Consider the following 72,089-nt stretch of genomic DNA (forward strand, 5'->3'; position numbering starts at 1 on the left):
ACCCTTTCTATCAGAACTTCCCTTTACCTAAAATTCAGAGGGTGGCCAAACCATAACGAAACCTGCTCACAAAGAATGAAGAAAATAGTGCCTCCCCTCCTCAATTTAACCTCTCTGCCATTAAATATTTCCATGCAATTTTTCAATACCGCATCACGTAATTGAGGGTCCCGAGATAGAGTAATCATCACCCAACTAACTGAGAAGACACCTTCCTCATTTTCCATGAGCTCTGAGTTACATTCACATATTATCTTCCTCGGTACATATAAATGGGGCACACTGGTAGAGATGATGTTGTGAGATACCAAAGGATTTTACTAAAGGATGCAATGGGGCGTTTTAGGTTCCAATAAGTGTGGCATGATTTCATGCAGGCGGTGCTCAAGGGATGCCACGTTGGGCTGGTACGAGGCTTCCCTCATCATCATTGTAGGATGAACCTTATTATATTTATTCCTAGGTATCATACAAGGATATGGAAATGAGGGGCGGGGAGATGAATTGAGGGAGTACAAATGATTGGGTGAGGGTAAAAAGGATTTGGACATTGGCTCTATAGATGGATAGGGCCACATATTTGAGATTGGGATTACATAGATCAATCGTGGGCTCCTTTAGGGGATGACAACTTGATCAACAATACCATTGATTTCTTATTTCCCTTCTACTAAGAGGTAAGCCTTATTAGCTATAATATCTACTTCACTATTGAGGGTTCAAAGTATATTAAAGGAGGGGTGGGTAGAGAAAGAAAAAAATATATCTTTGATATGGTGCAACAAAAAATATAGCATATTATATTTTGGAGGAGTATTGTATCTTAGGTTCTAAATGGTTCTTGGTAGGAGTCTCCCAAGATATTTATGTCCTTGATACAACGATGATGGGATATTTTTAGCCCCAAGTATAGTCCATACAAGTATGCCTAATTTTTAGTTTTCCTGCCAAGTCCCTATGAAAATTTGTCCACAATTATTCCTTTAGGATTAAGAAGAACCCCTCCCCCTCCTACCACTCCTGCAAGTTATTGTAACTATTACTTCAGTGGTTGTAGGCGATTATTTGAAGTTGGATTTGATTTTAAGGCCCCTATTTTGTGAACCATAGCTCTTACCCTAATTGAATCCTTGAAATTACGAGAAACATGAATTGTGCTAAGTCTTTACAGAGTATTGTAAGAAGAGATTATAAACTTCATTAATGAATGGTTGTTCCTAAAATGTTAATCCGTGCAAGTCAACTTTGGAGCCTTAACTAATCTTACTATTAGGAAAAACAATTTAGATACTTTTGACTGTAAAAGTAGAGTTATTAAATAGTAGTATAATAAAAGTCAGTTTGTCTCAAAATATTGCTATAGTTTTCAGGCCCTTTAAGTCTATCTCCGAAAAAAATATTTGGGGCAACTCTTGGCCTTTGAGGTTTGATTTCTATTGGCCTTTTTAGAAGCCTTAAATTACCTTATTTGGACAATAATAATGAATCTCACTTATTATAATATGTTAACTAAGGAAATTCACCTTATACCTTAAATATATTCACGAATTATAGATCTTATATGGATCTCAAGGTGTAGTAGTATGTCACCTAATGCAACCGTTGTTTCTTCAATTAAAGGGTAATGTATAGGATTTTATATGATATACTTTACATCACTATGCTTATATTAGGAATAAGCCTCACTTTTCATAAATCACAATCATTAGGGGACTTTTGAGGTCTAAAATGGGCCCCCTAAGGAAAATGTACAACCAAAATAAACTTTATAAGAACCAATAGGATTCAAGATGATGATGTCAACCATGGGGGATGATTCACCATTTTTGGCGTAAAAAAGTAAAAAGATAAAAAAAAAAATAATAATAAAATAATAAAACTAATTTTTCAACTCGTATTTTCAACTTATCTCCCTAAGGTTTTACTCAAATTTTGAGCAAGAGTTCTCGTTGGATGCAAAATTTAATTCCTCATCCAAAGAGTACTCATGTTGCATACTTTTGATGGACCCTTCTACACGAAAAATGAGAAATGCAAGAAAAAACGTGATTGCAATCACGTTTTTCATGTATTTCTCAGTTTTTGTGTAACGGGGTCCATCGCAAGTATGCAACATGGGTACTCCTTGGATGAGGAATCAAATTATGCATCCAACAAGTGTTTCCACTCAAAATTTGAATAAACCCATAGGGAGATAAGTTGAAAATACAAGTTGAAAAAATAGTTTTTTCTTTTTTCCCTCTAAAATTTGAAGATTTCATCTAATATTATTTTATTATTTCCACTATTATTTTATAATTTCCTTAGGAGGCCCATTTTAGACCTCAAAAATCCCCTAATGAAAATTTCCCATAAATATAAATACATAGTGTGTTACCTAAATATCTACTTTTATACCAAAAATCAATATACTTAATAAAAACATTGGAAATCACATCAAAATCTAATTGTTACAAAAGGAAAATAAAAGTTTATAATATTTAATTTCCCAACCTCTAATTTAAAACAAACAAAAAAAACAAATTCGAGAAAAATTCACCTCCATAAACTACGACAATATTCTTATTCTTCCCTATTAGGAAAGGAAATTTTTCATATATAAAATGTCGAAAGGCCAATGGTGAAATTTCAATATGATTTTAATGCGACCTGCAGATGATATTAACATGAAATTTCAATATAATTTTAAGGCGGTCATGCCTCACATAAAGCTAAAGAGATAAGTAGTTACTTCCAAAATTTATTATTTTTATTAGTTTTTTGGTATCATTATCACCATTATTTTTTTGTGATAAACATGGAAATCACATTAAAATTATCTTATTTAATGTTTAAATGTTTAAATATATTTATTATTATTATTATTATTATTATTATTATTATTGTTATTATTATTATTATTATTATTATGTCATAAGGTGTTCCCTTTGAGAAGAACTCCCCTCCCATACCACTGTGTTCGTGAGCTCTTAGATCACTTTGTTAGAAGATTAGAGTAATATGATCCATTAGATTATTATCATCTCAACCACAAGCTTCTGTGACATGCGCTATCATATCGACTGCCTTCACAACATTCTGATTCCACATGTTTTGTTTTATTACGTGCCTAGTATTTGTCATTCTTATGTATTTAAAGTCATGCTAGGGTTTTGAATAGTTATGTGAACCTATTTGTTGCGGTGTCAATAGAGGAAGGGGAAGGAATAGCATAACAACATCTAAAATGGTTCATGTTTTTTCCATTTCGATTTAATTTCACGCCCTTAAACTATAGGTTTCTGAATGAAATTGTATATTCTCACTATTTTGAGATAACCCTTTCTGTATTTCCAATTAAAATTTTAAAATAAGTGGCCCACTAGTAGCTGTGAGAGGTTTTCATTTGAAGGTCGTCATGTCTTTGTTTCTAGGCAGCAGAGAAGAAACTAAACAATCCCATGAGGGAAAATAAGGTGCAGAAGTTGGTGCTCAACATATTAGTTGGTGAGAGTGGTGATCAGCTTACTCGAGCCTCGAAGGTACTGCATGTGTTTGCATTTTAAAATCTATTATAGTTTTCCTCAAAGTTTTTTGAAATTGTTTTGCTTCTTTATGGAATTTGAATTCTTCAGGAGTAGCTACTCAAGATTGAGTACTTCGAGAAGTTGATGTGATGGAAATATTTGTTCCATCTTTGAAATGTTAAGGCGCATAAGTTAGTGTTCAAGATATAAGTTGGTGACAATGGTGATAATCTCACTTGAGCCTCAAAGGTACTACATGTGTTCGCATTTTTAAACCTGTTACCGTTTTCCTCAATTTTTTGTGAAATTGTTTTACTTCTTTCTAGAATCAGATTTATTCGTGACAAGTTTTTTTGTTTCTATCTATCCATAGTTCCATAAACAAATTTTTTTTTGTTGATGTTTACACTAACTTGTGGCGGTAGTTTTCTTCAAACTACTATTTTTCATTGTTTCCAGTTACAGAGTATGAATTGTTGGTTAGTGAGTAGGAATTTTTTGAGAATGCAATGTTAGCATGATTTAGAAGCCATCACGACAAATATATTTAGGAAAATCAAGATGAGGAGACAGTTACTTAGGATAGAGATAGTGCAAAACTAAATGTGATGGAAAGTTGAATTTATTGAAAGTGATTCTGTGATAATATTAAAAATATGCTATAACTAATACTTGACACCAACAGAGATACCATTTCTTTTGGGGATGTCATAGAAGAAGGTCTTGCAGACTGTACCACCAAGGTTGGATTCATCTATTGAGTGGGAACCCATCAGGGATGGATTTCATGTTAAACTTAAAACATGAAATGGGATTTTTTTCATACAAATGGTGGCCCTCCTACATGGAGCAACAGAGTAACCCATGACATCCCACATAGAAAAAATACTCAAGATTAGGTACTTTATGAAGTTGATGTGAAAAATATATTTGTGCCATCTTCGAAATGTTAGGGTCTAAATCTAGTCATTCATTGCCTTGCATCTAGATCCATAACTTGCATTGTAAAAGATGGCATGCCTATGTCTTGCTGTTGACAACATTAAATTGTTTGATCTCAGGTTGTGGAAGTTGGTATTAGGTCCTTAAAAATGATTTTCTAGTCAACACTTGCTCCAAAAAAATATATGCTTCAATGTCATAGAATGGATATACTACTAACCCTTCTTAACAATACAAATGAAAATGTGGCAGAAGTTGTAGCAAGTGTTATTGCATGTTGTTGTGTAACTAGCATGCAACAACATGCTGTGTTGAATGTTGGTTCACCACCAACTTATGGGACTAACCTGCACCTCATTTTCCATATCTTTCTTTGTAATAATTGTGCAACTAAAGCTACTTAGTTCTACAAAATCTATGAACTTTTTCAATTTATCCTTACATCATCATTAATGTATATCTTCTATATGGTTTGAGAAAGACCTTCTTTCCACTTAAAACATATATACCATTAGCACTATAAGATCTTGGCATATACCATTTGGGATAAAATGCACAAGTAGTCATATGAAATAAGAATGATCATCTTGTTCCACCTCTTTCATATCCACTTTTTTTATTTACTTGGAAACTTCATTGATGAATCTCTCTAAGGAATGATTCTATTTAGTTTGAAATTCATGTTATTAATTTCCTCATATATCTCCTAGTTGTAGCCGCTACAACCACCCTCCAAATTTTTTCCTATGATTCAATTTTGGCGGCTCCTTTCTCAACCACATTAGTTCATATTGCACTGATCCAGGTATCCATGCTTCAACCGAGACTTATCTTTTCATTTTTCTTGTGTTTGTTACTTAGTTGATTCTTCTAAGTCACAAGTTCATGTCTCAACTTGGTCTCACAGTCATTCTGGTCTTGCCTCCACAAATTGTGCAATCCTTGAGGGCAAGAAGCCTTGATGATGGGAATTGCACAGTCATGACTACCAATCATCCTTGAGCTCAAAAATTGTGCAGTCATGGGAGGAAGCCCAATATTGAGCCTAGAAATTGTGCAAGCATCACTAAGTTGAGAAACTGCACAATGCACTGAGCCAAAATGTTGCCTAGTTCCCCAAAACTGCGTAGTCCTTCCCAACAGTCTGCATGAAAATTTTCCCCAAAAAAAGAGAAAAAAAAGAAAAAGAAAAAAGCATCCCTAAAAAATAAGGACCCATTTTTAGTATCCCGAAGGAGGCAATTGCACTATTTTTAGAAACTTTCGCCATGTGTCACCTTTTCCTTGAGTTTAGGTATGCACATCATAAACCCTAATTTATCCAAATGTATTTAATCAATGCTTCTAGAGCTCATTTTTTCACTCAATATCGGATATCTAGAGATCAAGGAACCTTCAGCGCCATCGTCGTCACTTTTCCGAGTGAGTTTTTCTTTTTTCGTCTTCTACCATTTTTTTTGTCGCCTTTTATCGTCTACCTTCTGTGAGTGTTGTTCCACTTGTTTCTCTTCATGGTTATTGGCGTTTTGACTTGTTTTAACTTATAGAAGTGATGTTTTAAGTTTTAGATTTCCTTTCCCAAGTGTCACGTTAGTTTTCCTTTTTTTCACCAGTTGTCGTTGCAACAACTCTCCACACTTACTTCATTTTCCATCCATTTGATTAATTAGCTACACTTTATTCACATGAATTTACTTTCACTTAGTCATATTTTCACTCAGCTTCACTTCACACTATCTCTCAGCTATGCTCATTTTTCACACTTCCCTTGGGAAGATTTAGATTTCCCTTGGTCAGTTTTCACATTGCCCAACTAGCACTGTGCAATCCTAAGGCTCAAGCCACAAACTTGGCCTCTGAAATTGCGTAGTGTGTAGTCCAAGCTAGCTCCAACTGCACACTTTGCATTTCCAAGAACCAGTATGTCTTCTTGGACATTGAGACTACACAATGCGTAGTCTCTCCCAGGCCATTGCCCAGGCTGAACTGTGCATTACGTAGTTTTAAGCCACAAGCTTCCACCTTGGCTACTAGGACTACACAGTGCGTAGTTCCCATAGGTAGCTAGTCCCTCTTGCGAGAGAAAATTGAAGAAATTTCAACCCCCACTCTGGTTATCAGTTTTGCTTATCACTCCATGCATTTAGTTTTAAATCCAAGCATGATAAAAATTCTAAAATCTGGAAATGACAATAATTTTCTGAAAACACAAATTTAGAGATTTCACAATTGCTGAAATTGCAGAAATAAAACACAACAAAATTATGACAGCCACACACAAAATAACACAGTGATTTTTGGTCAATGTGACCCTGGAAAAACCCCCTACAACTCTTGGGGAAAACCAATTTGAGAGCTCTTCTTTATTTCTGAAAATGCTTTTACAAAGAAACTGAAATACACATTAAAAATTCTAGCAACCACAAATTACAACTTATCTCATTTTTCATTCTTGCACTCCGCCTCAAAAATCATGCCAATCAACAAACAGCCAAAACAAAAAAAAAATCCAACAATAAAATTTTCAATCATACGGCTGCCTCGAAATTCGTGCCCAAATCTCCCTTGAAATTCGTGCCCTTGTTTCCATCCCTCTTCCTCAATATCTGTGCCTTTCTCCTGCTATACTGTTTTTCCTTAGGATGCATGCCAATAAATGTTGCTGCCTAGATTTGTTGAAATGTCTTCTTGTTGCTCTCCTTCACTTCCTCACTGCTCAGAAATTTTCTCCGTGCTCTCTCTTCTCTTTCTCTCAAATGCTCATGAAAGAACGGAAATATTTTCCTTCTCTCTTCTCCTTTTATTCTCTAAATGACCTTTTGGGTTACCCTAAGATCTAATCGCTGAGATTCATTTAGATCTAAGGATGAGAATAAATGTGCATTTAATTCTCACTTTCTATTTTTTAACTCACCCACTTAGCCTTTTATTTCCATAGTCACTTCTTCACTTTCTAATTCTTCATTGACTTTAATAAAGTCACCTTTAAATTAGAATGTAACTTTATCACTTATAAAGTCACTTTTAAATTATAATGTAACTATACCACTTATAAAGTCATTTTTAAATTAAATTGACTTTACCACTTATAAAGTCACTTTAGGAGAACAGTAAAAAAAAAATTTGGACACTTTTCCCTAGGCCAAATATGAAAGCCTTAGGGAACCACTTGTCCTCTGGTACCCAAATTTTAACACTCCCTCTTACTAAGAAAAGTGTTCCTCACCACTCCCATCTTGTCTCTGAAGTAGACATGCTTGCCCCATGATAAGGATTTGGTGAAAATGTCCACTACCTGCTCATTTGTGGAAATGTACTGAAGATTGATAGCTCCCTTTTTGACATAGTCTCTAATGAAGTTATACTTGATCTCAATATGCTTTGACTTGTCATGAAAAATTGGATTCTCCGTGAGTTTTATGCAACTCTAATTATCACAGTAAATTACGAAAGGTCTCAATGCCTGACCAAATAGAACAAACAACATCTTGTGAAGCCATATGGCCTCACAAATATCCAAACTAGCCACCATATACTCTACCTTAGCCGAAGTCAATGCAACTGACTATTGTTTCTAGCTGATCCATGACACAATTGCCAAACCCAACACAAAAAAAACACCCAGAAGTACTCTTCCTATCTGAAGCAAAACCTTCCCAATTTGAATTTGTGTACCCTGCCAGTCTCACTCCATCACCCTGTCTATAATCCAAACCAAAATCCACAATCCCCTACAAGTAACGAAGAATGTGTTTTGCAGCCACCCAATGCACTCTCCTAGGCTCACACATGAACTGACTCATAATGTTAACTGCAAAACATATATTTGGTCGAGTGTTGACCAAATACATGAAACAACTAATTAGTTATGTGTATAGAGTAGGATCCACCAACTCGGAATCAGAAGCGTGAATCTTCTTCCAGTTAGTGATCGTAGGTGTAGACATGGGTTTACAGTCCTCCATGTGAAATCTGCTAAGAATATCCACAATGTACTTCCCTTGTCCAAAGAAGAAATGCCCCTCCTCCTACCACACCTCTAATCCCAGAAAATAATGCATCAAGCCAATATCCTTCATCTCAAACTCTGAAGTAATATCTCTCTTGCAGCCCTCAATGGGTCTCTCTGCACCAGTGATGATCAAGTCATCAACCTACAATGCCAGAATGAGAGGCTCCTCACCCACCACAATGAAGTATAGGTTCGGATCAGCCTCACTCTTTGTGAAACCCAATTGCTACAAGTATGTATCAATCCTCAAGTACCAAGCTCTAAGAGCTTGCTTCAGGCCATAGAGTGCCTTTTTCAATCTACATACATGGGATTCCTTCCCATGCACCTCAAAGCCCTATGGCTGCTCAATATAAACCTCCTCCTGTATGAAGCCATTGAGAAATGCGGTCTTCACATCCATCTGGTGGATCTTCCAACCCATCTCTACTTCAATCGATATAATGGAGCGAATAGATGTATACCAATCTATGGGAGCAAAGGTCTCCTCATAGTCAACTCTCTCTACCTGTGAGAACCCTCTCACCACAAATCGACATTTGAACTTTTCGATGCTACCATTTACAGCATAATTTATCTTCTAGAGCCATCTGGAAGTAACAACTGATTTACCTTCAGGCCTCGGCACTACCTCCCAAACATCATTCTTCATAATAGAAGAATTCTCCTCCATCATGGCCTCTCCCCAAACCTGCTAGTTGGTTGCCTCCTTATAACTAGAAGGCTCAAAGTCAATAATGCTTGTTACCAATGCCATGTAACTACAAAACCGCTCAGGTGGTTTACTCTCTCTAACCTATCTCTTTGGCCCAAAAAGTGATGTGGACTCACACAAGGTATCTTGAAGCCACTTGGGATTCCTCTTCCCTTAGCATACTTCTCTCACCGGAGTGAAAGAATCCTCATCATCATCAGAAGCCTGAAGTCCTGAAGGCCTGCCAACTGACCTCATGCCTGAATCTGTGCCTGTAGATGTTGAAGTACCTTGTGAACTATCCATTAGTGAACTACCCTATGAACTGCTCTGCGAATTGCCCTGCATGATGCCTGAAGAACCACCCACCTGACTCTAAGAGCCACTGCTCATTGATGGACCTGACACTGTAATCGATGTGCCTCATGATCCCTGACCACTAGATCCATGTGGCTGACTCAGCTTCTCGTGAGGGGCTGGTGACTCTGGATACTCTAACTCCCGTGACCTCCTGAAAGCTCTCTCCTCCTTGAACTTCACATCCTGCCTAGCAACCAGTTTCATCTGCGTAGGAATATAAATCTAATAAGATTTCGAGGTCTCGCTATAACCCACAAAGATGCCCTTGTCTACAGTGGACTCTAGCTTGGTCCTGTTCTCCTTGGGGACGTAGGAATATGTAAGTCACCCAAAGATACAAAAGTGCGCAACATCAAGCTTCTTCCCATAAAAAGCCTCCTCCGAAATCACATTCCCCAAGGCACAATGTGGACTCTTGTTCTGCAAGTACACAACAGTGTTGCAGGCCTCTTCCCATAAAAATAAATGTTACCCCTAATCATGAATCATGGCTTTGGCAGCCCCTGCAATGGATCTATTCTTCCTCTCTGCAAACCCATTCTGTTGGGATTGTAAGGAATTGTGAACTCCCTTCTAATGCCTGCCTCAGAACAAAAATCAACAAACTCACCAAGGGTATACTCCCCTCCATTGTCTGACGTGAGGACCTTGATCTTCCTACCTATCTAAGTCTCCACAAGAGCTTTGAACTCTTGAAACCACTTAAAGACCTCACTCTTGGTCTTCAAGAAATAAATACAGGTCTTCCTGGAGTGGTCATCAATGAATAAAACATAGTACTCATAGCCACTCAATGATACATGAGATATCCGACCACTCACATTGGTATGTATCAAGTCAAGGATCTTGGTCGCTCTACTGTCACTATTGGGAAAACGGGATCTGGCAAACTTCCCCATAGCACATCCTTTACATACATCAAGGTGATCAGAACTAAAATCTGGCACACCGGTGGTGATCTCTCGCAATGTACTCAAGGCCCTATGATACATGTGCCCCATCCTGCAGTGCCAAATCTCACACAACTCTAAACTGTTAGATCTGATGTCAGTCCTGTCTTGGGTGCTGCTACTCAATTCCATCAGGGGTTGGAATGAGAACTTGTACACCTTGGCACGACGCACACCAATCTCTCTAGCTGAAGAAGTTGGAGTTCCCCTAGGATATATAAACACCTGCCCTCTCCTAAACAACACATCATACCCTCTATCCTTAAGTGTTGAGATAGATATCAAGTTCTTCTTCATTCCAAGCACATATAGAACATCAGACACTTTCAAGGGAGGTTTGGGTCCCCTATCAAATGTCAATGTCCCCACACCAAATGCTCTAACAATGTTGTTATCACCAAGTACTACCTCCATATCAGTATCACCCTCTGAAAGCTCTGAAAAGTACTCTCTGACTCCTATCATGTGGCGGGAAGCGTCACTATCAACATACCAAATGCTAGAAGATGTTATGCTAGTAGCAGGGAATGCACACTCCCTCTGAACCTATATGGCAGGTGATCCTGAACTAGTGGCCTCACAAGATATGAACCCAATCTCCCGATCAAATCTCTCTAAAAAGTTCTCTATCTCTGCAGAAGTTGCCATGGGTTTGTCTTTCCCTTTCTTGTTCTTCCTCTCCGGACACACAACAGCATAGTGTCCCAACTTTTGACAATTCCAACATTTGACTTTGGAATAGTCCTTCTCCTTGTTCTGCTGCTTTACTTTACCTTTGCCTTTGCCTCCACTGTTGGAAGCTTGCTTCTTTTCTCTGCCCTTCTTGCCTCTTGCTAACAATGCCACATTTTCATCCTCCTCCACCTATTTCGTTGCCCCAAGATGGTTCTTTATGATCTCATTCTGAATGCAATCATCCCACAACCTCACCCAATCATGAAGGTTTTCTCGTGTAACAATGTCATCCACAAAATTCTCCGAACTCTTGGGAAGACCATTCAAAGCAATCCTCACCAACTCAGTTGGCGCAATGATATCACCTACAGCTGCCAACTCATCTCTCAATAAAGTGATCTTTGTGAGGTATGTTGTAGCATTGTTAGCCTTAACCATTTTAATTGCCTTCAGTTTCTCCTTTAGGACCATTTTTCTGTTTTCATTTGACCTCTGGTAAAGACTGGTCCAGGTTGTCCACATCTCATGTTCTTAAGTCTTTCCTCTCATATGAAGAATGCCATGGTCTTTCATTCCTTCCAAAATCAATCTTTTTTTCCTTAACATTCTTTTTGTTAAACTATGCCAACTGTACAAGGTCAACAGGTACTACTACTATGTTTTGTATGGTATTTACCATAATGCCCCAAACTTCTGCTTCCCCAAAGATTCTCTGGATTCTCTCCTTCCATGCATTGTAGTTGTTCTGCCCATCCAACCTGTCTTCAACTCTCAAACCCAAAGACATGTTTCACTATCCTACCAAACTGAAATTTTCAAATCTGTGGTAAAGGTTTCTGTTTTCTGTGTAAAAATCAGCTTAATGTAATTTTCAATTTGTTGTCCCAAACTGCACTTTTTAGCCAACCAAGCTCTGATACCATGAATAAATTTCAACCCCCACTCTGGTTATTAGTTTTCCTTATCACTCCATGCATTTAGTTTTAAATCCAAACATGATAAAAATTCTAAAATTTGGAAATGACAATAATTTTCTAAAAACACGAATTTAGAGATTTCACAAGCGCTGAAATTCTAGAAATAAAACACAGCAAAATTATGACAGCTACACACACAATAACATAGTGATTTTTGGTCAATGTGGCCCTGGAAAAACCCCCTACAAATCTTGGGGAAAACTAGTTTGAGAGCTCTTCCTTATTTCTGAAAATGCTTTTATAGAGAAACTCAAATACACAGTAAAAATTCCATCAAACACAAAAGACAACTTATCTTGATTTCTGTGCTTGCACTCTGCCTCGAAAATCGTGCCAATCAAAAAATAGCCAAAACATAAAAATTTCCAACAATAAAACAACATTAAATGTTGTACAACCAGTTTCAAAAAACATTCCTAGAACTTGTTGTACGGACTGTACGGATTTCAGCAATATGGCTACCTCAAAATTTGTGCCCAAATCTCCCTTGAAATTTGTGCCCTTGCTGCTGTCCATCTTCCTTGATTTCTGTGTTGTCCCTCTTCCTCGATATCTGTGCCTTTCTCCTGTTGTACGGTTTTGCCTTAGGATGCATGCCAATAAATGTTGCTTCCCAGATTTGTTGAAATGTCTTCTTGCTACTCTCCTTCACTTCCTCACCGCTCAAAAATTTTCTCCTTGCTCTCTCTTATCTTTCTCTCAAATGCTCATGAAAGAATGAAAATATTTTCCTCTTCTCTTCTCCTTTTATTCTCTAAATGACCTTTTGGGTTACCCTAAGATCTAATGGATGAGATTCATTTAAATCTAAGGGTGAGAATAAATGTGCATTTAATTCTCACTTTCTATTTTTTAACTTACCCACTTAAATAAAGACCCACTTAGCCTTTTATTTCCATAGTCACTTTTCCACTTTCTAATTCTTCATTGACTTTAATAAAGTCACCTTTAAATTAGAATGTAACTTTATCACTCATAAAGTCACTTCTAAATTATAATGTAACTTTACCACTTATAAAGACACTTTTAAATTAAATTGACTTTACCACTTATAAAGTCACTTTAGACTCAGAAAAATAAAAAATAAATTTGGACACTTTTCCCTAGGCCAAAGATCAAAGCCTTAGGGAACAACTTGTCCTCTGGTACCCAAATTTTAACAAAAATTGTGTAATCCTCCCCATATGATGCCTAATTTGTTGCTTCAACATCCCTTGAAAGTAGATTTTCTTAAGACTGACATTTTCTTGCCATGAGTGTCCTTTATGTCGCATAGGTATAGCATTTATTGAGAACCTCTCCAACAGTCACTATAACCACGGCATCTAAGAGAGATGCTTCAAAGTAAACCACTAAGAGAAGTACTGGGGAAGTAGTTGAGAAAACATCAGTTGATTTTCCAGTGTGTGTGGATACTCATTTGTTTATAGAAAAGGGATCATCACTAACATGGTAGAAAATTAAAGATGCTTTTGCAAAGGACTTTGATGAAATCTTAGAGGACCGACAGGTTTACCTCATCATCAAGAAATCAGGGCTATACAAGTTTTCGTGTAGGTATACCACCTTCCCATGTGTCGATTTCATCAGTTGGAGTGTGTCACACATTGATGGGAAGACCATGACATCGAGCAGTGCCAGCGGGTAGAAGCTTTCCACCTTCTGGGCAGAATACTTTCAATAAATGTATCACTTTACCAAGCCAATAGAGTGCACAGACTCACTCTTCTATGCAAACCATATCTATGTGAACAAAAGAGACATTGTCAAATGTAGGGTGAAAGAGCCATCGAAGTTTCGACAAACACCCACCCATGTGTACAAGACAAAGTCCCTCAGGAATGCTTACCAGCACTTGGTTATCTTTTCTTGAAGAATCCATGGTCAAGAGAGCATGGAAACCTTTCTTGATGGGTGGATAGTCTTATTAGACCAATTGGTGAATGATGGGAGGTCATTAAACTGGTTATATCTATTGGCTAGATAATTGAAGGCCCATGTAGCACATGGTTAGAATCTACCCAAGGGTGAGAAAGCATGGTTCCATAAGTCTGCATACTTATTGGATGAAATCTATGTGCAACAGTAGTTCCCTGGCATGAACTGGACATGGACACCATGAGAAACTTCCATGCACATCTATTGCAATTTTCTTTCAAAATGTAGTTATCGAGGAGTAATGGCACGACTAACTGACCACTTCATCATCCCACTGCACAAGATTATCTTTCAATAAGATCCACCTTGCATGTCGTGAGAAGTAATGGAGGTATTAGCATAAATCGTAGATTGGTATGCCTCACCAGATGGAGCCTTCATTAGAGTGTTTGGTAGAGAGAAGTCTATGCATGTCTTACCAAGGTTTTCCACTGAAAAACTTATCATGCAAGAAGTATCATATCATCTCACCACAGGGTTGTCAGCAATGCTACACAGGAAGAAGAAAGAACGATGGCCCACTCTTCCTTTTCAGATTGGATTATACAAGATAAATAACTTGAAAGTTTTGGATGTCGAGGCTAAGGAGGTAGTGAGATTTGAACTCAGTACTCGAGACTTTAATCTATATGATCCCAACAATATTTTCAAGGACTACTATATGAAATTTTACTTTTCATGGATCGGTAAGGAATTTCATTGGCCAGAGGAGGATCCTTCGAGTATTGATACAATGCCTCCATAATCAATTAATCAGTTAGCTTAGCAAGGAATTCATAGGCTACTCCACATATGGTAGAAAATCTGGAAGCAGCAGCAGTAGAAGGCAGTAACCCCTTGCAGGAGAAGGGAAAGAGGAATATTTTTGACAATCTAGAGGGAGAAAAAAGGTACAAAATGAAAGAAGATATTATTCTTTTGAAAGCAGCTTTGGAAGAAGAAGAAAAGAGGAAGCAAAGGTTGTAGAGAGCAAAGCAGAGAAAGAGACAAAAGCATAGTTTCGGGAATTAGAACTAAAGCTACAAGAGACGGAGTAGAAGCTGAAGGAAGAATAGGAGTTGAGGAGGAAAGAATGAGAAGAGAAGAAAAATTAGGAAGAAGAAAAAAGGAAAGGAGCTATGATAGAGGAAACAATGTCAATACATGTTGAAGAGTAAGAACAGGAACAACCAGTAGCTGAGGAGGAAGGTAAACAAATGCAGGATTGGGAGATTTCACAAAAGATTGAGTAATTGACTGAAGTAACATATATGGAGATGGAAAAGGAACCACATAATGAAGATGTTGATTTGATGTCGAGAGCACCATAGGTCATCTCTTTGTCTCCACCACCTTCAGCAACAGAGCCAGCCTTGAGCGAGCAAGGGGATGTTTTTATCCTTAATGATGATCCAGGAATGGATGTGTAAATCTATCATTCAATGAGTTCCAAAGGAGAATTATACAAGAACATAGAAATCACTTTCTGGATGATCACACATCACCTACATTCATTAGAGAAAGGGTGATAGTGTGGGACACCACAAAGCATTCAAATTCCATTGTCGAAGCTAACTTGGCCTATACAGGAGCAACAATATCAAATGTCTAGTATTTGATGGCCGAGAATGAGAAAATGGCACAAAACTTGTAGGTTACGAAGAAAGAGGTAGAACAACTCCGCGCAGTAGTGCAAAATGTGGTTTCCACACAAGTTTACTTGGAGGATATGAGAGCGGCAATACTTGTTGAAGTATCAACACTTGGAGAAACCATGCAGAACCTCTATGACGGGCTTGTCATAGTACATAAAGAAGTTGTCCATTTTCATGCCTTATAGCAGCATAGCAAAGAATTTGTTAACACTCTCAAGAACATACAAGTTGTCATTGTCTATGTGTAAGAGTGGACAATGTAATACAAAGGGGAAACACTTGACTTAGTGAAGAAAATGAAGCCATAGGTAGAGCCATAGAAAGTGAAGGTTTGAATGTTGATCTAGAAAATCTAGCATCTCGCCTCCTTCATTGGCAGGGGAAATTTTACGAGCTAATATTCGCAAGTGGGCTAATTTTGTATGTTTTTTCCAAAAAAATGTTCGCTAATTTCAATTTTTCCTAAAAATGGTTCGCCCAAATTTTATATCATAAAATAATTTTACCATAAAAATCACCAAGTTTTATAGAGGCTATATAAAATCATTAGAAATTTTAATATTTTTACAAACATATCACTAAACATTTTATAGTTTTCATGTTAGGGACTGGTAAGATTTTCCAAGTTTTCTAAACTTTAAGATAAATCTCCATCCTTAAAATTTTCCCTGTTCATTGGTACCATTCAGGCCTCGTATGTACGGTTCTTCAGTACTTTGGATGTCTTGGTGAGAACATACCAGATCCCATCACTCATTTCCCTCACCAAAGCCAAATCCAAGAACCAAGTTCGGCAAGAGGTCGAAGAGTACTTGGAGCAGCTGAGACAGAATGCCAGTAGGGAAGTCTTAGAGTTGAACAAACATAACATGTATAATTTCATCAATAGTCTTGTCAATGTTAGAATAATGTTTATCATGCTTCAGAATGAACCTGACATAGGTTCCAAGACAGTGTACCCAGATGCCATGGAGGCCAGAGTCCACTTCCAACCAGACATCGTTACGTAGTGTGGGGACATCTTCACACAGTATCAAGCTTGGCACCAATATGTGACCGAGAAGCAGCAAGTGGATGTTGTTCAGCTAGACTTCTCCCAAAATCTAGCACCATAGTGTTGTGTCTTGTTAGGCTGTCAAGTTGTCTCTACCCTATTTTTCTTATATGGGTACAAGTGTCAAATGTAATATTATTTGTAATTAGGTTGTAAGTGAAATTCGAGGTGTCAATATTGGAACATGAAGAGTCATCATGTAATGTAATGTATTGTTTTGTAAAGAAGTTGAAGAATCATAAGGCTAGTCCAAAGGTCACAAAGGGGAGTTGAAGACTCACCCCCATTTTTTTTAAATATAACCTCATAACTCATGTAAAGGGCTTTTGGGAGCCAAGATTTTGGCCAGGATTAGGCTTAAAGAGCTTGGGAGTATTGTGAAGACCCTTGGCTTCTCCGTAGCATAAAGTGAGTATAATTACTTGGAGGAGTAGGTGTTCTTGACTATAATGTTCCACTATTGGGGCTAGTGGCCATTAGTGGTATCACTAGTATAAAATAGCTAATTAGTTACTACAAAAATGACTTAAATTTGCATATAAACGACAATTTTTCAATCGATGACCAATAGTAGCTAATTTACAGTGTCTTATAATGCGACCAACTTTTAGTCATTTCTAACTTGGTCATTAATTTGTTGTTTCAATTTTATCGTTTAGTAGTATATTTAGTCACAAATTTGGTTATTAATTTAGTCATTAATTTAGTCGATAATTTCCACATTTAATGATCAAATATACAACAAAATATATTAGTACATGATCTCCTCAGAAAATCAATTAATGACTATAGAAATATGACCAAAATGTTAGTCGTGTTATAAGATACTATAAATTAGCTACTAATAGTCATATATATGCAAATTTTAGTCATCGTTTAAGTCAATTAATGACCAAAGAAATATGACTAAATTTCAGTCGTGTTATAAGATACTGTAAATTAGCTACTAATATTCGTATAGATGCAAAATTTAGTCGTCATTTCTAATCACAAATTTATCATTTGTGGTGGGCTCCAGTATTGCAACAATGATGCTGCAACTCCTGGGACTCCCTTCTTTACTTTTATCAACCCAGTTGTTCATAACAAACTTGGAAGCGACAGTGCTATATGCACAAGTACTAGCTTTTGTCGCAGGTTGTCACTTGATCAGCTGACACAAGTCTGCTAAGGGCTTAAGCCAACTTCTATGAGCTCTTAGAAGAAGCTTTTAATTGTGATTGACGAAAGCTAACTCAAAGGAGGCTAGTCTACTTGCAGAAAGAAGCTGAACGCTGAAAGGAAATGCAAACCCTAGCAAACCCTAGTTTTACTGACGAACCCTACTGGTGCAAGAAAAGAGATGAAAGCAATGGAAATGGATGCCATTTACTCTTGGAAAGGTAAAATACATGCGACTTAGCTGCTTCTGAAGGAAAATATGGAAAAAGCATCTTTTTGTATTTTTGAGTAATCTGTCAGAATTATTATGCATGTGCTTTAACTATTTTTTACTGTGCAGAGGTTGATTGGCGAAAGGAAAGGGAGTAGGCGCTTGCAAGAGGTTGGGAAGGTGAGAAGAGGGCCTAAGGGGTCCCTAACACCCTTCCAAAGAGTTTCACAGTGATCAGATCTCGAAAAACCACTCACGTGAACTTCTATAGGAAGTCTGCAGGGGTTCTACAAGATGTTCTACAAGAAGATCCGAAAGAGGATTTTGGAGGGTTGATGGTGGAAAAACGGTGGGAAAGTGGAAATGGAGGATGGATGAGGATGAAAAGGGGTCTAGGACCTGGTAAATGAGGCTAAGGAGTGATTAAGGTGGTTGGATTCATTCAAGGATGGAAGGAGCGATGCTGCACAAGAATGTAGAAATTAGGGCAAATTGGAAAACTGTGGCAAATGAAGGGAAGGAATCTTGGATTAGGGGTTGGAGCAGGTTGTATGATGGAGGAAGGCTAGGCAGGGAGGTATTACAGGTGCTCTGCACACTATTTTCCAAAATTGATCGAACAAAGACTAGGAAAACCAGAGATCTAGCTATTTTGACCTAATCTGACCTAAAAACTAGAAACATGATGAACAGAAATTTATACACAGGAAATCATGCAAGATAACTATGAAAGCTAAGCAAGAACAGATCTAAACATGCAAGTATAACTAGTATCAACTTTTCCAACCAAAAATCTAACACTAGCAATTGCATGGAAAGGCAAAAACAATGTTTTTGTGGCAGCAAGTATACCTTGGTCTCAGCTCATGGTCCCAAGGAGGGAGAGATGAGATCAAGGATTGCTTGATGGCCTTTTTGTAGATCTTTTTTGTCACCAAACTGTCAAATCAACTTGAAGCATGAAAAGCTATTTTAATCATCAAAATCAACCTAAGTAACAAAGCAAGATCTTAACCTAAATAACAGAAATTATTCTATGAATGCAAGGAAAACACATAAAAGTACACAAAGGAGGTACTATCACTTGGGTTGGGCCCAACCCCAAGAGCTACAGCCTCCTAAGAAAGATCAGAGCTGGTGCAAAGCTGGATTCATCTTTATTGATCAAAAAATAACAGTTACATCCCAAAAGTTGTCTACAAGAAAAAGCTTGAAAATGTGTTGATACAGGGCTGCACTAGAGTGCGAAAATAGACTAAAAAATGACTAAATTCTAACTAACAACACTGAGGCCCTAAGCCTTCTTCTCTATACAAATGGGGACCTCCAACAGTCCTCCTAAAATCAAGTAACTCGGCTTCCTGGAACTGAAGATAACAGCAGTCCTACTTGACTTGCTTGGTTGCCCCTTGGCTTTGTGCTCTGAGTTTTGATGGAGAATTCGAGGTAAGGGCTCATAAATGAAGGGGAAACCTTCCTACAAATCCTCTCCCTTGTTCTTCCACAAATTTGGCTGCCAAGTGCTCATTAAACCTTTGATTTTGTCTCAAAATTGACCAAAAATCTGCATAAAGCACACATTAGACTTTTTGGCATAATGACTAACCCAATTCACTCTATTAGCATAAATATAATCAAAAACATGCAATAAACTAATGAGAATTGTGGATTAAGTCGAATTAGGAGGCTGAATGAGCCCATATAATTACCCATTTCTGGGGCTCATCATCACCCCCCTACTGAAGGTGTTGCTCATCCTCTGAGCAACTAATCTATCTCTTCATTCTTGATGGCCCTGGTGGCCTCCCTATCATCCCAAGCTTCTGAAGTGGTCTGCTCATGTGTGCCATAAAATTCTACCTTCTTGTCCATGTCCTTCCACTGCTCCTCCTATTCTGCTTGTTTGAATTCTTGTGCTTTTCCTGGCCTTAAAATACATGGAGGCCTACCTTTTTCTCTTTCTTTTGGCTTAATTGGTGTGCTTAGGGCAGTGAGACCAGCTGCTGCCTCACTTTCCAGAGTCTCAGGGGACCCTTTTCATTGTTTTGCCTCTGCTTCCTCTTTTTCTCCTCCTTCTGTCTCTTCATCCTTCTCCTCTTCTATTCCTGCTAAGTCATCAGTTGCTTCATCTTCTCCCCCTTTCTACTCTTCTTCCTCACTGTCAGAAGGACTGATATCATAGGTGAGGGATTTTATGTCACCTTAAGCTATCATCCTTTTGAAGACTTCCCATGCCACAGGGAGTGTGAATGTATGGAGGGCTTCTTCCACTAAAATTTTAATTAACCCATAGTGAGCCAGCTGATCTGGACTCCCTGCCTTAAACTTAATGCTGGAGTATATGAATCCTTCTGCCATTGTGCTTATACCCCTTCTAAACACCAAATGTAGGGATGGAGACAAGAATTTTGAAGAAAATAGGAAGACAGGGGTAAACTGTGTTTTTTCTAAGAAACAGGTAGCCCTTTTTTTTTAATGCAATTTCTCCCTTCTTCAAGCTTAATTCTTCCCTAAAATTGCATCACTTCTTTTGTAGAAACATGCAACAGATAAAACTGTTTGTTTTCTTCTTCTTCTTTATTTAAAACAGGCAGAAATTTTGAATGCAATTACTCTTCTTTTTTAGGTTTAATCCTTCCTTAAAATGATATCATTCCTTCCACATATTGATAATCAAGGTGGCTATGCATGGAATCTACCTCTTGAAGGCAGAAATTTTGCAAAAACCCGTGTTTTCTTCTAAAAAAGATAGTTCACTACCCCTCCTGTAGAACTGGCTGTAGGTGCTCCTGTAGAACCTGTTACTGCTCCTGGAATTTTTCGTGTTTTTTCACAACAACAATTTGCAATTTTTCCTCTCTTCAAACTTTTCCAACCTAAATTTGCTTCTCAGTTTTTGAAAAGAAATCAATTTTTTGACAGAACAAAAAGCAAATAACACAGTTTTTTCTTTTAGAGAGTGGACAGTCTTGCAAATTCAGTTTTTCAAACAAGCTTAGTTCCTATGGTTGCATCTCTCTTTTCAGAAGAATGTGAGAAAGAAGAAGATAGAATTTGAATGCAGAGGGAAAAAAACAGAGAACTGTGTAGAACTCAGAGAAAATATGCAGGCAGACTTTTCACTTTTTTCAATGTGCAGGTAGACTTTCACTCTCTTTTTTCATTCTAATGTCGTGTTTAATTCACCACCTTACTCAAAAAAATCATGCACAGAGAATTTTTCCTGATCCCACCTCATTTTGAGCTTGAATTTCGATGAAAATCCCGGGTTTTCTTTCTGCAGAGCTGTTCTCTGCCTTTCCTGTAGAAACCTTCCTATAGACATTGTTCCTGCTCCTGTAGAACTGTTATAGCTTCCTGTAGAATGTTGATAAGCAAGAGGGTTTTGAAAAATGGCAGAGAACAACTGGTTCACTGCTATGGAGGTGGTATAGAGCTTGTTGCAGCTGCGGGGACGATGATAAAATGGAAACAACGATGGTGAGAGTATTTCAAAGATGAGTTCGATTGGTTGTTTATGGAGACTTCCGTTGATGGAGGGTGAGTTGGCCAAGTGCACGTTGGCCCCATGCAGACCATTGGTCCCCACTGCAGTGTTATTATGAACTATATGTTCTCTCCCTGTTAATCACTTGACATCAGTTGTGCTGGAGTTCAAAACATCTGTCACTACCTGTTTGAGTTGACTATACACGTATGTTGTATGATTTCCGGCTGAGCGCTGTAGAACTAGACAAGGCTCTGTCTGAACTGGATGAGGGTGGCCAGTTAGCTGGCCACTGATCTTGTTTAATCACAACCATCTCATTGTCCATGCAGTTCTTAAATTACATTCATGCAACAGAGGAACGGGTTTAGTCACTTACCTGGAAGTCGAATGCGTTTGTTGTGAGGTGTTGTGGCCTTTCCTTCTGCTGCATGCCTTTGTTTCTGTGGATGCATGCTTGTCTAGTTGCTGATACATGGCTATTTTTCTTGTGCAGGTATCCTCTAGCTGGATCTAAGTTGCAGGAGTCTACTTCCACCTTCAGATTTGCACCCTCATGCTGCTGATGCTAGATTTTTGTAGGACAGCGACTTGTTTTCTCCATAGCTCCCAAACGATAGATCGGATTGACCTGAAATTTTTTGAGCATGTTTCTATCATCGTTATGCACCTCCCATAGCAAAATTGTGGTCAATGGATGAACAGATTTTGAGAAAAACTGAAAATGGCTGAATATGATAGAGGTCAATTTCTTGGAAACTATGCACTAGAATTGGCTGAAATTGCTTGGGTAGGTTACTGTTACCCATATGCATCTCACCATGAAATAGGTTTTGAAATGGATGCATGGATATAGAGAAAAAGTAAAAATGGATGAAGGTGATGGAGGCTGATTTCTTGGAAACTGTGCACTAGAATTGGCTGAAATTGCTTGGGCATGTTGCCATAATCCCTATACAACTCCCCATAAAATAGTTTTTTAAATGGATGCACGGTTTTCAAGTTAGGGAAAAAACAAAATTCTACTCTATGTATTTTTGTATCAGGGCATTCTGCAGTTTTTTGGACAGTAAGAAAAATGAGCCTGGGGTGTGATGCAGGCATGGAAATGATGGAAGAGGGGTTTGAAGACTACAGGAGGATTTATGAACCCTTCATGAAGCTTCCCTGTTTCTCAAACTACTTTTGAAGTCCACTTCTAGCTTTCTGTAATTTCTACAGGAACTTCCTGTAGAAAACACAGTTTTCAGAAAAGAAGCACAGTGAGGTCGAAAGAATGTCAAAAATGATGGAGAAGGGTGAGGGATGCTAGGATAGGTGCTGTTGTTGGTTTCAGAGCTTTCTTGGCACCTTCTTCTGCTTCCTGAAGTTCTACAAACCTGCGATACAATTGGAAATTCATTTTTCCTTTTTTCTTCCTTTTTTTGAAAACAACTAGGGTGCCTCAAGGAGGTTTTCACCCTAATTGCCTGCCCTGGGCGCCTCCAAGGGAGGTTTTCACCCAGGGATCTTATTCCCTTTTTCTTTTCTCTTCTTTCTAACCCATTGACCGCCTCATGGAGGTTTTCAATCAATGAGCCAATCTGAGGCGCCTCCGAGGAGGTTTTCACCTTAGATTTTTATTTTTCTCTTATTTTTCATTTTTTTCTTTTTCTCTTTTTTCTTTTTTTCCTACCCTACCCTACTTGAAAAACAAAATCATTTTCAAGTATAAGAATACTTCCAATGGAGCCATGTGCACATCGAGATGATAGACAAAATGATGTGGAGGCTTGAAATGCATGCTTTGACAAGTATCCGGATTTCAGAGACCAAATGATTTGACTTTGAAGGGATCAAGCATAGCTGAGGAAGAGAGTACTGCTGCAACTTAGTGACCGTCTGGAACCATATCTCAATATAGCTCTGATATCCTTGGTCCTTTTGCTGATCTGGATCATTCTTCATGTCACCTTCTACCATGACCTTCTCATCTTCCTCTTTTTGTTGATTTTTCTCTTGAATACATGGAGGATTTGATGGTAACCATGAGGGAGCTCTCTCGATCTCTGATTTTGTTGTCTTCTCTTTAACAAATGCAGCCCATGGTTCTTTGATCTTCTCTTTTGCATCTTTGTCAACTAGATGAGGTCCTTCAATGATATCAATATAATCTATGTTTTGCAATACTCTTCCTGAGCTATGGTGAATATCATTGAGCTCAAGAGGACTTGTTTGGACATGTTGTGCCTCAGCATTGGAATTGGGTTGAGCTACTCTAATGTGTGGGTTTGGAAATGGTGGTACGGTTAGTTGAGTGGGGGTGTATATTTGAGATGGATGTGGATGGGGTTGTGGTCGAGTAGGTGGTTTCCCACTATATACTTGTTGAGCCTGCTTGTTTTTTGGGTTCAAGTTCGGTTGAGCAGGCATTTGGGGCTGCCTTAGTGGAGCAGGAGGCGATGGTTGCGGTTGAGCAGGTGGTGGAAGAAAAGGAGCGGGAGGAGTGTTGTACTGGGACCTCCACCCCTGATGAGATGCATTCCACTAAGGTTGTGGCTGAGTGTAGGGGTGAAATGGATGAGCAGCTGGTTAGGCATAATATGGAGATGTGAAGGATTAAGGAGGAGGTGTGGACCAGGAAGGATGAGTAGGGGGACCCCAAGAAGGCATGGAAGTGGCTTGATAAGGGTTGTAATAGGTCTGGGATGTCCCTTGCATTCCCTACTGGTAAGGTATGGGTCCATGTGGCCTCCTTTGGTTCATATAATAGAGTGGTTCAGTGGCTCCTTTGGCCCTCTGATATGCAGCTTTAATTCCAGGCAAGGAAGGGCACTGGTTCGTAGGATGGTCTTTTTCATAGACAAAACACACTTCTATGGAGTGCAATGGACATTCGTTCCTAGGATGCTTTCTAGTGCACCTAGGACAAAAGATGGCCAAAGCCCTCTCGGCTTCCTCTTGCTTCCTTTGGATCTGCAAGGTATCCAGTTGCATGGCAAGAAACTGCCTCATCTCGCTCTTGAAATCTTCCAGCATATTTTCACATTCACCTTTTCCAACATAAAGGGATGAGTTGGAAGAAAAGGTACTGCTCCCAACATTTCTGTTTTCAGCCATTTTCTCCAAAGGAATGTTTTCTTCTTCTTCTCCCCTAGAGGTTCTTCAAATATGTCTTGCTGTCCACCTAGGGGTTCTTCTTAATCACAGCCATCGAAGAAGAGAGAAGGTTGGCTGTGTGAAGCAGTGGGGGTGTTGTGCAAACATTTTTCTGACTTATCTCTACTCCTACAAGGCATGAAAGGAAATCTTTTTGGTTGATTTTTGTTTTTTTTTCTGCTTGTACCTACAAAACTAAAATAGATTGAACTGCAACTAACTAAAATCTATCTTGCTGAAATGAAAATGCAGAATTGAAATGAAAGCAGGAAAGGACTAATCTATTTTGCTAAAATGAAATTGCAGAATTGGAATGAAAGCAGGAAATGCTAATCTACACTCGCTGAAATGAGATTGCGAAATTGAAATGAAAGCAGGAAATGCTAATATATGCTTGCTGAAATGAAATTGCGGAATTGAAATGCTAATCTACGCTTGCAGAATTGAAATTACAGAATGGAAATGAAACAACTACTCTACTCTTGCTGAAATAAACTACTTAGCAGAAGATTGCAGTAGAAAATAGAAGAAAAGCAGCGATCACAAATACTCTGACGCTTCCCCGGCAATGGCGCCAAAAAGATGGTAGGCTCCAATATTGCAGCAATGATGCTGCAACTCCTGGGACTCCCTTCTTTACTTTTATCAACCTAGTTGTTCGTAACAAACTTGGAAGCGACGGTGCTATATTGACAAGTACTAGCTCTTGCCGCAACCTGTCACTTGATCAGCTAGCACAAGTCCACTAGGGGCTTAAGCCAACTTCTATGAGCTCTTAGAAGAAGCTTTTAATTGTGATGGACGAAAGCTAACTCAAAGGAGGCTAGTCTACTTGCAGAAAGAAGCTGAAAGCTGAAAGGAAATGCAAACCCTAGCAAACCCTAGTTTTACCGACGAACCCTACTGGTGCAAGAAAAGAGATGAAAGCAGTGGAAATGGATGCCATCGACTCTTGGAAAGGTAAAATGCATGCGACTAAGCTACTTCTGAAGGAAAATATGGAAAAGGCATATTTTTGTATTTTTTAGTAATCTCTCAGAATTATTATGCATGTGCTTTAACTATTTTTTACTGTGCAGAGGTTGATTGGCGAAGGGAAAGGGAGTAGGCGCTTGCAGGAGGTTGGGAAGGTGAGAAAAGGGCCTCAGGGGTCCCTAGCACCCTTCCAAAGAGTTTCACAGTGATCAGATCTTGAAAAACCGCTCACGTGAACTTCTACGGGAAGTCTGCAAGGGTTCTACAGGAAGATCCGAAAGAGGATTTTGAAGGGTTGATGGTGGAAAGACGGTGGGAAAGTGGAAATGGAGGATGGATGAGGATGAAAATGGGCCTAGGACTTGGTAAATGAGGCTAAAGAATGATTAAGGTGGTTGGATTCGTTCAAGGATGGAAGGAGCGATGTTGCACAAGAATGTAGGAATTAGGGCAAATTGGAAAAGTGTGGCAAATGAAGGGAAGGAATCTTGGATTAGGGGTTGGAGCAGGTTGTATAATGGGGAAAGGCTAGGCAGGGAGGTATTACAGGTGCTCTGCACACTATTTTCAAAAACTGATTGAACAAAGACTAGGAAAACCATAGATCTAGCTATTTTGACCTAATCTAACCTAAAAACCAGAAACATGATGAACAGAAATTTATACACAGGAAATCATGCAAGTACAACTGGTATCAACTTTTCCAACTAAAAATCTAACACTAGCAATTGCACGGAAAGGCAAAAACAATGTTTTTGTGGCAGCAAGTATACCTTGGTCTCAGCGCATGGTCCCAAGGAGGGAGAGATTAGATCAAGGATTGCTTAATGGCCTTTTTGCAGATCTTTTCTGTCACCAAACTGTCAAATCAAATTGAAGCATGAAAAGCTATTTTAATCATCAAAATCAACCTAAGTAACAAAGCAAGACCTTAACCTAAATAACAGAAATTATTCTATGAATGCAAGGAAAACACATAAAAGTACACAAAGGAGGTATTGGCACTTGGGTTGGGCCCAACCCCAAGAGCTACAGCCTCCTAAGAAAGATCAAAGCTAGTGCAAAGCTGGATTCATCTTTATTGATCAAAATAATAGTTACATCCCAAAAACTATCTACAAGAAAAAGCTCGAAAATGTGTTGATATAGGGCTGCACTAGAGTGCGAAAATAGACTAAAAAATGGCTAAAATCTAACTAACAACACTGAGGCCCTAAGCCTTCTTATTTATACAAATGGGGACCTCCAACAGTCCTCCTAAAATCAAGTAACTCGGCTTCCTGGAACGAAAGATAACAGCAGTCCTACTTGACTTGCTTGGTTGCCCCTTGGCTTTGTGCTCCGAGTTTTGATGGAGAATTCTAGGTAACGGCTCATAAATGAAGGGGACACCTTCCTACAAATCCTCTCCCTTGTTCTTCCACGAATTTGGCTGCCAAGTGCTCATTAAACCTTTGATTTTGTCTCAAAATTGACCAAAAATCTGCATAAAGCACACATTAGACTTTTTAGCATAACGACTAACCCAATTCAGTCTATTAGCATAAATATAATAAAAAACATGCAATAAACTAATGAGAATGGTGGATTAAGTCAAATTAGGAGGCTGAATGAGCCCATATAATTACCCATTTATGGGGCTCATCAATTTGCAGTAGTCATTTATCATTTTTCTGGTAGTTTCATATTCATTATATAAACGACTGATATAATAGTTTATATTCATTTCATTTACTTTCATTAATAATCATTATAAATTACCAATTTATTCGTGTATTCATTTTATTTGTGTTCATCATTAATCAATATAAGCTACTAATTTGGTAGTTTTAGAGTGATTTTATGTATTCACTATTAATCAACATAAATTAATTAGTTTTATTTTGCAACTAATTTTAAAAAAAAATGGCATAAAATGTGCATGTTCATCTAATATGAAAACACAAAGTTACATATGTTAATTACAATACTAAATAATATCAAGTGCAACTATAGATAATTTCAACCACAAATTATATTATATAAAATGTCAAGTATTACAATATGAGTTTCCAACTTGATATTAATTATTTGGACTACAATTTACACATGAAATATTATTTCATCACTTCAAAACATTATCACTGTGTTGCCAAGGCATTACAAGTGAATTCACCAACTCTGAAGATGTAACCATCAGTCTCTATGTGTGTGTCTTATGCGAGATATTGGCTTTAAGAGTATCACTAGATAGGTTTTCTTCTCTCTCCCTTTTTGCATTTGTCGCTCCAGTGTTGTTGTTCTCATCTTTCTTCAATTGTTTCTTTTTACCATCATCATTGATCAGTTCCTCTACTGAAAACAAAATAAGATACAATCAAAAGTATAAGACATGAAATACAATGAATACTGGAATATAAACTAAAGTATACTATAAAATATTTATACGACATATACCTCAACATCAATAATGTCAATGCCATTTTTCCCCATAAAAGTAAGAAACTCGAACAAGTTTTCTTCACTTTGGTGATAGTGGCCACTATGTGGCCAGATGACCCGTAGAAACAAAACAAATAAAATGTCCCGAAAGAAAAGAACACCTTAATAACTTAGTATTTAACCTCTAGAGAAAGCTTAAGCACAATCATGCCAACTTACATGTTAAAAAGCTTAGGATGTGGATAATTTGTGAAAACAAATAATCTGAGGTGTGATGTCTAATCCTTGTCATTTTATTTGCAACAAAATTTCATTTTCTAATGCATGAACTTGGTCAAATATATAGACAATTTGTGCTCAAATAACAATATGACAGTAAACTTTTCTAATAGTCATGAAATTTTCTTAACACAAAACAACGAAAAGGATTTCAATTAATATCGTGTATTACTAATCTCATCCTCAAGCTTTGGATGTTGCTTAAATGGAAATGATACCAAGTATTTTCAATTTCATAGTTAAAAGAAAAAAAAAAAATCAAAAGAAACATTCAAAATACAATCAAATAAAAAAGAGAGGATACCATGGAATGAACATTGCAATGTTTAAATGTCCACTGGTGTCTTGTCTAGCATTCCTAATTTAACATTTGCTTGCCCTAAATAACCATGAAGTGAAAGAATCACAACATTAAAAACCATAGTAATCCCTACTCAAAACATTTCCAAAGTTGATTGCTCAAGTACCTTAGCTCCCCTTGTATTGGTTCCATGATTTCATATATTCCTTCGATGGTAGCACTGCAATAATTAGGACCCTATAGTTCCCTATCACAAAGGAATCCATTGCTGAAGAAACAAGTTTTCCAACTGAGGGCGACAGGTAGTTTCAAAAATAGAGGTTGCAGAATGTAGACTTGAATTTTTTCTTGAAGGAGGGTTGTCATAATCAATATTGGAATGTAGGGGTCCTCCAAAATATTTTGAAATCTGAATGACCTACCGCCCTTAGAACTATACAACACTTCTTCACCTGTGAAGGTGGGTATTCTAAAGCCTACTTGTATCTTATGAGGTTTCTTTGTCATTTGGTAGGTTTTAGCAAGATGAATCTACCATATTTCCTTCATCAAAGTTTGCTAAAGATGTTCACCAAAGCAATAGCAAGACCTAAGTGACAACCCCGTGATATTTTTCATCACGGCCTAATTAAAATATTATACACCCATGAGTTAAATAAGCAAGTGGATAATTTGTGGTAATTGAGATAGAGAAATCCCAATTTTAGAAGACTACCTGCACCAAGAAGATCAAGGAAAGGCCAAACCAGAGTTTCTTCCCAAACCCTAGCTTAGGAAACCAACGGTGAATCTAGTCACATCCCTGTTGAGAAACATGATCAAACTCCTGTGAAAAATCTAGAGGTTAAGATTTATGAAAGGAGGACTAGAAGGCAACAGAAACTGATGGTAGAAGAAGAGGAAGCAAAACAGAGAGAAACACAAAGAAAAAAAGGAAAAGAGGAGATCAAAACAAATGATGAAGCTGAGATAAAACCTAGGGTTTATGGAAAAATACCTCACACTTGCCCTACTAATGTGATGAGACTAAATTTCAAGGCTAAAATGAAGCCTAGGTTGAAAGAAACAATGATTATTGATGCAGAGGAGGATATTGTGCAAACTTCAAAAAGTAGAAAAAGATAAAGGAAAACAAAGCATGTTGACAAAAATAAGGGAAAAATCCTAGAGGCTACCAAAATCACACATAAACCTACTAAAAGGGTGACATTGAGTCTGAACAAGCTAGACGTACTTGATTAGGCAACAGAAGCCATTAATCAATGATGAGTTTGCTTCATGGGGAAAATAAATACACAAACCCTAATGGTCTCTCAACATTTTGACCTATTCAGTTTAATATTTTTTTACAGTAATTTTTTTTTAATATTTCGTGGTAATATATCATAGGTTTTTGTGGCTGAGGGAGTACGAGCCAAAATGAGGAAATAAAGCCTTGAAAGGAGCAAGCAGTCACAAAGGTAGTTACATAGTTTTGGCATAATTTATAGGTTCATGCACCAGTTTCCTACAAGGAGGGAAGACGAGTTTCAGTTCAAAATATCAAGCTTACAAACAAGTCAACATCCCCAGATCCTAAAATGCAGTAGTGGCATCATCCTTGTTCCAGAATACTAGTAGGAGATATGCACAATAGTTCTAAAAATCTGTTTTGACCAATGATATGTGTCAGATAGATATCCAAGTAGCTAAGATGATAGGATTATGATTATTTTTGTTAATTAAACTTTTAGATTATGTACATATCTTGTAATTATTTCTACCAAAATTTTAGGAGCTTATCTCTATTATATTTTCCTATATATTACATGAGAAATACAGAAAAAAGGTTGGTTTTTGAAAGAACAATAGTCATTGTCTGTGTGTTGAAATATTTATTCATTTACACTTTGTCAAGATCGGTAGATTTTGACTAGTGATATAAATATTGATGTGATAGTAAGTCTTAGTATATATCCTCTATATGTTATAATATTTCCTTCTTTGCAATCTCATTCAAATGTATGGTCTTCTAAGTATTTGAATAAGATTAATTGATTCAGAATTAATCTATGGTTTGATGCTTTGAGTTAAGATATTCAGGTATTCCCATCTCCATCCTCTAAATCTACCCTAGGATTCATTTTATATTCCCTATTGTAGTGGATTGCTCTTCTATTTTCTCCCTCTAACTATAACGATGAAAAATCTCTAGGATGTGATATCTACCTTGATTTTATCAATCCTGATCAAACAACAATTTATCTTAGTAAATTGACATAAACCCTAGATTCTTGACTCCATTTCCCAATGGACTATCTTCCTCAGGCCTAACCAAACCCTACATCTACACAGCACAGCGAAAGATCTAGCGACTATGTAAAAGTACAATCAGTTGTTGATTCAGTAATTAGAGATTAGAGAGAGCCCTCTCAAGATTGAAGGGGCTAGCCTTCAATCTATAAGTTGGATTGCAAAGGTTACCTTAGAGACTCCTCTCCTACAACCAAGAGGACATTTATAAGTGATAACACAACCCATCTTAAAATTACTGATATTCAAGCTTCAACACAAACAAAATACTGGCCATCACATTTTGGACAAGCTTACTGTTCAAATTTTATGTTTGTAACAACACCAACAACCAATGTAAAGAGGTAAAAACAACCTAAAATGATGGAGAGTTAATCATGGGGAGGAGAGAATTGTTTTTCTCAATAATTAACACAAGAGAGCACACTCCTACAATATGTGATACCCATATTGCGTACCATTGAACACACACCAAGGAAACTAACCACAAAGCTAAAGAGATCCATTAGTCAGAAAAGCATCATGTGTCAGCAGATAATAGACCCATATTCGCAAAATAACTCTGATATGTGTCAAATCAAAAAAAAGTCCAGCCCAAAAAATGAAATCAATTCAAACTAAAAAACAAGTATATCAAACCTATGTAGCGAGGCATATTTATTTAGATAACATGCAGATGAAGATTTAAAAGTGAAGTATATTATTTCTATAAAGAAACACATGCCAAAATTATGAAGGAATTGAAGTAAAAGGTAAAAACATCAAGCTTTAGAAGTGAGGCAGATTCATCTTAAACAAAACTACCAAGGCTAAAAAGAAAAGGAGATTCATGCCAATGCCACATCAAATATAAGATGTTCAATAGATTCATCCCAAAAAATTATAAAGAAAGAAAACATTAGACCTAAAAATAAGATTAGTTTGTCTATAAAAAACATAATTACCCTGTTATACAAAGTCGATGCAAGCAAAAAGAAAATATACCTCAAACCTAGCTCAAACAAGAATTCATATTCAAGGTGAAAGAAAATGTACCTAACCTAAATAGTATAGTAGTTTCAGGATAAAGGAAAACATACCTAACCCAAAAATATTCAAGCTAAAAACAAAGACTACAAAAACAATTGAGAGAATTAATTAAGATTCAAAGCTAAGGATGGGAAATTTCATACTAAAACAACTCAAAAATTAAACAAGCAAAAGAAAACTAGACATTGATATAATTACAAGTAAAATAATTTTTCTTATAGGATGTCGTGTGACTAGTGTTGCAGCTCCATTAAAGTAACAAGTGCCCCCTGAGTTCTTGAATTACTTCCAATAATTGTTGAAGCATAGGATGCATGATCAATAATTGTGTTAGGTTGATAATAAGGCTTCCCTAGCTGGATGGTAGTGTAGGTGTTATTTCTATTACTGCAGGCATAATTAATGGTAGATGGAGAGGCAAAAACATTTGCATTAGCATCTACAACACACCACAGTTGGCCAATGTAGGGTGGAGGTGGAGGAGGGAGAGGCTTATATTCTGAATCCTGGAGCTCCCTGGTGAGATCAATCTCATAAAAACCTTTGCTCCATTTAGATACAATAAACCACAATGTTTCTTAGTTCGTGGTCCAAGATTTTGATCCTCATTAAACAATGAAAAAATGTATGTGGCGATGAATTAATTAGGCTTGCAAGGTGTTCCTAGGGGAGGATCTACAAGAATTTTCCTTATAAGCCTTCAGTTATAATGGGTTTCATTAAATATGTTGGCACCCCAATGAGTAAGGTCCCTGATATTGGTCCATCTAGTTTCAGCTATGATTAACATAATTTCCTCATAACCTAGTTTTCTCATCATAGCTACAACTGCATCAAGTTTCTAGTCCAACAAATTGGTATACATAAGGCCATTAGGGTTGGTGTAGTTTTTGTCATGATCCCAAAAATTGGCATATTCCAAATAAATATTCATAAGATCATAACACCAACAAGAGTAAGGATACACATTTATAAACAAGTAGGATCTCATTCTAGTCATAACCTCAAGCATTGGTTTCACGGAAATTTCTACAACAACATCCCAAAATGAACCAGATGATGGAGGAAATGAAGTTTTGATCACATCCATATCCAAAGGGGTTCCTACCTTGATATGATGTAGCTTATATCTAGGTAGATCTTTCTTGATTCTCATCATAGTGGGAACTAGCTAGTATAAGGTCTAGTTGTTGTAGTCTGATAAAATTTCATTCCCTGCCAGGACTATATTTATCCTGGCTACAGGATAGAAGTAAACAAAATTATTCTTCACCCATTTGTCTACAAATGACTAGGTAGCCGACAGATTGGCAATGTCTTCATTCTTAATCATGACAAAGACCTTAATACCAGTCTGAGAGAGTGCCTTTAGGATATTTGGTTTAATATCATCAGTCAAATTATTGCAATCACTTTATATCCCAATTCCTTTAGCACAGTCTTACTGATATCCTGTATAAGTGCACTAATATATTTGTGGACTAATATATGTGTAAGTATATACTATAAAATAGAAAGTGTATATATGTGCACAACAATATGCAATGCAGCTTGATTACTTTACAAAGACATATGGACAAGTATCACATTTGTCAGGTTGTGGAAGTTAATAAACTATAAAGGTAATAAAAACTATATAGAAGTTGACCAAATTATTTGAAGAAAAGGCTATCAATATTTGGTGCATCTACATGTTTATTACAATATTTATAATAAAGCATTTTTAGAACATGCTCTTAATCACATCGGATATAGTATAATTACCCTTCTAATTTAAGCCCAACATAAAGTCCGAACTTATATGCTTTCATGGTTAATATGTGATATTTACTTTTATTGATTTTTTATTGCTTCTTGTCTCTTTTTGGTTCTTAGGTCAATTGGACATTTCCATGACTTGTGATAAGGAAGTTCACTTCGTCCACATCCTTGGTTATTTGTATACCTACTATTTTGGTTATGTAATTCTCTTTTTTCCTTGAATTTGACATTGTAGACATGGCACTTCCATGGTTGGAGCAATATTTGTTCAACATTTTTGTTGATTTGCTCCTCTCGCTTCTTGGGTTTTCTTTCTTCAGTTATGTTTCCAGCTTCAACACCATTTTCAATCCTTCAATTTTTTTAGATCTCTACACCTTATCTTCTTCTTTTGAATACAGAATCTTCAACCATTTATGAATTTGGTAACCATTTGTTGCAAGCTTTTAGAGTGACTAGGTGCCCTACAACCTTGTTGGGCGAAGATATTTGTTCCTCTTTTCAATTTTGTATCAGTAAGAGAAAATGTTTATAAAAAGAGGTTGACCACACAGACTAGCAAATATCCATTTGAACCTCTGATCTATTAAGTGGTGAGGCGTGCACTTCTTTCAATGTTAAATATATCTGGGGTTATGATGGATCGATGCTAGTACTCAAAATTGTCAAATTATTTCTCACTATTTTGAGATTATTTAAATAAAGCTTTCACATAATGTTAAAGGTCCATGCTTTAACATTATGAAAATTTGAGACTGAAATTTTGAGATACCTCCTTTCAATAAATATGAACTTTAATTCATCCCACATCAATTCCATCCCCTTAAAAGAATACATTTCATCCCTTTAAATAGAGTACTTTAATTGGATTTTTTCCTACAATTCTCCCCATAATTGATCCCCAAAAAATCAATCATTACATAGAATTATGTTTTTATCTACGTGTGAACAATAGATTCGTGGAAGGGGAATTATTTTTTTCATTTCCTTTGAATAAAATCATGTTCATATTGATTTATACATGTTTTTAAACTTAAAAGTTTATGAGATTTATTGTTTGATGATTCTCGACAGGTGTTGGAGCAACTCAGTGGGAAAACTCTAGTGGAAACACTCCAATTCTTTCCATGGGTAGGTTTCATATCTCACAAAGATATTCCTTGGTTGGACAGCAGGATTCAGATGAAGTTGGAAAATTGAAAAGTTTAGTTGACTCCTTTTTTATACTTTTCATATGGAGGAATATTTTTGAAACATCATTTGTTTTTTCTCTTGTTTTTATCATTTTTCCACAACAAGGTGTGTTGTAACGTCCATTAGAATCAGGTGAAATGAAAATATCACGTGCTATGTTACTATTCGGGGAGATAAGGGTCTTCAATTTTTGGATAGTGGGCTGAAAGTGAAGGAATATGAGTTACTCAAAAGTAACTTCAGTGAACAGGTTGTTTTGGTTTTGGAATTTAGGGGCACATTGATTTTCCAATCAAATGAGTTCAACGTTTTCTTGAATTGTGAAAGTAACATAATTTGGGAAATTTAACTCTATTGTGATATTGACATGATCTCAAGTTATTTTGTTGTTATGAAATAATATTAGTTCACGGTTGTTATTCTCGATTGTATCTTGTTAGTTTAATTTTAATTCCATTTGTGATAATTAGATTATTTTAAGTTATTTTCTAGGGTTTAGTTGTAATTAATTGTCTATTTTTCCCATTTAGCATGTATGATCCTTCAACTGGTATTTATGATATGGACTTTTACGTAGTCCTGGAATGTCCTCGATACAGAGACAACATGAGAAAGAGAGCTCAATACGTGTTGGCATTCACCACAGGGTTACCAAGGAAGATGTCGTGAAGCCATTTCAAGTTAAATATGAAGGAGTCATTCTTAACAAGTCACAAAATGTTTAAACAAACAACCTCGATAGGTTCTTATTAAGAGTAGTCTTGGTGAGCATCCACATCTGTGGACACAAGGAATTTGTCTTGTCTTGGTTTAATAGATGGATGGAACACTCCATCATGTAGCCTTAGAGTAGTCTTAGCTTGGTGTGCTTGTTTTGTTTATAACTAAAGGAATGAACTTTCGATATAGATTATCTGTTTTGAAGAGATTTTGAAGCGCTGGTTTTTTTGCAATTGAGAATTTTTTGGTAGGCTTTGTGTTGAGACTATCGTGTTCCTTAAAGATCAAGCCATGCACTTCTTAATTGAATACATGCATTGGATTTTGAATATAGAGATTATTACCTTTATTTAATAGATGATATAACATTCCTTCTGTTTATCAAAATTCTAGCTAAGAGAAAGGCAGATAAAGCTCTCCAAAATTTTGTCAATTGAATTTAACTTACGTGGTTAGTTAACATCATTGTGATCCCAAGTTCAACTCTACTAAATTCACATGTTTAGCCTCTAAAATATAGTAAGTTTGTGGTGTCATTAAGTGAATATACTATGTATACTATCTATACTGACCTAAGGCTACAAAAAACTAATTTCTTTATCCAAAAAATTCTCCAAATCTAAAAATTCTTTTAAATAAAATAATTCATATTTATAATTTAAATATTCAATTAAATAACATAACATGTCGCATCTTCTTTCATCAATGCTACTCTTACCTATGCTACCACCTTACGGAGTTTCCTTTACAACATGTGGAGTGATTACTAATTATTATTTTTTTAATAACTAATATACTAGAAATTGTAATTAATATACAAACAAATTTATTTATTTTAGTATATAAAGTTATAAAAGAATTCATATTTTTTTGGAAACAAAGTCTTCAAACAATTTAATTTAATTTTTAAATAAAAAATATTTAATTACACATCGTAATGAATATTTTTTCTCTCTCACACATATATATTTCCAAAAAAACTAATTTTTTTTGGTTTTTGTTTTTTAATTATATTACGGAGTAAATGTCAAAACATGGATTAACATTTGGAAATGAATAAACATCTTAAAAAAAGTGAATGACTTGTATAATTAAACTTTGGTTGTTTATTTATTATATTGGCATTGATTGATATGAGAGAGAGGGATCTGGTTATAAGTTTAATAAAGCAGATAACTCGTTGTCTTTCTTCATGCAACTGATGTTGTTTCAATTAGATCTTATAATTGCAATTGCAAGGTCTTAATCTGGATCCGTTGATAAGTATTTTGTTTATGGATTCTCTTATGGTTTAGGATTATCAATGGATTCAGAATCAAAGTCATAAGTACCTCTGGGATGGTTATAAGGTAAAGTGTGAGATTTAATCTCCATCCACCCGTCTTCTAATCCATTCTCGGGATAATTTGTAGATATACATATATGGGAAACAATATTTTTTAATATGTTAGTACAAAGAACTTGGACTATTTCTAGATGTGTGCATGTCATTTTTGTGAAAGGGCCATACTAATATAGGGAAACTATATATAAGAAACCAATCACACAATCTCTAAATCCAAAAAAAAGTAGTCTACCGACTAAGTCAATGGCATAATCAAAATAATAACCACCACATAAGCATGGAAAATTTTAGGGGCTAATATTCGTAGGTGAGCTAATTTTCCATGATTTTTCTAAAAAAAAAATTCGCTAATTTCCATTCTTTTATAGAAATGATTCGCTAAAATTTTATAATAAAAATTATTTTACCTTAAAAATTGTCAATATTACATAGAGAGTATATATAAAATCATTAGAAATTTGAATAATTTTACAAATACATCAATAAATATTTTATAGTTTTCATATTAAAGACTAGTGAGATTCGCCAATGTTTTTAAACTTCAAGATAATTTTCTATCCTTAAAATTTTCCGTGTAGATAAGATGGAGCTCCAAGCTTAGTGGGTGTGAATTTTGGGTCAACTTTAAAAGGTCGTGACAAAGCAAAACTTTATCTATCATGATAAAAATGGTCATGATTCATAAGATTTTCGCTCACTAAAATATATCTGATTCACCCTGTTACCATGGTACTATTAAAACATAAGAATGAATAAATGATTGTGAGGAGAAGAGATCACTTAAAATAAAAATATTTTGAGTAAAATATGTTTTATTCAATCACCATATAAATCTCAATTGTTAGTGAACTCCTATGAAAATATTTTTCGTGCGGTGGCCATTTATATTTTCAAATTGCAGCCTATTTCAAACTTGGCACTAAACAAACTTGGAATGGAACGTACCGATAAAGTGTAAATAATTTTCTTGATAATTCTATGGTGTGTGACGTACAAATTAAAAAACACTTACCATTTTGGGATTTTGTAATAAAATAATTTATTAGTCTCTGTGTTTAATCTAAGTGTTCAAGTTGGTATGGTCACCTAAAGTTGTTTTCCCTGTGGAAATTAACCCAAGGAAACCTGAAATAGATTATTTTGTAGTGGAAATTAACCCAAGGAAACCTGAAATAGATTATTTTGTAGTTGTATTAGAATGTTGAAATCAAGGATGTAATTGTTTATACATTTATTGATAATTAGGAAAAATCCATATTCAATATAAAAATGGTCATTTTTCTGGTAAGAATAATATTACACATTACAAAACATCATAAATATACTCTGAACAAAGTATAACAATTTCATGGTGCAAATAAAGTATAATAATTTTGTTTCCCTTTTTCCAATAGATAATAATTTTTAGGATTTATGGCTTTTATTTTTCCTTCGCATGGGTTCAGAGAATAATAATTTCATAGTGCAAATAAAGTATAAAGGGTTTATAGTTTTTACTTTTCTTTCCCATGGGTTCATAGAATGTGTTTGATTTTCGTTAATATTTGAGTTAATTAGGTGTTTTTTGTATGGTTAATATGAAAATTCTAGTCATAATTTAGCTTAGTATTCATGTTTCAAAAGACAAAATATATTTTCTCCTTTGGCTTGAATATACTTGAAATAATGTAGATAGAGTAAACTAATTTTATTTCCCTTTTTTAAAATGTAAGAATTTTTAGAATTTTTAGTTTTATTTTCCTTTCCATCTAGAGTTTTATGTATAAGTATGGACACTTTAAATTTTCTTATGTGTTAAGTATGAACAGAATTTTTTTAATATTCCTAATTTTCATGTTGATTTTGAAAATTTGTTGATCCAACATCAATCTATTTTCTTTAGGGTGACATATTTTTGACACTTTAAATTTTCTTATGTCTTAAGTATGCACCTTTTCTTTTAAATGTTTGTTATTTAACCATTTTTCAAGTTGTCATCTTCTTCTTCTTATACTTCTTCTTTCCTTCCTAAGATGCTTGTGTTTATAATGTTTCAAGTTTTTGTGTTTTGTTTTTCTTTGCACTGTTTTTTGTAATAAAATTTTCAAATTTTTTGCAAAGTTTAAAAAAAAATCAATATTTTGAAGTTATGATTTTTTATATATTTATGTATCGTTAATCAATAATTCAATACACATCAAAATAAATGTCACTAAAAAAATAATAATGTTAAACACTCAACAAAAAAATGCACTTTTTCCACATAGATATAACTAAAAAAATGCACATTTTGAAACCTTTTCACTAAAAATATATTTCGGACCTTTTTGCTAAATATATTTCAGGTATTAATTCCTTACGAGTTTAGGAGTTTGTTGTCTCCAATAGCTTTAATTCATGGGAGCTTCTGATATTGCAGCAAACCTTAGCTTTTTTGTACGACAAAAGCTTCACTCACAGCGGTTGGTAAATGAAAACCCTCAAGGTAATTTAAAGTCAATCCAAGGCAAATCCATCATCACATAAATGGGAAAGATCTCAAGATCATGCCTCTTGCACCCAATTCATGAAATTCCTCACAAAAAACTGCACATATTACAACCCAAAGCATCGTTAAATTTCCATAGATTTCCTGAAGCATCCCTGCCCTCTTCTTCCCCAGCATCACTTTTTTTTCATTATTAACTCACATGTCGTCGGCTATGGAGGCCCTATAGTCACAAAAGCTCTTAGGTGTTGGTGCACCCAACCCCTGTAACCACCTTCCAACAACCTTCCAACACAATATTCTTCGTCGTATGTGATAATCCAACGATGAAAAATCTTATAATGATCTAATACATTATCAGATGGAGAAGAATGGAGTGGGGGGGAATTTTATCGAAGAGGGAAACATCTTACGACGTAGTTAAAAATAATTATTCAAACACAAGAATATTATCAGAATTCTCGTGAATTCAATATACATACGTATGTCATCAACAATATTATGTTTCTTATAATGTTATTATCGAGTAGATTTAACAATGACTTAAATGGAAGAAAGCACAATGAATCTTGGTTTGAAATGCACTCATATAACATATTTGTTACATTTTTGTATTTTTCCATTGTTGTTTAAATTTATTTGGATATGTTGAGGTCATATATTATTATGGTATTAAGGGTTGGTCTTTAATCTTGTACAATTAATTGTTGTAAATAAGTTCTTTAAAAATAAAATCAATCTAATGGCACATACATATATATTACATAAAAAATTCACCTATGAAATTTTAAACCAGTAAAATTAGAAGTATTTTTCAATATATTCAATTTTTATAGTGTTACAATACAATATGTATATTTTAGGTCATCCATAAACCCCCAACCCATTAACCATAAACTAAAATACAAGTGTAGCTCCTTAACTGAAATGACAAACTCATGTGTTGAAACACCATGTGTCATAAAACCTCTAAGCATGAAAATTGTGTGTCAAAAACTACCAAAAATGGATGCCCCCTTTGCCCACCAGACCCCCCCACCATGTAAGGATAATCATGCAAAAAATATAACAGTGGCAACAGAAAATCATAGTTATTTTATTTTCGTGCTTCATCTTGAATTTCACAAATAAAAGATAACCATGCAAAGAATATAACAATGGTAATTGAAAATCACAGCTATTTTCCTTTCATAATTAATCTAGAATTCCACTCATAAAACACATTCAACATCTACCTATGTATTCCATGAAATGAAAATTCCTATATATATTTTTTTTATTTTTTAATTGTTTATTAAATATCTAGACCCAATATCCTAAGCCCGACTAATTTACCAACTTGCATAGCCCCAATCTTCCCCATTACGACTAATTTGCCAATGTTATTATTTGTTCACTATGGTTGGTATTTAGAGGTTTCTTAAGCTTGGGTTGGGTTCCATATGTAATAAAATGAACCATTATTCACATATGGCCTATTCTAACACCCTCATCTACCCTCCCATAGACCATTCTCGAGCACCAGAAGGTGTTACTTTTATTTAACCCAACCTCTAAAGTCTCATAATGGAAATGGGGTCACCAAATTCCTCTTTTATCAGCTTCATTAAAACTTAGAATAAATACCACCATCTTGTTCTCCTTATCAAGATTTTTCTTGTGTTATAAATTTTATCTAAATCTAAATCCCAAATCAAAAGTTACGGCCAATTAAAATTTGACTAGTAAAACCCTTGCCACATCAACAATGTACTTCCACGCGACACCCATATGGCGACCCTGCACCCACATGGCACATGTGATGCAGGAGCATCCAAGCACCTTAATGAAAAAAAGACTAGAGAAAGAAGACACGTGGACAACCAGGCCAACCATGAACAGATTTCAGTTAGTGAACAAATTTCAGTTAAAATTTAGTTAAAACTGCCATGTATGTATAACAAGATATTAAGAATTTGTTCAGCATAAAGAAACATAAAGAAACAGAGAAAAAACCTGTGCGTGTGAGAGAGTGTAAGGAGATACAATGTAGTTGCAGGAGAATACGGGATTAAGGCTGAGATGCCTTAAATTGTAATTGAGACTGTATATAATGGAAATGCGTCTTATGTGAATTTGTGTTTGTGTATTTTTTTTGTTTGAATTGTTTACCAGCAATTTGGATTTTCTGAAGCCATGGCGTTTTTGTCAAGTCAGCCAATGATGTGGAGAACGAGCTTTGGAAAGTGTTGTCCCCATCATTTAGGCGTTTAGAGTGTTTTCATTTTCAGATATTTTGTTTGCAGTTGTCATGATGTTGAACGAGGTCTCGTTTCGGAGGTGCGACACATCTTTCATTCCCTGCATGGGTTTGCGGCGAGTGAGAAGCTAAGAGCTTGTGGATGTGGTTGGCTATTCACAGGCTCTCAGAAATATTCCACTGGTATACTGCAGAAACGATTGGTGCCATCTAAACTATGTATTTTTAATCCTTCATTGCATGGAGTTGGAAGTAAAATACCTCATTCTGACGGGTGTAGGTGGAAGAAGTCGAATGGCTATTGTTGGCGGAAATGGAGTGTAGTGTCTATGGGTTTGTTGGGTTCAACCGCGAATGGACCAGGCGTGGCTTTGTTCAGAAAGAGCGGCAGCAAGAATCCACGGAAGCAACAGCATCAAAGAACCCCGAAAAGAAAGCACGTGTGTGGATGAAGAACGATGACAACATCATCATGCATTGTCACCTGGTTTGTTCTGGCGAGGGCCTTCAACTTCCCAAGAATCTGCCACAGCTTCTTGAAAAGATTAATGATTCATTGGCCCACAAAGCAAGTGAGACCATGAGAAGCGTTTCTGATAGGCTTTGTGGGCCCATAACCCACTGGCCTTAAGAGCGATTTATTAGGGAGATGGGATTTTGGTTCACCCCCAAAATCTTGTCCCCATCAAGTGGTATCAGGGCGGGAAAAGATTTCTTGCAGAAAGGAGTTTTTGCATGCGAAGAAAGAATAGGTACAATTTTGTTGAAGATTTGTAAGTTTGTAATTTTTTATTTTATTTTGTGAAGGTGAGAAGATTGCAGCAAACCTAGAGCAGGAGTGCTCAATTGGTTCAAGAGGAGAGAACCACAGAGATGCCGAAAGACTAAGCTCAGGAGAGAATCTTGGTAAGGCATCTAGTAGCAAGGAGGACTTGCTATTGCAGAGGTTTGGCTACAGCTCACATGAAGGTAGTTCCACTGAAGAAGTGAAACAGTGGGTAGAATTGCTAAGGAAACGCATATGACCAGGGGGTCATAAATTTTTGTACCTCAGAAGTCTGATGTAGGAGCATCCGAGCACCTTAAAGAAAAAATACTAGAGAAAGAAGACACATGGACAACCAGGCCAACCATGAAAAAAATTCAGTTAGTGAACAAATTTCAGTTAAAATTCAGTTAAAACTGCCATGTATGTGTAACAAGATATTAAGAATTCGTTCGGGCATAAAGAAACATAAAGAAACAGAGAAAAAACCTTTGCATGTGAGAGAGTGTAAGGAGATACAATGTAGTTGCAAGAGAATACGGGATTAAGGCTGAGATGCCTTAAATTGTAATCAAGACTATATATAATGGAAATGCATCTTATGTGAGTTTGTGTCTGTGTATTTTTTTTGTTTGAATTGTTTGCCAGTGATTTGGATTTTCTAAAGCCATGGCGTTTTTTTCAAGTCGGCCAATGATGTGGAGAACGAGCTTTGGAAAGTGTTGTCCCCATCATTTAGGCATTTAGAGTGTTTTCATTTTCAGATATTTTGTTTGCAGTTGTCATGATGTTGAATGAGGTCTTGTTTCGGAGGTGCGACACATCTTTCATTCCCCACATGGGTTTGCGGTGGGTGAGAAGATAAGAGCTTGTGGATGTGGTTGGCTTTGCACAGGCTCTCAGAAATATTCCACTGATATACTGCAGAAACGATTGGTGCCATCTAAACTATGTATTTTTAATCCTTCATTGCATGGCATTGGAAGTAAAATACCTCATTGTGATGGGTGTAGCTGGAAGAAGTCGAATGGCTATTGTTGGCGGCGCTTGAGTGTAGTGTCTATGGGTTTGTTGGGTTCAACCGCGGCTGGAGCGCGGATGGACCAAGCATGGCTTTGTTCAGAAAGGGCGGCAATAAGAATCCGCGGAAGCAACAGCATCAAATAACCCCGAAAAGAACGATGGATGAAGAACGATGACAATGTCATCATGCATTGTCACCTGGTTTGTTCTGGAGAGGGCCTTCAGCTTCCCAAGAATCTACCACAGCTTCTTGAAAAGATTAATGATTCATTGGCCCATAAGGCAAGTGAGACTGTGAGAAGCATTTCTGATAGACTTCATGGGCCCATAACCCACTGGCCTCAAGAGTGATTTATTAGGGAGATGGGACTTTGGTAACCCCCAAAATCTCGTCCCCATCAACATGTCACATAACCACCTTATGGGGCCCCACCATTTTGGGTGTTCGGGGTTTGAGCAACAACACAAATTTATTTAACGAAATCCTTTTGGAATCCCTGAACTCCTGAAGTAGTTTGGGTTCTAGCTTGCATTCGGCCCTTAAACTGCTTTTGTGCACTACCCATTTGGCCTAAAGAGACTTGTCCACTTCAGTTTTAACCTAAACTCATTGAATACATTGTCCCTAGAGGCCTTGAAGTCCCGAACTCCCGAATTATTCAAGGTTTGGCCTCCCATATGCTAACTTATCCCTCTCTTCATTATCTCGAAGGAATGACCTCTCGAATTATTTGAGTTTGGTCTTAAACACAAAAATACTTCCTTTTCAACTAGAATTTCCTTCTAGGTTTTCCTAAGTAACTCATAGAGTTATCCTAACACTTTGACCATGACTTGGATCTGCCCAAAATTTTCATGGTCAAACAATCTCTCATCGATTCAATAAAATTCATTGAATTTACAAGTGCAAAGTAAGAGTAAGACATATCCATTGATAGTATAAGCATGCTTTATATCCAGGCATCATGTTCAAGCCAAATTTGTGACTACCATGCCCCGTAAATGAAAATACAATAGCTCTAGATTTATTCACACAAATCCTAATTTATTTCCTCATGACCTTGGCACATTTATGCTTAAATTCCTGCTCTCAAGCATTACTCCAAACCAATATTCAATCATCAATCAACATACAAACCTTAAAACAAAATATCTACATTAATCAAGCACATAACTCCTTAAGAAAAATAGAACATTCAACCAAGAACTTTCAAACACCTTAACAATTAAACATGGATTCTCATTAGGAACACAAATCACATAAACAACCCTGCAAATCAAGAATATGTTAGTATACAGAGGGAGCTTCCAATCCCTCATATCCTTGGGAACGAACCTACAATACATATCATTATAAATACACATAGGGATACACAATCCATAATGGCAGTGCTAATACACACCCTGTTGGAATTTCTAAATCTATCCGTCGAAAATTCTCCCTGCACTATCTGATTTATTTCTTCCTACTTGTTAATTTGCTTAACAAGTTATTTACCATGTAAATACTGATAATAAATACTAGTACAATATCAACACATATAGATCATCAACTGAAAGAAACAAGAACACAAGTGACACAGTTATTTTTGGACTAATGTCCCCAGAAAAACCTAATGCGGGAAAACCAGTGCAGCTATTATAGGGTTTTATTATTAAGCAATTTCATAATATAATATGGGTGCCAGAAATGTCTCACCCAACAGAGAATTCCCTCGGCAGTAGTACTTCTTAGTCGGACACAGATATCAGCGCCAATCTGCCCCACGAAATCTCCCAACATTAGCCTCTAAGATCTGCGTCAACCTCTCTGGTCGAGCGTCAGCCCAGCATCAGCCTATTTAGCCCAGCGTCAACCTCTCGGGGCTCTGCATCATCCTCTAGAGCTCTACATCTCCCACGCTGGCCCTCCTTAGGCTTTGTGTAGCTCCTGGATACCTCTGGCTGCCTCTGCATGGCCTTTGGCTGGCTCTGCGTCAACCCTCTCCCAGCTTCTATGTTGATGCTCCCAATACTATCTCTACCTCTCTACTACTGTATTCACTGCCCCTCAGCTACAACTCTGATCACTCCTTCAATTTCCTCAGCAAGCCCTGCCCCAGAAAATCAAATTCTTGATCAACTCAATGTGTTCTCCAACTGACCCTTAAGCCTCTTCTTATACTTTTCTCGTTAACAATTCAACGGCCGAGATGAAGTCCCTAATCAATGTCTAAGATTAGATCTGGCTTGATCCATGACTTTTGGACCATTCTAACTCAATTTTATATTAATTCACATTAAGATTTTATTTTCCCTAAGTTTAGACTAGGGACTCCATTAAAAATATTAACTATTTTAATATCTCCCAAATTGGTTATATTCTACCCAAACCATTTTTGAGTCTTGGAGATCTCATGTGATTTAGCCTCTCCACTAATTTTCAAGGCTAGAGCACATCCGATTATAGCCCAAATCAACACTCCCTCTTAGCAAGGACTATGCTCTAGTAATACTCCTCTTTGAGTATCACCCTTATCATTCGGCATTGGTCCCTATGCTGATGCTAGGCCTGCTGCCCAACATCCTCTACATTGCTACATCATTTACTGCTACCCATGGCCCTTCCACTGCCACTACTACATCTGTATGGAAACTCTCTCTGCATCTATGTTGTTGCCCATGGCCCTGCTACATTTGCACTGCATTCCCTCTCATCATGCTGCATCATGCTACTCATAGCAAAGCCACTGCTAACTGCTACACTGCAACTCAGTTACTAAGAAGTAAGTAATTGATCTCCCAATTCTGGCATCTCTGTCAGGCTAGAAACACTCCCGATGTTGAAGCTCCTTCTGTCGTTGACAAGTGCTCCCTCTCTGACCTCTACGATGCTACAACAACTCCATTCATCTCGCACTGATGCCTCATGCTATCCTGGGACTCCTGCACTATAGCCCTCTCTGTCGCTCCATCCGCATTTATCTCTATTGACATCCACCAGTCTTGCTACACCTCTTCGGGGCTCTCGTAGCAAGGTATAATCCAAGAGGTTGGGTACCTCGAGGATCTTGCCCCTCATCGCCTATAGTCCGTCTGACTACAGCTCGATGTCTCCCCACCTCTTTTCTCGAGGTGTATGAGCACTCATGGCACATTCATCATCAGTCTCCATTTCCTTCTCTACTTTAGCTAGCGTAGCCTTGGTCTCAGAAGCATCTCCCTTGCTCTTCTTCCTAGGACACTGGTTCGCATAGTGACCCAGTTCCCCACAATGGAAGCACTTGACCTTGGAGAGGTCCTTCTTCTTTCTTTTCTCTTGTTTTCCCATGGATGTGAGAGCCGCATCTTCTTCTTCCTCTTTCTTGATTCTGACCCCTTTTCTGCTACTCCGTGCCTTGGACACTCGTCTGATCTCTTCTTGACAAAGAGTTGCCCACAGTTCCTCCCAACCTGGAAAGCTCGTCCTGCCCAGTATGCTTTGGAAAAATACCTCCCAATCCTCTGAGACTGTGTCCAATGCGGTCCTCACCATCAGTTCCTAATCTGGTGTGGCCCCTATGGAAGTTAATTGACCACGGATCTCCTTCAATCCACCAATGAAGACATCTATCTTCTCTCCCTTCTGTATCTGATATGACCGTAGCTAGTTTTCAAGTAACATCCTCCTCTGCATAAAAGTATGCTGGTACAATTTCTTTAGGGCCTCCCACATCTCATTTTTCATTTCCTTCTTGGCAATGTGTGGCACCACATGATCCCTGACACCATCAAGGATGATGCCCTTTGCCCTGGCCATTACCTCCTCATACTTTTCGTTTTCAGCTGGGTCAACCGGGATCGCTATCATTTTCAAGGTGAAGTGTTTGATGTCATACCTATCTAGAATGGACAATATCCTGGCCTTCCATACTACGAAGTTTGAAGCTCCATCCATTCTATCCTCGTCTCTTAGCCCATTCACTACCATTTCACTTCTCCTCGTTTTGACTCTTTCGAGTCTCTCTACTTCCCTCTTGGAAGTTCTCGGTGTGACTCCCTCTGAGCCTCCATTTCCCTCCTGGAAACCCCTCTACCAATGTCAAGATTCCCCACTCCGATCGTTAGTGCAGCTGCACCATTGATCTGGATTTCTTGGCTAGAAATCCTCGGCAGCAACTCCCTCCTCCTTGGTCTTGCTCTATTAGGTACTTTTATGACCACAATACCCCACCAGCTTTGCTCCTCAACTTACCCAAAGCCTCCTATACCTCAACAATCTGAAGGTTAGAGCCTGTAGGCTCTACGCAATCTCAGTACCAGCAAAATCTGCACCTTCTAGCCACAGGCGTCAATCCTTCCTAACTCAGAAAGATGATCGGCATTGCGTAGGTCAGGTATGCTCCTCTACCACTGTGTTGATCCTCCTCCTGGCTTGAACTAATGACATAGGCACTGCATCACCCCTTCCTTGCTGCTTTCCACTAAGAACATCTTCTGTCACTCGGGACAATTCTTTCTAATGCTGCTGCTCTACTCGGTTGATGCCCTTAGTTATCCTATGATCTACAACCACGCTCTAATACCATGTTGGAATTTCTAAGTCTGTCTGTTACAAATTCTTCTTGTACTATCTAAGTTATTTCTTCCTACTTGTTCATTTACTTAACAAGTTATTTACCATGTAAATACTGAAAATAAATACAAGTACAATATCAACACATACAGATCATCAACTGAAAGAAACAAGAACACAAGTCACACACGTATTTTTGGACTAATGTCCCAGGAAAAACCCAATGCGGGATAACTGGTGCAACTATCAGAGGGTTTTATTATTAAGAAATTTTAGAATATAATCTGGGTGCCAGAAATGGCTCACCTAATAGAGAATTCCCTCAACAGTAGTACTTCTTAGTCGGAGACTGATATTAGCTCCAATCTGCCCCATGAAATCTCCCAGCATCAACCTCTAGGGTCTGCATCAGCCTCTCTGGCCCAATGTCAGCTTCTCAGGGCTATGTGTCAGCCTCTAGAGCCTCTACGTCTCCCAAGCTGGCCCTCCTTAGGCTCTGTGCAGCTCTTGGCTACCTCTGCATGGCCTCTGCCTCTGTGTGGCCTCTGGCTGCCTCTGCATGGCCTATGGTTGGCTCTGCGTCAACCCTCTCCCAGCTTCTGCGTTGATGCTCCCAGTATTATCTCTGCCTCTCTGCTACTGTATTCACTGTCCCTCAGCTACAACTCTGATCACTTCTTCGATTTCCTCAACAAGCCCTGCCCTAGAAAATCGAATTCTTGATCAACTCAGTGTGTTCTCCAATTGACCCTAAAGCCTCTTCTTATACTTTTTTCGTTGAAAATTCAATGGCTGAGATTAAGTCCCTAATCAATGGCTAAGGTTAGATCTGGCTTGATCCATGACTTTTGGACCATTCTAACTCCGTTTTATATTAATTCATATTAATATTTTATTTTCCCTAAGTTTAGACTTAGGGACTCCATTAAAAATATTAATTATTTTAATATGTCCCAAACTAGTTAGATTTTACCCAAACCATTTGTGGGTCTTGGAGATCTCATGTGCTTTAGCCTCTCCACCAACTTTCAAGGCTAGAGCACATCCGATGCTACTCCAAATCAGTACACCCAAAGTTATCCTACCATAATATTCAACAATCAATTGCAACAAGTATTCAAGTAAACACTTATCTTTTTATCTTGAATTAAGTGGAAAATGAGATTAAGACCTGAACTCTCCATCCAATCTTAATTTGACTACACTGCAACCTTTGTTTTAGTCAACCACCATCGAGCTAGATTTAGCACTTGAGGGGGAGTTCTCAAAGGAATTAAACCAAATAATCAGTTGGTACAAGGAATACAGAGATTACATCATCTCCACCCCTTTGAACCTTTTGACTTGTCTTCTGCCCTAAGGCTTGGCACCATTTTAACAAGAGATCTAATATCAAATTAAGTTGTTCAATACTTGGTTCCTAAGGTTGAATTCAATGGTTTCTATTTCAACAAAGCTCAAATCCCATGTTTAATTTTCTACAAGATGTACAGTGGATAGAATTTTTTTCCATATAATTTTTTCCTAATGATTTTTCACACAGTGTTTTATGCCACTATTATCATTGAATAATTACACTCAGAAAATTCCTACATTAAATGTAGCAGAAATTGTAAATATAGTAGAAATACAACCATGCAAAATAGAGACAATATGTTTACCCTGGGAAACCCAACCTTGGGAGAAAACCCAACAAATTTTCTTATGAGAAATTATTCTTCAACAAGGTTTACAAATCAATAATTTGTCTAGTTTTCCAATATCCAATTCAAAATACCAGTGAAACCTAGATATTATTAGCCTCACTCTCATATGATGAAAACAATTATAAGTCCAAAACAATTTAATTAATTAAAATCAAAGAAGTTAGATTTAATCCTACCTCTCTAGATTGAGTTTGTTCCTCATGGTTAGGAGTCAGTTTAGGCTTAGTTGGTTGAGAGATTCTCTCCAACTAGTTAGACTCCTAGATTAGTGTTTGGTTGAGATATTTTCTCAACCATAGTGTCTAAGATAGATGTACTATCTTGAGACAAACTTCCTCATATATTTATTTCTACTATTATCATTATTTGTACATAGGCTGAAGACCTTTCTGCCATTTCTATGTTTTTGGTATTTTTATGTGTATTAATTTTGTTTTATTATTCTACATTTGGTATCAAAGCTAATGGCTCTATGGGTAACTCCCTTAATGGAGGCCCTGGGATATGTGAGAGAGTTGTGAGACTTAGATCAGTGAAGTAGATTAAATTAGCATATGTGTGAGTTGCGGATGTGTTGAGCTGCTTCAGTTGGTATCGCCTGCAAGGATTCCTTTGGAATTCTTTCTGTGGCTCCACTTGGTGGGCCGATGGGAAAGAGGAACTGAGGCTCATCAAAGTTGCCTAAAATGCATACGGCCAATTCAACTACAGTCGTCTATTGTTGCAACATGGGCTAGTAATAGCTATGTGCAGATCTGGGATTTTAATACACATCAATATCATAAACTTGAAGGGGAGTAAAGTGGGCTTCAGCATAACAGCGTACCCGTTAATACTCTCTGCCACTACGTCAAGGCCATGAGGCTGGAGCCGAGGTTCAAGCTTAGCTCGCAGATCTGGGATTTTAATACACATCAATATCATAAACTTGAAGGGGAGTAAAGTGGGCTTCAGCGTAGCAGCGAACCCGTTAATACTCTCTGCCGCTACGTCAAGGCCGTGAGGCTGGAGCCGAGGTTCAAGCTTAGCTCGATCGACGTTGAAGCTCAAGGAGGTTACCAAGTTGTTACGATTCAGGTTGGATCTCTCTCTTTGGTCTGTTCAGCGGACAAAAATTGAAGCAGAGACTGTATGTCACGCATTCTTTCTTTTATTTTTCTGTCGGGTCTCTCTTTGGGCTTCTCGGCGGACAAAAATTGAAGTGGAGACATCTGTGTGTGAAGTTGTTGAACGAGCTACATAAAATAGAGTTTCACAATGCAATGACTGCCAACTTCTAAGTTATCGACCAATGAAATTTCCAGCATCATGTTACAAGGAGTAACGAAGCAGAAAACCCTTCTTCCAAAAATTTGATTAAAAGGAGTGTCATCAGCTTTAGTATTAGATCGGTCTCTAGCATACGAGGTAGCTGAATTTTTTTAACACTATATTGTTGAAGAATTCTTCTCTACCAGCGTGAGAATTTGATGTTCAGTAGATTTTGCACAACAATTATTGCTCGGTGCGCGTCATGAATACTTATGGGATGGACATATTATTTGAGTTCATTTATTTTGATTTTCTCACCAACAAAAAAAACACAAAGCTCTTGTCCTTCAATTTTTTTCAGATTTTAGTAGAAAAGTTGAGTTGATCAGATCCCCGAGGTAGAAACCAAGAAAATCGAGTTGCAAATAAAATCAAAATGTCTAGTGAACTTTCTTGGTGTCAAAGGAGAAAACATATATTGAGCCCGAATATCCAACTTCTTCTCAGTCCTGAAGAACGAATCTAGCAATCGTGACATCCTCAGCAGTGGATTTAGAGCAAAAGCCGCTAGACCCTGTTGCGCCAATCAGTTTCTTTTGTGCATAAGCGAAATCGTGAAGCACTGTGGCTTTTGTTGCGTGGTGCCTGTAGCTGCATTCTGTGATTGACATGTGCGTCGAGCCAATAGCATGTGGAGCCACCAACGTTTAGAAAAAGGAACCTGCATAGAAAACTGTACGGGAAATGTGTTAATCTCTCCAACGAATTTTTAAGGTGTGCTTTATCCCTGAAATTACAATTCCTTTTTTTGAAAGTGACTTTTCAACACATCAAATTTAAAGTATATGGCTTAAAGATTTTAACGTGGAGCCCAAGTTAAAGTATATGGTTTAAAACTTTTAAACGTGAGGTCCCAAGTTAAAGTATATGGTTTAAAGCTTTTAACGTGGAGCCCTTCTTTTACATAGTATAAAACAAAACCATTACTTTAGGTTCACAAAAAGGAAGACATAAGTAAATTGAAAAGTGTATTTTTTAATTATGAGTGCTTTTTGTGAGAGATAAGGAGTGGATAAAATAATTTTTATTTGGGAGTCATAACGGTGAACATTGAGATTAATTATGTAATAAGGTTGATGTTTTGTGGAGTGATAAGGTGAAATTATCTTTTGTAATTTTGAAGCGATAAGTTTTTTGTATCTGGAGTGATAAGTGAATTTTTTTTTTTAAAGTAAGTTATTGTTGTAATTTAAAGTAATAGTTTACTCTCAAAGAGATTTTGAGAGAAATTGAGTCAGTGAACTTCCAGTCTTTTGAAGACAATTTACCTCTAAGGAGTTCTCAAACTTTGTGCTTGAGAACTTGTAAATATGAAAGGTTGATGTACTCAAATACTTAATAAAGACATATCTTTTTGGTGGTGATTGTGTCCTAGATTCGCCCAAAATTCAATAAAGGGATCTTAGGTACACCTTGTGTAGTAATTGATTGTGCATGTTTTTGTGTAATCAAGCACAAACAATCACATGAGTTTGCACAACTACAACACATAATCAAAGTTGGCAACGTCAGCACTCAACATCAACAAGAAATTCAACATCGTTCACTCAAGGCAAATTGAGTTAATGAAGCTGAAAACTCAATCATTCCAAGGCAAAGTCTACATCAACATTCAACGACAATTATTCATTGTATAACTTGCAAATAAATTTTTTGTAAGTCAACTTGTAATCAAAGTCAAATTGAGTTGAATTGTAAGGGTGCATTCTCGGTTGAACCCGACACCCAAGCTTTGAATTGATAGGGAATCAATTAAACCAAGTGAATCCATTGTTTTTTTAACTGAGCCATTCAAATCATTGTAAGCATTTCTCTTGGGTGCATTTTCGATATTATTCAACACCCTTCTTTTGATCAATCAAGAGTGTGAGTTCAAGAAAGTGCAAAGTTCACAACATCAAGTGAGCCTGAAACTGAGCGAGTTCAACTTTAATGACAGAAAATATTCAAACAACAATCAAGCATGTTCATATCTACAGCAAGCGAGCGTGAGTTCAAGCAAGCAAGCTCAAACATTCAAGCGAGCGAGTTCTAAAATCCAACAAGTATTAAAATCAAGTGAGCATGAGTTTCAGCAAGTTCACATGGATAAAATCATTCCGTTGTTAAAGATTCTTAACAATTTGATCCTCTCAACTGCTGAAGACATGGTGCAAATTAGCAAAGCAACTCTTGCCGATATTTCAATGAACCTCCAACAAGCACATGACACAATTGAGTTCCTTCAACTGGAGTCACAACTTCAAAGAGATGAGTTGCAATACAAGAGTGATGCTTCCAAGTCTTTCAACCATATAGATGAAGATAAATATGTTGATTCCAAGTCACTCAACCAAACAACTTCAAGTATAGAAGTTGTTCATGATCAAATTGAACTTGTTTCTTCCAAACCAATCATCAAGCCATGGGAAGAACTCAAAAGTAACAAAAATCGACGAGGATTAGGATATGAGAGAGATGAAAACAACTTGCATATCCTAGATTATTCTAAGTCGATCAAGTTATCAGTGCAGGATTTCTTGATCAAATAACATCAACAATCCATGAGAAAGTGGAAGACAAACCCACATGCAAACATTGTCAAAGAAAAGGTCACATGAAATATCATTGTTTTGATCTCCATCCTTGTCACCATTGTGGCAAGCAGAATCACTCATCATAGAAATGTTGCAAACAAGACCAACCTGCCAAATTAAAGATCAATTATGCATGGATTGATCCTTGGGAATGGTTGTCAACAGTAAAACAATTGTATAAGTTTTACAACAGAATTAAATCTCACCTATTGCAGCCAACAGCCAAATGAATATGGTACTTTTGAATGATTGACCGGAGAATCCACAGTTTTATCATTTTTGAACCAACGTTTCAAATCCCAAATGGGATCCATCTTCAGGATGAGAGAATGATGATGACAGAAGAGCAGCGGAGAAATAAAAATGTAAATCTGCTGCTCTTCTTGCTATCCTCACTCTCGATTTTTCGAGTAAAAGGATATCACTCCAAGTATCCCCTCCGTACTGGGACAAGATTATGGATTTCAGAGATCTGTGGCTTGAATCTTTTGAATCATTGACCGGAGAATCCACAGTTTTATCATTTTTGAACCAACGTTTCAAATCCCAAATGGGATCCTGAAAGTGGGAGTACAACAGTGAAACTCTCCTACACCTGAAGGGGGGGAATTCAGAATTCATAAATCAAATGCAGATGATTGTCTCTCCTTTCAGATAACAAAGGGGGGAATTAAGGGTGGTTGTCAGACTGAAAGTTGTGACAACATCATCAAAAGCAGCTAGTGGGCATCTTCAAATCAGCCAGTGGGCATCTTCAAATCTGTCAGTGGGCATCATCAACAAATCAGCCACTGGGCATCGCCAAATCAACCAATGGGCATTCATCAACATCAACGCAGCCAGTGAGCGGTCAACATCAAAGTAGCCAGTGGGCATTCTCAATATTTTGTTAGTGGACAAAGGATGTTGATTTCAAGCAAATGACAGATAGATCCTTTTGCAGCTTGGGATGTGATGGAGTCGTCAAGCAAAATTCAGAGATGAATCAGACTTGTAGTTGATTCATGTTCTCTTTAGATTGGAGTTTTTTAAGCAACGTTTTTGAGAATCAACAGTGTCAACATTAGAACTTGGAAGATGGTTCATGGTTCTTATTTTGGGCTTATCATTGAGGGGGGGAATGCTAGCCTCGCTCTCATGTGATGAAAACAATTATAAGTCCAAAACAATTAAATTAATTAAAATCAAGAAAGTTGGATTTAATCCTACCTTTCTAGATTGAGTATGTTCCTCATGGTTAGGAGTCGGTTTAGGCTTAGTTGGTTGAAAGATTCTCTCCAACTAGTTAGGCTCCTAGATTAGTGTTTGGTTGAGATATTTTCTCAACCATAGTGTCCAAGATAGACATACTATCTTGAGACAAACTTCCTCATGTATTTATTTGTACTATGATCAGTGTTTGTACATTGAATTGCATCATGAGAGAAATATAGTAAGGTTGAGGCCTTTTCCACCATTTCTATGTTTCTGGTATTTTTTATGTGTGTTAATTTTGTTTTATTATTCTACAGTTATAATTAAAAACTAGTGAATGGTGGTCAAACTAACCAAAAAGTAAAAGATGGTAAAACATTTGGCCTGGCAAAATTCAGTCCTACAATCAACCATTTACATCTGCTATCAAAATATGCCTATTTTGTGGTCAAGCTCCTTGGTCAAACAATAGTCAAATAGGCTAGTCAAAGGCTTTGTCTACTACAGTCAAAGGGCCAGATCAAATCATCCTCCTTCCTCACATGTGTGGTTGTGGAAGAGACAGAAGATAGACCTTAGATATTAAATTTCTTGGGTTGACTTGTCACTCCAAAAATTAAATATTTAACAATTCTTCTAGGTTGTCTTGGAGACCCTTTTTGATATGCGGGAATACCTCCCGATGCCACACAAAATCAATATTAGGATTATATGGATTCTCAATGGACTCAAAATCAAATTTATAAGTCCCCTTTGGGATAGTTATATGGTGAAGTGTGAGATTTGGTCCCCCATCCACAAGTGTTGTAATCCATTGAAGGATGAAGTTGTAGATATTATGTATGAAGAAATTGTATATAAGAAACCAATCACACAATTCCCAAATCCCTTATAAAAAGGAAAAAAATTCAAACTCATAAACAACATAATCGACTAAATCAACACAATAATCAAAGTAATTAACACTAGGTAAGGCGAAGAGTACGGAAGCATGCTTAGCAAGTGAGGGTGCTAGGCGTAGTCCTTTTTAAACCCTAAGAAAGAAAATGCATAAAGTTAGTGGGTTGGGTCATTATGGGTGTTGATGTTGGTGTAAGAAGAAACTAAGGCATGTAACATTAAGAAATAATATATCTCTAGATGGGTGGATGTCATAGAACATAAGGGATTGTGAAGTTTCCATCCTATCAGTTACAAGAGGAGGGAGATGCGGCATTGTTGCCCCCTATGAGTTCCTATTAAAATTGGAAACTAGATCTAACTTCCACCATAGGATAGCTCATATGATGGAGATGATTATTGCATTGGATTCCTCCTTCCAAGAGGTACAATTTTGATATAAAGATCATCTCATTCTGACAAGCAAAGATGGAATTTTGAATTTATTCTTTCTCATGTTCAAATTGTCAAGGTCGGCCTCAATCAAATGTATGCTCATTAAGCCCAATGGATGTGTCTCCTCACCCTCAACGAATTGTATAAATAAGAGTGACCCTTCTCTCATTTGGAAATCACTCATCTCATCACATCATCTTCTCTCTCCTCTCTTGATTGGTTCATACACTTGGAGGCTCTCTCTTCTTCGCACGTGTGGAAGGAAGGCAGATTTCTGGACTACTTTTGGAGGCCGAAATTTCTGAGATTAGGGAAGTGTCAACCAATGTTGACTTGGGCAGTTTGACCATGCGTTGACTTTTGTTTTGGGGGCAGAATTTCGATCTCTGCAGGCCACATTTTTTGGCACAACTTTCGATATGATTGGGATTCTTTTACCATGTTGACTTCAACATTGACTTTATTGTTTGACCACAAAAATTACATCAATGTTTGACTAGGTTGACCAAGTTGTTTTGGGTTGACTTTGACCTTCTTTGAAGGATGCATTCTTCTATCGTTTATCAAACTGTTTGGAGGATGACTTGGGGCAACTTTGACCACCGTCGACTTTCTTGTTAGTGATGCATTGACTGTTGGTTTGACTGCTGATTTGGAAGATCTATTTTGGGATTGTATTAATGATATTTGTACTCTCTCTTTCTTGAACTATTGAAGAATAATAAGAATCTTTGATCAAATGGTTTCCCCACATTGGGGTTTATCCCTGGCATCTGCCACATCATGTGTCCTCTTGTCTTGCCTTGTCTTACGCATATGATTTTATGTTCTATCTGCATTTACTATCAATTTTTATAAGTTAATTTGATTTCTACTGGATATAATTGGAAATTGTCATTGGGCTGCTAAAGAAACATTGAAGTAAATTTTGCTTAAGCGTAAAAAATACCATTGTTGTCTAAAATTAACATGGTCAGAGCTCTAGTGAAGAAAAATCCAAGCAAGAGTGAAGCAAAGAAATCACTAAGGAAAATTGTTGGACAAGGACTTGTAACTAGTCCCAATGACAACTACATCTTTCTTCAAATTCAAAAAAAAGCTTAAGGAAAAATCCGACTATCATGCATGGAAGATGACTTTGGATTTGACTTTCGAAGCGAATGATGCCATGGACTATGTTAAAGGAAGAATAGAAGAGCCTCCTTCAAATGCATTCGATGTTTCACAAACAAAGTACAAGAAAGGTGAGGTAAAATCTAAGAAGATTATTATTGATTCAGTTCATAAGCCTTTGGTTTCCTATATTTCTAATTTGGAAACATCTAAGGAGATGTATGAAAATCTTGTTGGGAAGTTAATAATGAAAATCAAGTTCTCTTTCTCAAGAACAACTTGAAAGACATTAAGATGGATAGAGGAGAATCCATCTAATCCTACTTCATGAGGATTACAGAGATCAAGAATGATCTCCTATCAATTGGAGAAGTCATTGGTGCCCAAGAGCTCTCTCTTATTTCACTTGGGGGCCTTACAAGAGATTTGGATGTGTTCAACACTACCATTATCAACAATGACAGGATTCTGATATTTGATCAACTATTGGCCAGATGCACTCAAGAAGAAATAAGGATGATGTAAAGAGACAAGCCCTCAAATGGAAACACTCCTACCGCATTCTCTGCTCATTCTAAGAGGAGGAACAATGTTGTTCCAAGTAATCAAGGATAAGTGTTCAAGCCAAGATTTAAAGAAGGAAGAAAAGAAGATTCTTCAATTGTAACAGGTTTGGCCGCTTTGCTAGAGAGTGTCCTCACGAGAAGGATATTGCAAGAGATGATGACAACAATAACAACAACTTCAAATGCAATGGAAATCAAAGGAACAACAAGTTCAATAACAAAGGAAAGAGGAATGTTCTCGTTGCTCGAAATGGAAGTGGCCATCCTCCCAAGAAGTCGAGAAACTCTAGTTATGATGAAGTTAATGTTGTAAAGCAAAAAGAATTTTATCTTATTTCTGCCCTCTCCACCGCCTCTCCTTTGGACACACTGGATCATTGGTTGATTGATAGTGGTACCTCAAGGAACTTCACTGGATACAAGGAAGCCCTCTCAAACTTGGTTAAAAAGAAGATGAATATGGATATTATACTTGGGGATAATGCCACTTATCCCATGAAAGAAATTAGGACCATTATTCTCCACTTAAATCAAGGTCAAACTCTTCATTTGCAAGAAGTGTTATATGTACCTGATTTGAAAAAGAACTTCGTTTTTATTTCTACGATGGAAGACAAAGGTTTTAAGGTGACATTCATTGATGGGAAGGTTCATGTTTGGAAAAGGAACCTAAGAGATGCATTCACTCTTGTATTCAGAGTTGAAGATCTCTATCAGGTTGGAGGAAGTCCATTGGGAGCAATGACTTGTGATACTTCTCTTCAATTTGAATTATGGCACCTAAGATTTGCTCACCTTCATTTAAAATCCTTACCTGATGTAAGGAAGATGGTCACAGGGATGCATGACTTCAACTTAAATCATGAAGGTGTTTGTCAGGGATGTGAAGCTAGAAAACATACAAGGGGACCATTCCCCTCAAGTGAGACTGGAACCACCGATATTCTTCAATTTGTCCATTCAGATCTATCAAGTATGTTGCTTGTGAAATCTTTAGGTGGATATTTTTATTATGTTATTTTTGTGGATGAATTCTCTCACAAAACATGGATCTATTTCTTAAAGAATAAGGATGAAGTATTCAAATGGTTCTGCTCCTTCAAAGCCTTGGTTGAGAATCAAACAAGGAAGAAGATCAAAATATTGAGGACCGATAATGGGACCGAATATGAGTCAAATGAATTCAAAGACTATTGTAGAGAAGATGTAATTAAGAGGGAGACTAATACCGCATATACTCCTTAACAAAATGGTGTTTCTGAAAGGAAGAATTGTACTATCATAGAATACACCCGTGCTATGCTTCATGATCAAGGTCTTCCGAAGTTCTTATGGGGAGAAGTTTCCAACACTACTGTGTATGTCCAAAATTGATGCCCACATCAAGCTTTGGACTTCAAGACACCCGAAGAAGTATTCACCATTAAGAAATCTGATGTTTCTCATTTTATAATTTTTGGTTGTCCCATATAATTTCATGTGCCGAAAGAGAAAAGAAACAATCTAGATGCATCTAGGAATAAAGGAATGTTTCTGGGCTACAATGAAACTTCGAAGGCATATAGAATCTATGTGTCTGGTCAAAGGGAAGTGGAATTAAGCCATGATGTCACTTTCGATAAATATTACTCTCTTAGAAAGATCTGAGATCTTCCTATTCCTATGAAGGACAATGATGATGTTTATGAAAACAAGAAAGATGAACCTCTATCTGATGACATAATTCTTGATGTTGAATGTCTGATGGATCCCATTGATCCACCTCCTAATGAGCTCTCTACTTCAATAAAAACACCTTTGTGGCTCAAATATACTCTTGAAGATGTTGAGAAACATATTGCACCGAGGGAAACATTTTTTGAAAGCAAGAAGTCAAATAGGTACCAAGGGTACTTAGCTTCCATGAGTACCTTGTACATTCGAAGAAGTCGTGAAGCAACAAGTTTTGAAGGATGCAATGAACAAGGAATATGAGTCGCTCATGAAGAATGATTTCTGGGATGTGGTTCCTAGACCTAAGGACAAGTCAGTGGTCGCTTCGAAATGGCTATACAAGATCAAACATGGAGCTGATGGGAGTGCTGAGAAATTAAAAGCCATATTTGTAGCTCGAGGCTTCTCTCAAAAGGAAGGAGTAGACTACGATGAGATATTTTCCCTATTTTCCCGATATACCGTCATCCGTTTGATTATATCCCTTGTTTCCTCTCAAGGATGGAACCTACACCATATGGATGTCAAAATTGCCTTCTTGCATGGTTCGCTTAAGGAGGAAGTGTATGTGGAACAACCTGAGGGATTTGAGGTTCAATATCGTGAGACACATGTGTACAGGTTGAAGAAATCCCTTTATGGGTTGAATCAATCCCCTAGAGCTTGGCATGACAGGATCAATAGCTATTTTATGAAGTTGGTATTTACAAGAATCGATGTTGACCCGAACCTATACTTCAAGGTTAAAAAGGATAGACCTGTCATTCTGGTCCTTTATGTGGATGATCTCTTTATGATAGGTGATGATGCTCTCATTCATCAATGCAAGAGGGAGTTGGCTTTTGAGTTCGAGATGAAGGACCTAGGTCCGATGTATTATTTCCTAGGGTTGGAGGTCTAGCAAAATCCAGGTGATATTTTCCTTTCTCAAGGAAAATATATTGTGAAGCTACATGAGAGACGTGGGATGGTGGATTGCAAGTCTGTGACTACTCTGATTGAATTCAACTTTGAGAAGATATGTTGAAGTGTTGTTGAGCTCGAATTGGAAAACCTTACCGAGTATCGTCAACTTGTGGTGGCCTTTATGTTTTTGGTCAACTCTCATCCTAACATATGCTTTGTTGTGAACACGTTGAGTCAATATAGGGTCGAGCCTCATCACATTCATTGGATTTCGACCAAGAATATCTTGAGATATCTCCAAGGCACAATCCACTATGGACTGAGATACACTACCAGGAATTTGAGGATACATGGATATTCAGATGTTGACTAGGATGGCAGTGTGGTGGATCGTAAGAGCACATCTGGGTGTTTCTTCTCTTTGGGGTCTGCTTCTATATCATGGATGAGAAGGAAGCAGAAATCGGTTGCACTAATCACCAACGAGGCGGAATACACGGTTACGAGTATGGCCTGTTGTGAAGCAGTTTGGTTGAGGAAGCTCTTCAGTGAGATATTTGAGCATGTGCTAGATACCACGTGATCTTCTACGCCAACCAAAGTGGGATTTGTCTATCAGAGAATCCCATGTTCCATGATTGCTCCAAGCACATTGATATTAGGTACCACTTTATCTGGGATATGGTACAACGGGGAGAAGTTAGGCTCCAACACATCAGGACTTCTGAGAAGGTTATAGACATTCTCCTGAGGCCTTTGGGGAAGGTAAAATTATTAACCTTTCGAGAGAGACTTGGAGTTGTGGAACGACCCTCCCATGAGGGTAACATATGAGTTGGGCATAGAGCTTTGGGAGCTCCTAGGGGTGTGGGGTACTTCTTGGAGCTAGCTATGAGCGACCATAGGGTGAGTGGTTCACCTTCCCCCAGTGGTGCACTGGATACAAGGTGAGTGGTTCACCTTCCCCTACCCAGACACATGCATGTAGGGTGAGTGGTTCACCTTCCCCTACGATTGACATATGCATAGGATGAGTGGTTCACCTTCTCCTATGGCATATGAGTAGGATGAGTGGTTTACCTTCTCTTGTTGATGCCCCGACACACATCCTACGCATAGAGTCCGTGACTCATGGGAGGTACCTCTAATTTGGCCAATGAGTTGGGAAAATATGGTTAGGGACCATAGCACTACCAATGCATGCATCATGTATTGTCATACTCCCTATGCCTAGGATGCATGGTGTTCAACAACTTGATCTAGGATCAAGGACTGACTTTAGTCAGTGGAGAGTGGTATGATCTTATGACTCACTCTCAATCACTTCTTCTTCATTATTACTTCATGGTTCAGCAGAGCATACCAGTACAGGACAGTGATGGCAGGGATGGTACAGGATGACAGGTTGGCATGATGATGGATTGCCAAGTGGAATTATCCGTAGTTGAGAGGGAGTGTTAAAATTGGCAACTAGGGAAAACTTCCACATTAGGATATATCATATGATCGAGATGATTATTGCATTGGATTCCTCTTTTTGAGAGGTACAATTTTGATATAAAGATCATCTCATTTTGACAAGCAGAAATGGAATTTTGAATTTATTCTTTCTCATGGTCAAATTATCAAGGTCGACCTCAATCAAATGTAGGCTCATGAAGCCCAATGGATGTGTCTCATCCCCCTTAATGAATTGTATAAATAGGAGTGACCCTTCTCTCATTTGGACATCACTAGTTATCCCATCACATCATCTTCTCTTTCCTCTCTTGATTGGTTCGTACACTTGTAGGCTCTCTCTCTTCTTCGCATGTGTGGAAGGAAGGATGATTTCTAGACTTGTTTTGGAGGCCGAAATTTCTAAGATTAGGGAAGTGTTGACCAGAATTGAATTGGGCACTTTGACCATGCATCGACTTCTATTTTGGAGGCATAATATCGATCTCTGTAGGCCGCATTGTTTGGCATGATTTTTGAGATGATTAGGATTGTTTTACCATGTTGACTTCAACGTTGACTTTTTGGTTTGACCGCATAAGTTACAACAACATTTGACTAGGTTGACCGAGCTGTTTTTGGTTGAATTTGACCTTCTTCGGACGCTGCATTCTTCTTTTGTTGACCAAGCTGACTGGAGGATGGTTTGGGGCAGCTTTCACCACCATTGACTTTCTAGTTAGGGCTGCATTGACTACTGATTTGACTGTTTATTTGGAAGATCTGTTTTAGGCTTGTATTTATGGTATTTGTACTCTCTCTTTGTTGAACTATTAAATAATAATAAGAATATTTGATCAAAGGATTTCCCCACATTGGGGTTTGTCCCTGGAATCCACCACATCTTGTGTCCTCTTGTCTTGGCTTGTCTTCTGCATATGATTTTATGTTCTATCTGCATTTACTGTCAATGTTTATAATTTAATGTGATTGCTACTAGATATAATTGGAAATTGTCATTGGGCTACTAAGGGAACATTGAAGTAAATTGTGCTTAAGCATAAAACATATCATTGTTATCTAAAATTAATAGTTATGAACACATATCCTATTACATTTTCCCCTCAATGAATAATCACTTTGCCACCACTTTGTCAGTCATGTTGCTCGATTCTAGTTTAATGAACGTGCTCTCTTTGCATTTGCAATGTCATCATTTTCTAACTCGCCCTGTACTTGGATGCTTGGCATTGTATGTGAGCTAACTCTCATTCTACACATTGGTCATTTCGAGAGGTGTAGAATTATTATGGCATATAGATCCATCTCCTTGGGCATGATGAAAGTGGATCATAGTCTACCTGAAATCATTTTTTGTACTCTATGGTTTATGGCATCTGGATCATGCTCAACATATCCATCCTTGCTACAACAATTTAGATAGGGAAATTGCAGTTCTTTGGTTGATGCAAACTTTTCTCTTTGTCGCAATTCGTCTTCCTCAATGGAAATGTTGGTATTCCTTATAGGTATTTTGTTGTTGATGTTATTCCGCTAGTCCATTGAGGTCCCTTCCTTATCTTTTTCTTAGTTCTCACCTGAATTTTTGAGAGGTCCTTACTCACTTTATTTTCCCAAACTGGTGCCCCCTCCCCTCCACTAGTGTACCACCTCACTGTCTCGTCTTGTCTGCCCTTCGATTATCATTGCCCACTCCCAAACTTCCCCTCTTCCTGGATAAATAATTCTTCATTGAACTTTCTTTGTGGTTATGCTCAGATTCCCTCACCAGTGGCCATGATGTTGAGGCAGAAAGCTTGAGCACATCATGGCACAACCTATTGTAGAGAAATTGGAAGTCCCATAGCCCAACACCAAGAAAAGAGCTCCATTTCTCACTATCATGAATTCATTATGCCAAGCATTCAGGGGGATATCTCCGAAGCAATGTGGGACATAGAAGATAAGTGAAAATACATAACCAATTTTCAGGCGCTTGCATATGTCATTGGATGGGTTCCAAACACATACCACTTTCAAGGATGTCTCAATCAATAGTATATATTTACTTACATCTAAAATTGTTGTTGAATTGCGTGTTGGTGGGTAGGAACACTGCCAAAGAAGAGATTATCCTCTTTGGATTATTTTTAGATGTTAGTTCTCTCCATAGACAATGGACTTGGGAAAATTGAAGGCCACCTCTACCTGACCCCTAATCTGGGTTATTCTCTAGGAGGTAACAAAGATCCTATCACTTGTGAAGCTTTCAATTCTAGAAAAACTTGAATGTTCATTATGTCCTCTTGATTTTTACTGCTTAGTCCTCGTTAATTTTCCTTTTTATTTAAGTATACCCCTAGAGGCCATGTATTTCAAACAACTTTGTTAGAATTTTGGTACAATCTCAGTAATTTTTTGTTTGGCTCTTAATAAAATTGAAATTGTGTGTTTGGTTTAGATTCTTGAGAGAGAGAATCTCAATTCATTCTGAAGTAAAACAATTATTCGAAGAAATAAAATAAAAAATACTTATCAAAAAACAAACTAAAAAATAATATAAATTTCATTATGATTAAAATATTTATATTTACAGTGTATTAATATTTTTGTTTACATATCATATTTATTTATAGTATTATATTTATGCATGTATTTGCTTACTTTTTATAGAGTAGTTTGTGTGTTATACGTAATTTTTTAAAACATAATAAAATTTACAAAATTTATAATTATTATTTTAATTTGTATTTATATAAAATAATTTAATAATGACTAAAAAAGCCATAAATTTATTTTTAACCCATATATTGGAGTTTGAAATCATATTATATAATTAGAATATAATTTCAATCTAAATAATATATGCATTAAAGTCAACATCTCTTAATCAATAAAAAGTAAATGGTCGATGAATATCTATAGACATCAATCCATTATTAGCATCAAAATATGTATTTCATAAAAATTAAAAAAACATTAAAATTAACTAGATTATAACTTATTTTAAAATATTAATATTATTAATTAATTATATATAGCCAAGTTAGTTATTCCTTTTTAATTAATTTATTTCAGATTAATTAATTAGAAAAAATGTCATATCAATGTGTCATATTGGCCACGGGGTATTGATAAGCTAAGGTATCACCCCTTGGTATTGATAAGCCATGGCATTATAACAAAGGCTATTTACAAATTAATTTCCATGCATGATTTTATATATATATATATATATAGAGAGAGAGAGAGAGAGAGAGCCTTTAAATATACCACATTAGAGAAGTATGCAAAAGGGAAAAAACCATGCATTCAAGAATTTTGTGTTTTTTATTTTATTTTTTAATTTGATTTTAATTTTACATTACATCATCTCTACCATATTGAACTAGAGAGAACCTCTCCATGCAATGATCATCAATTAACCCGCAACATAAATTACCTAAAGAACTTATAACAAATATATTATTATAATGACTTTAAATCTAACCCCAACTAATCTTATGTTATTAAAATTTTAAGAAATTAGAAATTTATTTTCAAAAATTTATTTTTGAATATCATGTTTTATATATATATATATATATATATATATATATATATATATATATATATATATATATATATATATATATATATATGTTTCATCATTTTCATTTCAATCTAATTCTTATACAATTACTTATAACAAATATATTACTAGCATTTGCACCAGACGCAGCAAAGAAAACGTCGTAAGGCGGAAGAAATGAAACTAGTAGCTTGAAGTGTCTTGTAAAATCGATGCAATCTCTGCACAACATTATAATGTTTCAAAACAATATATTTACAATGTCCAAGATCATTCAATCAAAATTTATTACTATGACAAAGAACAATATAAAGACTTGGAAAATAGGCTTCCGATCACCCTATGAGGACACAAATGCGAATGTTGAAGGTACATTCCTTGGACACAACTTTTAAAGTTCTTCCATGGTGCTCGATAATATCTACAATAAACATATGATAGATATTAAATAAAATTGATATTGGAAACAAGTTACCATTCTTCTAATCAAAATCAACATCACAATCACAGTATTGGAACAAATTGTCAAAGCTAAGTCTAAGCAATCATAACTCCAAAAATCTCTATAGAATAATACTAAAAATTACTTGTTTGGCATCATGTATCATTCTAGATGTATTTCTATCATGTTTAGTCATGAAATGTAAGATGCATTTACAAAACTTGAAAAGAAGAAATTAAAAAAAAATGGAAAAGTGCACCCAAAGATGAGAAATCTGAATACATCTTCTGCTCTAGGAAAAGTATACACATTGGTAATAGTTTCTCTTTAATCTACTAAAAGATAAACAGGAAATAGTTTTACCTGTCTTGCTATCTGTGTCACAAAATAGCTCCATGAATTGCTTGTTCAGTGCACAGTCATTACAAAATACAAGTTTATTGGTAGGATCCCTTGAGAAACGCAAAATATCACCTCTTCTCAAAGAAACATAAAACATTATATATTAAAAATAAAAAACAAGGGGAAAATACGAGAATCTTGTAGTATAAGCATAAATCAAAACTCTCTCTATGAACATTAAGCAATAATTTTCATTACCGGAAGACTATGTTCAAGTATGGCCCTTTTCAACTTCATTGACTTGGAAGTTGACACTTGCAACTTCAAGTTTGTTGTGTGTAGTTACAAACCTGTCTGAACTCAGGTGTACAAGATTGTGAATAGTAGTTTATGTTGAAGAATTCTTGAACCCATTAAATTTCGATGAAGAATTTTTGAATCTATTAATTTTTCCTTTCTTTGTGCTCGTAAGAGGTGTACCTAAAACAGGAGTAAAAATTTTCCTCTAGCCATTCCTTGATCAACACCACTAAATTTGGATTCCATGTTGATTGTAAGTGAGCGAAGAAATGGTGGTTGCCAATTCCAAGAGTACCTATGAATGCGCTATCAAATGAAACAAGCAAAAGGTTGCTTTACAAGAGATATTGTATAAGTCAAGTCTTGAAAGCTGAAAAGTTCATAAATGAAGAGGTTCTTTTTGAAATGTTGGTTTGTGATGTGTACTAGGATATGCTTCCTAAGGAAAATCAACACTTTTTCGTAAAGGAGTTTTTTTTGTTTAGAGATGGTGAAGTTGAGGTGTCATATGTGACATGTTTCTTAGGAACTATGCCCTGGAACCCAACCCCCCCCTTTCAATCCATTAACTGAACCCAAGTAAACACTTTGAATTTAACCACACTCTTTAACTCTAATCTCTCAGTAGTGCTGAATAGTTACAATAGGAAGAAGAATGGGATGAATTTGTGACTAGAGGTGGGATGGAGAACTATTTAAAGTAGTATTTGTCCCAGTCAAAGAAAATGTCACATTTCCAAGGACATTACCATTGATAGAAGAAGTTCCATTTGCACCTACAGTGTAATAAATAACATAGAAACTGTCAGCATATAGATCACAACAATTTAATAATAACAACAATTTAAGAATAAATATCCTTAATTTAAATTTTTTAAACTAGATCTACAAATCCATGTTGCCATTTCAAGAATTTGATACTCAAGAAACTTTTAGATTGTTATAAAATTCTAAGTAGAGAATGAATAACTAATATATAAAGGCTTACATAAAAGCTAAGAATATGTTAGATTACAGAGGAGAGTCGTCAACAAAGAAAGTAAGAAGACTATGTTATAAGATAAGTTTTTAAATATAAGGATCCCATCCCATCCAACCATGGGGTTCAGTTAGATTAATTTATCAACATCCTCTTTCTCAAGACACCTCATGAGAACATCATCATAATTCCTTCGGAATAGGATGTCATTGATAAGTTTATATTGGGCATATTTCAACTATAGTGCTCTTCTATGATTTTTATCAAGATATCTCGGTGCACTATGTAAATTAATTCCTTGGTGAAAAGCTGGTTAATGACTAATGAAACTGAAAAGGGGCTAATATTCATTCCCATCCCAACCCTAGCCTTATTTAAACCTCATTGAGTTCTGACTTATTTCACTCATGGATCTAATCCTGATGATGAACCACAATGGTTGGTTCGAAACGTCGATTCCAACAAACATGAATGCGATGACTCTGGAAGATGACACTACAAAGAACATGTATTTTAATCATTTTCCCTTGGATGTTGGATTTGAACTACAATTGATGGAGAATAACCATGCTACCTTTGTTGGAACTTAGATTTGTCATTAACTTTTACCATTTTTTGGAATGGGCGACTCTTCTTTATAACTGAATTAGGCTTTACTTCATTGACACAAAAGGTTTTCTTGAATAGGTCCCAACATTAATGTGATACCTATGTGCAAGCTCTCAATTATATTTCCATTCGGGACTATAAGCAAGCTTACTAATACTGAGACCAGACTTACATTTTTCGATGATCAAAGTGAGCTTCTAATATGATTGCTTGGGAAAGGTTTGAAAAACACATCGTCCGCTGCTACTGGTTATTACAATAATTTTCAACCTCTTGTGCCTTATAATTTGGCATCTTTATTTAAAAGCCTGAAACTGCACTGAAGACTACCTCCAAAATTCATCCTCATACCCTATCATTGGTGCTTTATATCTGGACATGAAACTAGGATTGGAACACAAAAATCAATTCTGGATCTAATGATAAATTTGTGTCTTAATTCCACTGAGATATGATCTTCAGGGTATCATTATAATGGGATGCCTTCAAATTCACATTTATCAAGTGCTCAATCATTGAAAAACCTTATCTAAAGGCACATATAGATTCATTAACATAAGCAGACCAAAACTTAAAAATGGTTCCTCATGATCAAGCACTATAGTTAATCACACAACCATAAAACCCTATGGCACTCAAAATGCTAAAAGAAGGTGAGCGCTCCAAAAAATTAATTGTCTATCACATAAGATATCATTATAGGAGTATGATAGACATCTTACAATACATTGGCACTCCATCCCAAAATCATATACAATATCATGTAAGGAACTAACAGCATCGTATGATAAGTTGACCCATAGGTGTGCCTAATCAATAGATAAGCCATCAATCAATATATCCTTGTCATCATATACAAGTAACCATGAAAATAAATAGGCACCATATAACCGCCCATACAAACCAATGAAACAATGTGTCATACCTATGCTTCACCATGATGCACCATTTCAAAAAAAAGAAACAATATTAATGAAGATCATTTGTATGTGTGATGAAAATCACATGCGTTAACCCTCATATAATTTAAGGGCTAACAAGTAGCATCAACTTGGGGACATGTACTCTAGAGAAGAGTGGATGGGAACCCCAGAATGTCTTGTGTACCTATCAAAAATACTTGTGAAGTAACTATGGCACAATGGATCCACATCACGTCCCTACACACCAAAAATAAATTTTGTAGAGTTTATTACATCAAAATTGGCTTATCATATGTCATCAATGCCCAAGCTCCATGAAAAGAGCTAGTGCTCATGCTAGAGAGCTTATTCTTCCACCTATTGTAACATGAAAAAGTATAAGAGCTAGGTGTAACCATACAATTGATGGAGCCATCTTAGCTCTTTATTTACATAAACATCTCTTCCTAAAACAAGGAAATGTCAAACACCTCATATAAATATACTGGAATCTTCATGATATGAAGGCTACAACAAGAAATTACAACATGGGCATGGTAGCCAATACAAAATTTTGAAAGATGATAACATGACCTAGCATATGCCAAGTCAATGTTATGTTGAAGGGGGTTGGAATAATGTCTGAAAAAAGTGCATGTGGCAGCCTATCCTCAACCTATTTATCATCAAAATCACCCATAACACAAGGCTAGAAAAACATGTATAAACAAAATCCACATGTTGGGCCACATCTGCAATAATTCCTTCACACTTGTCCTCATAGAGATGAAGCCAACGTTTAGAAATGCCTTGAATAATTATAAAAGTGGTGATATTCAATTTCCAATGTGCTTTTCGTACCAATTAAAACCTTCATCTTCAAGAAAATCCAAGGAAATTATGAACATTTTTTTCGTTTTCATATCCTCGTGGATAGCATTATATTTTCAAAGAACAACAATAAAAGGACACAATATGAAACAAAGGTGAGTCTTTGAGTCCATGGAGATTCGGTATACCTTCTCTCCAATATTCATAATCATTTATATACCCCAGGATTCATGAGAAGTACAAAGGATCAAGAAAATACTCTAACAACCATTCCACCTCTAAAGATGTGGTGTTGTATTAAACACTTTAAACAAAAGTACATGCTTTAGTTCCATCCAATTAGGTCTCAAGAGATTCTGCTGCAAAAATTCTGGTACCCTCAGCTTATTCATCTCCACACTTGAAAAAATCTAATCAACATCCTTATCCAATCATCATGCACTATAGGAATAATCAGGACGAAAACACAAGTAAGCCCTTCTTCGATTGATATGGCACTGATATCCAACATTTCACACACAATAGGAAGGTTGTCCAACTAGGATTCATGCTCAATCATCCTTTGCTTTGCATATTCATCATACTCAACATGTAGAGCTCCCACATTATGGCCATGGAATCCATTGTTGAGGGAGGGGACAGATGGCAAGAGGCACAAAAAATATGATGGTTTCTTCAATGTCCCAAACATTCTTGCAACAAGCTACATTGTGATGATCTCCATTATCCAAAACACAACATAATAGTATGGGTCGTTGCATTGGAAGATTTTTGTGGTGACTGGTGCAAGTCTCAATGGGAGGCATTGAAGGAGAATTGAATCTATGTCATTTGAACAGGAGAGATATCTCATAAGTTGCTTCATGGAAGAAATGGGTACCTGTGTGGACAACATCACACAAAAATCATTCTGCATAGAAGATGAGGCTATTTGTGCATCCTTTTCCTTGTCTCCTTGATAAGCCTGCTAGCTTAATGTTGCAACCAACCCTAAGTTCTCAATCGTTGGTAGGAATGAGTTGATTTGGTTGGGGATGCACCAGGTGGCTTTCTAACCATAGGGAAAGGTACACACTCCCCAAAAAAGCTAATAATTGATGAAAGTGTTTTATCTCCATCTTTCTCGCTATATAATGATCTGCAAGTACCAACATGTATTAGGAGCTATCAAACCATGAAAATCTTCTTGCAGGTACTTTCTTAGTAAATAACACTTCCTTCCTCTTCTTTGATCCAAGATCTTTTACTTATAGATATATCATAATTATATGAAACAGAGCTTATTAACCATGGAACTTAAAAGCACATAAAACAATGCAGAAATGAAAAGATAAGCATGACACAAATATTTGATTACGGAGTTCGTCCAATTTGGACTACGTCTCCAGGCCCTGCCCAATAGTGGGGAGGCCTTCATTCATTAAGTGGCATAAAAAGAGATAAAAGTACAAGAAACATTAATTTACAATCCTTATACCTCGAAGCTGGAAGATGGACGAAGAATGGAGAGCCCAGCTTAAAAAATAGATAGTACCACTGAAATTCTGGCAAAAAATCGTGTAGAATCACCTATTTGAACACCCAATTCGGAGAAATGAAACTTCTGCACCCTCTCAGAACCTCCATGTTGCTCAAGGCGAAGTCCCAACTTATTGCCAGGTCAGGTTAATGTTGTACAATGGTTTCTAAACTATGTCAGTCTCCCCATTTTCCCTGTGCGGACCGTCCATTATATAATCTTGATCAGTTGATTCCTTAGTTCGGGAAGTTCCAACAGATGACAAGTATGCCAAGTGGGTTTGTTTCAATTAGAGATTCTTGGGCCTGGAATGGTGTGTAGGTAACAAACATATCATACATGGAAAAACCACCATCCAACAGTGCAAACAGATCATTTCATCCTAAACCTTAAACTGGAAGAATAATACAAAGAATCAGTGTATTCCCCAAACCCAATGGCTTTATCATCGATGGCCATAGTCTATCTACGCTGATCACCCATCGCAAATCACAATCGGCGGAACCAAGGTGATTCTGCATACGACCATTGTACTTTGCGATGCGATGTGTGAACCAGCGAACCTGACGGAACTATTAACTGAAACCCATAAATGTATCGCATCTGGGATCCATCGCAAATTGCAATGAACGAAGCCAGGGGGTAACATATA

The 72,089-nt window shown here is 36.8% G+C and overlaps 2 pseudogenes; one reads left to right on the forward strand and one right to left on the reverse strand.

Annotated features, from left to right (window-relative positions):
* The first annotated feature begins 3,419 nt into the window (after nt 1–3,419).
* Nucleotides 3,420–35,716, forward strand: LOC149213609 (large ribosomal subunit protein uL5z-like; annotated as a pseudogene).
* On the reverse strand, nt 32,196–33,847 carry LOC149213610 (putative glucan endo-1,3-beta-glucosidase A6 pseudogene; annotated as a pseudogene).
* Nucleotides 35,717–72,089: the final 36,373 nt, after the last annotated feature.

This window comes from Pinus tabuliformis, chromosome 1_1 (assembly GCF_031772625.1).
Source record: "Pinus tabuliformis cultivar Carrire ecotype Pingquan chromosome 1_1, CPIR1, whole genome shotgun sequence".
Taxonomy (NCBI): domain Eukaryota; kingdom Viridiplantae; phylum Streptophyta; class Pinopsida; order Pinales; family Pinaceae; genus Pinus; species Pinus tabuliformis.